This window comes from Chiloscyllium punctatum, chromosome 41 (assembly GCF_047496795.1).
Source record: "Chiloscyllium punctatum isolate Juve2018m chromosome 41, sChiPun1.3, whole genome shotgun sequence".
NCBI classification, from domain to species: Eukaryota; Metazoa; Chordata; class Chondrichthyes; order Orectolobiformes; family Hemiscylliidae; genus Chiloscyllium; species Chiloscyllium punctatum.
This window is the reverse complement of record NC_092779.1, coordinates 57,227,315-57,299,403: the sequence shown is the minus strand read 5'-3', so window position 1 is coordinate 57,299,403 and position 72,089 is coordinate 57,227,315. Positions and strand designations below refer to the sequence as shown.

At 46.1% G+C, this 72,089-nt stretch overlaps 2 non-coding genes across 2 annotated transcripts; one reads left to right on the top strand and one right to left on the bottom strand.

Moving 5' to 3' along the window:
• The first annotated feature begins 41,746 nt into the window (after nt 1–41,746).
• Nucleotides 41,747–41,828, top strand: trnal-uaa (transfer RNA leucine (anticodon UAA)). Its single transcript has one exon. It is a non-coding gene; the product is annotated as a tRNA-Leu (tRNA).
• Nucleotides 41,829–49,965: 8,137 nt separating this feature from the next.
• trnag-ucc (transfer RNA glycine (anticodon UCC)) lies at nt 49,966–50,037 on the bottom strand. Its single transcript has one exon. It is a non-coding gene; the product is annotated as a tRNA-Gly (tRNA).
• Between the last annotated feature and the right edge of the window lie 22,052 nt (nt 50,038–72,089).

Here is a 72,089-nt window from a genome sequence, read left to right as displayed (position 1 = left end):
GGATAATCTTTTGTGAATTTTGCGTTGAAAACATCAGAACACACAAGGTATCGTGCCAAACCTGGACACTGGATCGAAAACAGAAAATACAGGAGCTGGAGCAGCGTCACTGCTTCCTCCGGTATTATAGAAAATAAAGGAGCTGGAGCAGCGTCTCTGCTTCCTCCTGTATTGTAGAAAATAAAGGAGCTGGAACAGTGTCACTGCTTCCTCCTGGATTATAGAAAATAAAGGAGCTGGAGCAGCGTCACTGCTTCCTCCTGTATTATAGAAAATAAAGGAGCTGGAGCAGCGTCACTGCTTCCTCCTGTATTATAGAAAATAAAGGAGCTGGAGCAGCGTCACTGCTTCCTCCTGTATTATAGAAAATAAAGGAGCCGGACAGAGTCACTGCTTCCTCCTGTATTATAGAAAATAAAGGAGCTGGAGCAGCGTCACTGCTTCCTCCTGTATTATAGAAAATAAAGGAGCCGGACAGAGTCACTGCTTCCTCCTGTATTATAGAAAATAAAGGAGCTGGAGCAGCGTCTCTGCTTCCTCCTGTATTATAGAAAATAAAGGAGCTGGAGCAGCGTCTCTGCTTCCTCCTGTATTTTACAAAATAAAGGAACTGGAGCAGCGTCTCTGCTTCCTCCTGTATTATAGAAAATAAAGGAGCTGGAGCAGCGTCACTGCTTCCTCCTGTATTATAGAAAATAAAGGAGCTGGAGCAGCCTCTCTATTTCCTCCTGTATTGTAGAAAATATGTTGGCATTCTGACCAATGTTCTGATGGAATGGCATGCTGCACTGATTCTCCCATTTACTGTTTCCATCAAATCTCCCTTTTACTCTTAAACCTGTATTTATTCCTTCATTCACTGGTGTCCGACCCCGATTCGACCATTTAAGGGAGCGCTACTCTAATTCTATCATTTCCTGGTGCCATGCCCCCATTCTCTAACTCAACTCCACTGTGCACCAGGTCTTCCATTCAGTATTTCCCTGCAACAAATCTCCCATTTAGTAGTCTGCTGCCAGAATTCTCTAATCTTGGAGATCCCTGCATCAAATCTTCAATTTACCGAACCTTCACATATCTTCCCTTTATTGGTGAACTGCACCAACTCCCCCAATTCGTGGTGCGCTGCATTGAATCTGGACCACTAATCGTTTGCAACATTTGTCCTAGTTACTGATTCCCTGTCCAGGGTCTCCCAGTTGCTCCAATTCTCACAGTTATTGGCACCCTCCACCAGGTCTTTAATGTTCTGATACCCCGCACCAATTCTCCAATTCAGTGTTGGTTAGCACCATTTCCCCCAAGTACTGATGTCCTGAACAAGTTCCCCACTCAGTGTTGCCTTAAACCAATCCTCATACTGACTGTTGCCCTCGCCCAATTTAGGGGTGCGCTACTCTAAATCTTCCAAAAGGTATTGACCTGCCCCAATTCTCCCATGCAGTTGCAAAACAGCATAACTCACCCATTTCTCACTGAACTGCACTAATTCACCCATTACTTGATATCCTGTTGAAAATTCCCTCATTTCGATAAGCCCTTGCGAAATTTATACATTTTGTATTTTATTGCAATGATTCTCCAATTTAGTGTAGAGCTTACAGAATTCTTAAATTTGGGCGTGAACAGGTTGGACTGAGGGATCTGTTTCCGTGCTGTACATCTCTAAGGCTGTAATTAGTGCTCCGCTTCCCTGCACCAATTCTCCCATTTACCAATCCTGCACTAATTCGGGAATTTCACCAACTCACCCATTGAGGTTATCCTGCCCCAGTCCTCCCACTTAGAATTTAACGTCACCTGCATGAATTCTCCAATTATTGTTGTTCTGCATCAATTCCTTCCATTTAGTTGTTCCCTGATGCACATTTTCAACGTACGGATGCCCTGCTGGTTATATTTGTTCATTTAGTGGTGCACTGAACTGACTCACCAATTTTCCGAAGCTTCCAACATTTCTTTTTCTTGATTCCCTGGCCCCTATTCCCCAATTTAGACATGCTCTTCTCCAATTTTCTCATGTACAGACACTCCCACCAATTTTCCAATGTAATGGCACTGTGCACCGAATCTCCCATTTTTTGAAACCCACCAAATCTCGAATTGACTCATACTCCTGTACTACTTCTTCTCCTTAATGATGCCCGACCCCGATTTTACCATTTAAGGGTGCGCTACCCTAATTCTCCCATTTCCAGTTGCCATACACCCATTCTGTAATTGAGCTCCACTGTGTACTGGGTCTTCCATTCAGTATTTCCTTGCAACAATTCTCCCATTTAGTAGACCGCTGACAGAATTCTCTAATCTTGGCAATCCCTGCATCATATCTCCAAATTCCCCAAACTGCAAATATCCCCCCTTTCGTGGTGAAATGCACCAACTCCCCCATTTCGTGGTGCACTGTATTGAATCTTGAACACTAACCCTTTGCAACATTTGTCCTATTTCCTGATTCACTGCCCGTGTTCTCCCATTTGCTCCAATCTCGAAGTTATCAGCACCATGCACCAGGTCCTTCTTTTACTGATACCCCACACCAATTCTCCAATTCAGTTTTGCTTAGCATCATTTCCCCCAATTACTGATGTCCTGAACAAATTCTCCATCCAGTTTTGCTTTACCCCAATCCCCATACTGACTGATGCTTTCGCCCAATTTAGGGGTGCGCTACTCTAAATCTCCCTGTCCCAATTCTCCCATTTAGTGCAACATAACGCACCCATTTAGTGCTGAAATGCACTAATTCACCCATTATCTGATGCCCTGTTGCAAATTCTCACATTTCGATAAGCTCTTTCCCAACTTTTCCATTTAGTAGTTTCTTGCAATGATTCTCCAATTTCGTGGAGACCTGCCAGAATTCTTAAATTTGGGCGTGGACATGTTGGACTGAGGGATCTGTTTCCGTGCTGTACATCTCTTAGGCTGTAATTAGTGCTCCGCTTCCCTGCACCAATTCTCCCATTTACCAATCCTGCACTAATTCAGGAATTTCACCAACTCACCCATTGAGGTTATCCTGTCCCAGTCCTCCCGCTTCGAATTTAATGGCACCTGCATGAATTCTCCAATTAATGTTGGCTGCATCAATTCCTTCCATTTAGTTGTTCCCTGATACACATCTTCCACGAAAGGATGTCTTGCTGTATTTTTTTCATTTAGTGATGCACTGAACTGAATCTTCAGTTTACCAATGCTTGCAACATTTCTTCTTTTTATTGATTCCCTGGCCCCTATTCCCCAATTTAGACAGGCTCTGCTCCAATTTTCCAATATATTGGCACTCCCATCAATTTTCTAATACAACGGCCCTGTGCACCAATCTCCCATTTATTGTTTTCACCAAATCTCCAATTTACTCATATCCTGTAGTAATCCTTCCATTTACTGATGTCTGAGCCCGATTCTACCATTTAAGGGTCCGCGACTCTAATTCTCCCATTTACTGTCGCCATGCACCAATTCTCTAATTTAGCTCCACTTTGCACCAGGTCTCTCAGTTACTGATATCCCGCATCAATTCTTCAATTCTTTGTTTCCTCGCACCATTTCCCCCAATTACTGATGTCCTGAACAAGTTCTCCATTCAGTTTTGCCTTACACCAATCCTCATACTGACTGATGCTCTCGCCCAATTTAGGGGTGCCCTCCTCTAATTCCCGCATCAAGTATTGTAATGTCCCAATTCTCCCATTTACTGCTAAACTGAAACTCTCCCATTCGGTTCTTACTGCGCTAATTTGACAATATCAGATGCCCCATTCCAAATTCTCTTATTTCGATAAGCCCTTGCCCAATCCTTCCATTTAGTAGTACCTTGGAATGATTCTCCAATCTCGTGGAGCGCTGCCAGTATTCTAAAATTGACCCACAGACAAGTTGGACTGAAGTGTCTGTTTCCATGTTGTAAATCTCTATGATTGTACGACTGTTTATGGCTCCGCTGCTCTGCACCATTTATCCCATTTACCAATCCTGCACAAACCCTGAAACTGCACCAACTCTCCCTTTGAGTATTAACCTGCCAAATATAAAGGCCGCTGCATAAAATCTCCAATTCCTGTTGCCCTGCCTCAATTCTTTCCATTTAATTTTTCCCTGAATCACTTCTTCCACCTTCGCGTGCCCTGCTGAATTGTTTTCATTTAGTGATGCACTGAACTGAATCTCCAATTTAACGAACCTTGCAACATATCTTTTTATTGACTCCCTGGCCCCGATTCCCCAATCAGGAATAGGTTCTTGTTGTACTTTTGAAACTGGTGTCATAATTCAAACTTTTATGTTGGGGCAGTAGAATTACCCTCTGGGGAGAGAACTGGCTCGAAGGTAGAAGACAGAGGGTGGTGGGGGAGGGCTGCTTTTCAGACTGAAGGCCTGTGACCAGCGGTGTGCCCCAAGGACCGGTGCTGGGTCCACTGTTGTTTTGTCATTTATGTAAAAGATTTGGATGTGACCATCGAACGAATGGATAGTAAGTTTGCAAATGACAGTAAAATTGGAAGTGTCGAGGACAGTGAAGATGGTTACCTCAGAGGACAACGGGATCTTGATCAGAATGACCAATGGGCTGAGGAGTGGCAGATGGAGATTAATTTAGATAAATGTGAGGTGCTGCATTTTGGAAAGGCAAAAGAGAGCAGGATTTATACACTGAATGACAAGGTACTAGAGGTATTGCTAAACAAATAGACCTGGAGTGTAGCTTCATAGATCGTTGAAGGTGGACTAACATTTCGATAGGATAGTGAAGAAAGCGTTTGTCATTTTTGTCTTTATTGCTCAGTTAATTGTGTAAAGGAGTTGGGAGGTCATGTTGCAGTATTGGTTCAGCCACTTTTGGTATATAGTGCAATTCTGGACTCCCTCCTATAAGAAGGGTGTTGTGAAATTTTAAAGGGTTCAGAAAAGATTTACATGGATGTTGTCAAGGTTGGAGGGTTTGTGCTGGAGGTTAAGACTGTATAGGTTGGGGCTATTATCCCTGGAGCGTCAGTAGCTGAGGGTTCACCTTATAGAGGTTCACAAAATCATGAAGGACCCTCAATAGGGTAAAAAGGCAAGGTGATTTCCCTGTATTGGGGAGTCCAGAAGCAGATGGCATATGTTAAAGTTGAGAGGGGAAACATAAAAGGGACCTAACGGGAACATTTTTCAAGCAGAGGGCACTGTGTGCATGAGCTGCCAGAGGAAGTAGTGGAGGCTGGTACAATGACAACATTTAAAAGGTATCTGGGTGGGTGTAGGAATTAAAAAGGGTTCAGAGGAACTTGGGCCAAATTCTGACAAATAGGATGAGATTGACATCGGATATCAGTTCAGCATGGATGTGTTGGACTGAATGATTTGTTTCTGAGCTTATATTGCTCTGAGTGGATTGAGCTCCGGATTTTAGATTTATGAAGCAGAAAATAAAGAATGGCACAGAGTTAGACCGAGAAATCCTGCTGATCTCAGCAGCTTTATCCTGTTTTCCTGATCCTCCTCCTTCAATCAATGCATTTTTCCGATCCTCATTCAGAATTCCTGGAGCTCTGTAACTGGTCTGGAACAATGTGTTGAAAATCCTATTGCAGTCCACACAAGGTACCTTTCCCACCGCCCTGCTCCCACGACCCGCAGTGCTGCAGACTGAGCAGACAACCCGAAGCACAATGATGAGCTCCTTCCGGCCCACGGCCCTCCTTCTCACTGAATGAAGACAATCACCAGAAGCAGAATCCAGCTCTTGTTTGAGCCTTGAATACCTGACTCTGTTTCACTGAGTGAAGATTGGACTCAGAACCAGAATTGAAATCAACTTCCTATCTGCATTGTGTCACTCTTTAAGATCTCTGTGTGTCTGAGTTCAGGTCATTTGAATGGAGACTGCGGACAGTGGGTCCCCAGTGAAATGGAAAGAATGGTGGAGGAGCTCACTGAGGGACATCTCTCAAAGTGAGAGTCAGAAAGATGCTATTCAGCATTGAGAGAGTTTAAGGAGAATTGATGGCTCAGAAAAATGTTATGCAGATGTTTGTAAAACTTAGGAACTCTGACTGTTTTGTGGCTGGAGTTTATTTTATACTTGCAGAGATTTGACACATGAATCCTCCCTCCCCACCACTACAGAAGCTGTTGGGAGTGTTCAGTGTTTCCAGCGGCTTCTGTAATTATTTCAGGTTCCTGACGGTATCAGTCTCTCACTTTTCGAACAAAACAAACCCATCCTTGTAGTGCAACCAATATTTCAATAAGAAATGGGAAGCAGCAGAGGGGAAAGCTTCCGAGATGCCGAGCAATGCTGCCCGGTTCCACACTGCAATTCACAGGAACCATCGCCAGGAAAAGCAAGGAAGAATCTGACAGATCCGGTTATATTCTGGGACAGTGTAAATCTCTTGGTTATATATATTTAACCAGCCAGCACAGAGTCAGTGCCCGAAACTGACGAGAGTGTAAATCTACTGGTTCTATATATTCAACCAGAATGCACAGATTCAGTGTCCTAAACTGAGGAGAGGGTAAATCTCCTGGATTTATATATTTAAGTGGCCAGCATAGGGTCAGTGCCCTCAACTGAGGAGAGTGTAAATCTCCTGGTTATCTGTATTAAACCAGCCAGCACAGAGCCAGTGCCCAAAACTGAGGAGAGCGTAAATCTCCGGGTTAAAAATATTTAAACATCCTGACATAGTCAGCTCTCTAAACTGAGGATAGTGTACATCTCCTGGTTTTACATATTTAACCAGCCAGCGCAGAATTATTGCACTAAACTGAGTAGAGTGCAAATCTTTTGGTTATATATGTTCAACCAGCCAGCATAGAGTCAGTGCCCTAAACTGAGGAGAGTGTAAATCTCCTGGTTATATATATTTAACCATCCTGACATAGTCAGCTCTCTAAACTGAGAAGAGTGCAAATCGTTTGGTTATATATGTTCAACCAGCCAGCACAGAGTCAGTGCCCGAAACTGAGGAGAGTGTAAATATCCTGGTTATAAATATTTAACAAGCCAGTACAGAGTCAGTGCCCTAAACTGAGGAGAGTGTAAATCTCGTGGCTAGGTATATTCAACCAGCCAGCACAGACTCAGTGCCCTAAACTGAGGAGAGTGTTAATCTCCTGGTGATATATATTTAACCAGCCAGCACAGATTCACTGCCCTAAACTGAGGAGAGGGAAAATCCCCAGGTTATATATACTTAACCAGCCAGCATAGAGTCAGTGCCCGAACTGAGGAGAGTTTAAATCTCCTGATTAAATATATTTAACCAGCCAGCACGGACTTCGTGCCCGATACTGACGAGAGTGTATATCTCCTGGTTATACATATTTAACCAGCCAGCGCAGAGTCAGTGTCCTAAACTGAGGTGAGGGTAAATGTCCTGGTTACATATATTTTAGCAGCCAGCACAGAGTCAGTGCCCTAAACTGAGGAGAGTGTAAATCTCCTGATTAAATATATTTAACCAGCCAGCACGGACTTAGTGCCCGATACTGACGAGAGTGTATATCTCCTGGTTATATATATTTAACCAGCCAGCGCAGAGTCAGTGTCCTAAACTGAGGTGAGGGTAAATGTCCTGGTTATATATATTTTAGCAGCCAGCACAGAGTCAGTGCCCTAAACTGAGGAGAGTGTAAATCTCCTGGTTATATATATTTAACAAGCCTGACATAGTCAGTGTCCTAAACTGAGAAAAGTGAAGATCTCCTGGTTATATATATTTAAACAGGGAGCGCAATGTCAGTGCGCTAAACTGAGGAGAGTGTAAATCTCCTGGTTATATATATTCAACCAGCCAGCACAGTGTCAGTGCCCTAAATTGAGGAGAGAGTAAATCTACTGGTTCTATATATTCAACCAGAAACCACAGATTCAGTGTCCTAAACTGAGGAGAGGTGAAATCTCCTGGATTTATATATTTAAGCAGCCAACATTGGGTCAGTGCCCTCAACTGAGGAGAGTGTACATCTCCTGGTTATATATATTTAACCAACCAGCACAGAGTCAGTGCCCAAAACTGAGGAGAGCGTAAATCTCCTGGTTAAAAATAATGAAACATCCAGCACAGAGTCAGTGCCCTAAACTGTGGAAAGGGGACATCTTCTGCGTGTATCTATTTAACCAGCTAGCACAGATTCAGTGCCCTGAAATGAGGAGAGGGAAAATCCCCAGGTTTTATATTTTTAACCATCCTGACATAGTCAGCTCTCTAAACTGAGGAGAGTGTAAATCTCCTGGCTATGTATATTTAACCAGCCACCACAGGGTCAGTGCCATAAAATGAGGACAGTGTAAAGTTCATGTTTATATATATATTTCACCAGCCAGCACAGAGTCAGTGACCTAAACTGAGGAGAGTGTAAATCTCCTCGTTATTTATATTAAAGCAGCCAGCACAGAGTCAGTGCCATAAACTAAGGACAGTGTACATCTGCTATTTATATATATTTAACCAGCCAGCAAAGAGTCAGTTCTCGAAACTGAAGAGAGGATAAATCTCCTGGTTATGTATTTATTTAAACAGCAAGCACAGCGTCATTGCCTTAAACTGAGGAGAGTGTAAATCTCCTGGTTATATATATTTAACCAGCCAGCGCAGAATTAGTGCCCTAAACTGAGTTGGGTGGAAATCTTTTGGTTATATATGTTCAACCAGCCAGCACAGAGTCAGTGCCCGAAACTGAGGAGACTGTAAATCTCCGGGTTATAAATATTTCCCCAGCCAGTGCAGAGTCAGTGCCCGAAACTGAGGAGAGTGTAAATCTCCTGGCTATGTTTATTGAAACAGCCAGCACAGACTCAGTGCCCTAAACGGAGGAGAGTGTACATTTCCTGGTTATATATATTTAACCAACCAGCACAGAGTCAGTGCCCAAAACTGAGGAGAGCGTAAATCTCCTGGTTAAAAATATTTAAACATCCAGCACAGAGACAGTGCCCTAAACTGTGGAGAGGGGACAACTTCTGGTTATATATATTTAACCAGCTAGCACAGATTCAGTGCCCTGAAATGAGGAGAGGGAAAATCCCCAGGTTAGATGTATTTAACCAGCCAGCATAGAGTCAGTGCCCCATACTGAGGAGAGTGTAAATCTCCTGGGTATATATATTTAACCATCCTGACACAGTCAGATCCCTAAACTGAGGGGAGTGTAAATCTCCTGTTTCTGTATATTTAACCAGCCAGCACACGGTCAGTGTCCTAAAATGAGGACAGTGTAAATTTCCTGGTTATATATATATTTAACCAGCCAGCACAGAGTCAGTGCCCTAAACTGAGGAGTGCGTAAATCTCCTGGTTTTATATATATTTAACCATCCTGACATAGTCAGCTCTCTAAACTGAGGAGAGTGTAAATCTCCTGTTTCTGTATATTTAACCAGCCAGCACAGGGTCAGTGCCCTAAAATGAGGACAGTGTAAATTTCCTGTTGATATATATTCAACCAGCCAGCACAGAGTCAGTGCCCTAAACTGAGGAGAGTGTAAATCTCCTGGTTATATATATTTAACCATCCTGACATAGTCAGCTCTCTAAACTGAGGAGAGTGTCAATCTCCTGGTTATGTATATTCAACCAGCCAGCACAGGGTCAGTGCCCTAAAATGAGGACAGTGTAAATCTCCTGGTTATATATATTTAACCATCCTGACATAGTCAGCTCTCTAAACTGAGGAGAGTGTAAATCTCCTAGTTATGTATATTCAACCAGCAAGCACAGTGTCAGTGCCCTAAAATGAGGACAGTGGAAATCTCCTGGTTATGTATATTCAACCAGCCAGCACAGAGTCAGTGCCCTAAACTGAGGAGAGTGTAAATCTCCTCGTTATTTATGTTAAAGCAGCCAGCACAGAGTCAGTGCCATAAACTAAGGACAGTGTACATCTGCTATTTATATATATTTAACCAGCCAGCAAAGAGTCAGTTCCCTAAACTGAAGAGAGTATAAATCTCCTGGTTATGGATTTATTTAAACAGCAAGCACAGTGTCATTGCCTTAAACTGAGGAGAATGTAAATCTCCTGGTTATATATATTTAACCAGCCAGCGCAGAATTAGTGCCGAAAACTGAGTAGAGTGCAAATCGTTTGGTTATATATGTTCAACCAGCCAGCACAGAGTCAGTGCCCTAAACTGAGGAGAGTGTCAGTCTCCTGGTTATATATATTTAACCAGCCAGCACGGAGTCAGTGTCCAAAACTGAGGAGAGTGTAAATCTCCTGGCTATATTTATTGAAACAGCCAGCACAGACTCAGTGCCCTAAACGGAGGAGAGTGTTAATCTCCTCGTTATATATATTTAACTCGCCCCCACAGATCCAATGCCCTCAACTGAGGAGAGGGAAAGTCCCCAGGTTATATATATTTAACCAGCGAGGACAGAGACAGTGCCCTCAACTAAGGACAGTGTAAATCTCCTGTTTATATATATTAAACCAGCCAGTATAGAGTCGGTGCCCTAAACTGAGGCGAGTGTAAATTTCCTAGCTTGATATATTCAACCAGCCAGCACAGACTCAGTGCCCTAAACTGAGAAGTGGGAAAAACTTCTGGTTATATATATTTGACCAGCCAGCACAGAGTCAGTGCCCGAACTGAGGAGAGTGTCAATCTCCTGGTTATGTATTTTCAACCAGCAAGCACAGAGTCAGTGCCGTAAACTGAGGAGAGTGTAAATCTCCTGTTTATATATATTTAAGCAGCCAGCACAGAGTCAGTGCCCTAAACTGAGGAGAGTGTAAATCTCCTGGTTATATATGTTTAAAAAGCCTGACATAGTCAGTGCCCTAAACTGAGAAAAGTGTGGATCTCCTGGTTATATATATTTAAACAGAGAGCGCAATGTCAGTGCGCTATACTGAGGAGAGTGTAAATCTCCTGGTTATATATATTCAACCAGCCAGTACAGTGTAAGTGCCCTAAACTGAGGAGAGAGTAAATCTACTGGTTATGTATATATAAACATTCTGACACAGTCAGCTCCCTAAACTGAGGGGAGTGTAAATCTCCTGGTTATGTATATTTAACTAGCCTGCACAGGGTCAGTGCCCTAAAATGAGGACAGTGTAAATTTCCTGTTTATATATATTCAACCAGCCAGCACAGAGTCAGTGCCCTAAACTGAGGAGGGTGTAAATCTCCTGGTTATATATATTTAACCATCCTGACATAGTCAGCTCTCTAAACTGAGGAGAGTGTAAATCTCCTGGTTATGTATATTCAACCAGCCAGCACAGGGTCAGTGCCCTAAACTGAGGAGAGTGTAAATCTCCTGGTTATGTATATTCAACCAGCCATCACAGAGTCAGTGCCCTAAACTGAGGAGAGTGTAAATCTCCTGGTTATGTATATTAAAGCAGCCAGCACAGAGTCAGTGCCATAAACTAAGGACAGTGTACACCAGCTATTTACATATATTTAACCAGCCAGCAAAGAGTCAGTTCCCTAAACTGAAGAGAGTATAAATCTCCTGGTTATGTATTTATTTAAACAGCAAGCACAGTGTCATTGTCTTAAACTGAGGAGAGTGTAAATCTCCTGGTTATATATATTTAACCAGCCTGACAGAGTCAGTGCCCTAAACTGAGAAAAGTGAAGATCTCCTGGTTATATATATTTAAACAGGGAGCGCAATGTCAGTGCGCTAAACTGAGGAGAGTGTAAATGTCCTGGTTATATATATTCAACCAGCTAGCACAGTGTCAGTGCCCTAAACTGAGGAGAGAGTAAATCTACTGGTTCTATATATTCAACCAGAAAGCACAGAGTCAGTGTCGTAAACTGAGGAGAGGTGAAATCTCCTGGAATTATATATTTAACCAGCCAGGACAGAGACAGTGCCCAAAACTAAGGACAGTGTAAATCTCTTATTTATATATATTTAACGAGCCAGTATAGGGTCGGTGCCCTAAACTGAGGAGAGTGTAAATCTCCTGGTTATCTATATTAAACCAGCCAGCACAGAGTCAGTGCCCGAAACTGGGGAGAGGGAAAATCCCCTGGTTATATATATTTAACCAGCCAACACGGAGTCATTGACCTAAACTGAGGAGAGTGACCCTGTGCTGGCTGGTGAAATATACATAACCAGGAGATTTACACTGTCCTCATTTTAGGGCACTGACCCTGTGCTGGCTGGTTGAATATACATAACCAGGAGATTGACACTCTCCTCAGTTTAGAGAGCTGACTATGTCAGGATGGTTAAATATATATAACCAGGAGATTTACACTCTCCTCAGTTTAGGGCACTGACTCTGTGCTGGCTGGTTCGTTACATATAATCAGGAGATTTCCACTCTCCTCAGTTTAGAACACTGACTCTGTGCTGGCTGGTTAAATATATATAACCTGGGGATTTTCCCTCTGCACAGTTTAGGGCACTGACTCTGTGCTGGATGTTTAAATATTTTTAACCAGGAGATTTACGCTCTCCTCAGTTTACGGCACTGACTCTGTGCTGGCTGGTTGAATATATATAAACAGGAAATTTACACTGTCCTCATTTTAGGGCACTGACCCTGTGCTGGATGGTTAAATATACATAACCAGGAGATTTACACTCCCCTCAGTTTAGGAAGCTGACTGTGTCAGAATGTTTATATATACATAACCAGGAGATTTACACTCCCCTCAGTTTCGGGAGCTGACTGTGTCAGGATTGTTAAATATATATACCCAGGAGATTTACACTCTCCTCAGTTTCGGGCACTGACTCTGTGCTGGCTGGTTAAATACATCTAACCTGGCGATTTTCCCTCTCCTCATTTCAGGGCACTGAATCTGTGCTAGCTGGTTAAATATATATAAGCAGATGATGTCCCCTCTCCACAGTTTAGGGCACTGACACTGTGCTGGATGTTTAAATATTTTTAACCAGGAGATTTACGCTCTCCTCAGTTTTGGGCACTGACTTTGTGCTGGTTGGTTAAATATATATAACCTGGAGATGTACACTCTCCTCAGTTGAGGGCACTGACCCTATGCTGGCTGCTTAAATATATAAAACCAGAAGATTACACCTCTCCTCAGTTTAGGACACTGAATCTGTGCTTTCTGGTTGAATATATCGAACCAGTAGATTTACTCTCTCCTCAGTTTAGGGCACTGACACTGTGCTGGCTGGTTGAATATATATAACCAGGAGATTTACACTCTCCTCAGTATAGCGCACTGACTTTGCGCTCCCTGTTTAAATATATATAACCAGGAGATCTTCACTTTTCTCAGTTTAGGGCACTGACTATGTCAGGCTGGTTAAATGTATATAACCAGGAGATTTACACTCTCCTCAGTTTAGGGCACTGACTCTGTGCTGGCTGCTTAAATATATATAAACAGGAGATTTACACTCTCCTCAGTTTAGGGCACTGACTCTGTGCTTGCTGGTTGAAAATACATAACCAGGAGATTTACACTCTCCTCAGTTCGGGCACTGACTCTGTGCTGGCTGGTCATATATATATAACCAGAAGATTTTCCCACTTCTCAGTTTAGGGCACTGAGTCTGTGCTGGCTGGTTGAATATATCAAGCCAGGAAATTTACACTCGCCTCAGTTTAGGGCACCGACTCGATACTGGCTGGTTTAATATATATAAACAGGAGATTTACACTGTCCTTAGTTGAGGGCACTGTCTCTGTCTTCGCTGGTTAAATATATATAACCTGGGGACTTTCCCTCTCCTCAGTTGAGGGCATTGGATCTGTGGGGGCGAGTTAAATATGAATAACCAGAGATTAACACTCTCCTCCGTTTAGGGCACTGAGTCTGTGCTGGCTGTTTCAATAAATATAGCCAGGAGATTTACACTCTCCTCAGTTTTGGACACTGACTCCGTGCTGGCTGGTTAAATATATATAACCAGGAGACTGACACTCTCCTCAGTTTAGGGCACTGACTCTGTGCTGGCTGGTTGAACATATATAATCAAACGATTTGCACCCTACTCAGTTTAGGGCACTAATTCTGCGCTGGCTGGTTAAATATATATAACCAGGAGATTTACATTCTCCTCAGTTTATGGCAATGACACTGTGCTTGCTGTTTAAATAAATCCATAACCAGGAGATTTATTCTCTCTTCAGTTTAGGGAACTGACTCTTTGCTGGCTGGTTAAATATATATAAATAGCAGATGTACACTGTCCTTAGTTTATGGCACTGACTCTGTGCTGGCTGTTTTAACATAAATAACGAGGAGATTTACACTCTCCTCAGTTTAGGGCACTGACTCTGTGCTGGCTGGTTGAATATACATAACCAGGAGATTTACACTGTCCTCATTTTAGGGCACTGACACTGTGCTGGCTGGTTGAATATACATAATCAGGAGATTTACACTCTCCTCAGTTTCGAGAGCTGACTATGTCAGGATGGTTAAATATATATAACCAGGAGATTTACACTCTCCTTAGTTTAGGGCAATGACTCTGTGCTGGCTGGTTAAATATATATTATCTGGGGATTTTCCCTCTCCTCAGTTCAGGGCACTGAATCTGTGCTGGCTGGTTAAATATATCTAACCTGGGGATTTTCCCTCTCCTCAGTTCAGGGCACTGTCTCTGTGCTGGATGTTTAAATAATTTTAACCAGGAGATTTACGCTCTCCTCAGTGTTGGGGACTGACTCTGTGCTGGTTGGTTAAATATATATAACCAGGAACTGTACACTCTCCTCCGTTTAGGGCACTGAGTCTGTGCTGGCTGTTTCAATAAATATAGCCAGGAGATTTACGCTCTCCTCAGTTTCGGGCACAGACTCTGCACTGGCTGGGGAAATATTTATAAACCGGAGATTTACACTCTCCTCAGTTTTGGACACTGACTCCGTGCTGGCTGGTTAAATACATATAACCTGGGGATTTTCCCTCTCCTCATTTCAGGGCACTGAATCTGTGCTGGCTGGTTAAATATATATAAGCAGAAGATGTCCCCTCTCCACAGTTTAGGGCACTGACTCTGTGCTGGGTGTTTCATTATTTCTAACCAGGAGATTTACGCTCTCCTCAGTTTTGGTCACTGACTCTGTGCTGGTTGATTAAATATATATAACCAGGAGATGCACACTCTCCTCAGTTGAGGGCACTGACCCTATGTTGGCTGCTTAAATATATAAATCCAGGAGATTTCACCTCTCCTCAGTTTAGGACACTGAATCTGTGCTTTCTGGTTGAATATATAGAACCAGTAGATTTACTCTCTCCTCAGTTTAGGGCACTGACACTGTGCTGGCTGGTTGAATATATATAACCAGGAGATTTACACTCTCCTCATTTTAGCGCACTGACATTGCGCTCCCTGTTTAAATATATATTCAGGAGATCTTCACTTTTCTCAGTTTAGGACACTGACTATCTCAGGCTGGTTAAATATATATAACCAGGAGATTTACACTCTCCTCAGTTTAGGGCACTGACTCTGTGCTGGCTGCTTAAATATATATAACCAGGACATTTACCCTCACCTCAGTTTAGGACACTGACTCTGCACTGGCTGGTTAAATATATATAACCAGGAGATTTACACTCTCGTCAGTTTAGGGCACTGAGTCCGTGCTGGCTGGTTGAAAATACACAACCAGGAGATTGACACTCTCCTCAGTTCGGGCTCTGACTCTATGCTGGCTGGTTAAGTATATATAACCTTGTGATTTTCCCTCTCCTCAGTTTAGGGCAGTGAATCTGTGCTGGCTGGTTAAATATATATATAACCAGGAGATTAACACTCTCCTCAGTTTAGGGCACTGAGTCTGTGCTGGCTGGTTGAATATACCTAGCCACGAGATTTACACTCTCCTCAGTTTAGGGCACTGACTCTGTACTGGCTTGTTAAATATTTATAACCAGGATATTTACACTCTCCTCAGTTTAGGGCACTGACTCTGTGCTGGCTGGTTGAACATATATAACCAAACGATTTGCACTCTACTCAGTTGAGAGAGCTGACTATGTCAGGATGGTTAAATATATATAACCAGGAGATTTATACTCTCCTCAGTTTAGGGCACTGACTCGTTGCTGGCTGGTTGAACATATATAACCAAAAGATTTGCACTCTACTCAGTTTAGTGCACTAATTCTGCGCTGGCTGGTAAAATATGTATAACCAGGAGATTTACACTCTCCTCAGTTTAGGGCACCGACCCGAAACTGGCTCGTTAAATATATATAAATAAGAGATTTACACTGTCCTTAGTTTTGGGCACTGTCTCTGTCCTGGCTGGTTAAATATATATAACCTGGAGATTTATCCTCTTCTCAGTTTAGGAACATGATCTGTGCTGGCTGTTCAAATTTATATAACCAGGAGATTTACACTCTCCTGCGTTTAGTGCACTGAGTCCGTGCTGGCTGGTTGAATATGTATAGCCAGGAGATTGACACTCTCCTCTGTTTTGGGCACTGACTCTATGCTGACTGGTTAAATATATCTAACCAGGCGATTTGCAATCTCCTCAGTTTAGGGCACTCACTCTGTGCTGTCTGGTTCAATATATATATATATATATATATTCAGGTGATTTACGCTCTCCTCAGTTTTGGGTATTGACTCTGTGTTCTCTGGTTAAAAATATATAAAACCAGGAGTTTACACTCTCCTCAGTTTAAGGCAATGACTCTGTGCTAGCTGGCTAAATTTATATAACCAGGAGATTTACACACTTCACAGTTTAGGTCACTGACTCTGTGCTGGCTGGATAAATATATATAACCAGGAGATTTACACTCTCGTCAGTTTCGGGCACTGACACTGTGTTGGCTGCTTCAATATATATAACCAAGAGATTTACGCTCTCCTCAGTTTCGGGCACTGACTCTGTGCTGGCTGTTTAACTATTTTTAACCAGGAGATTTATGCTCTCCTCAGTTTAGGACTCTGACTCTGTGCTGGCTGGATAAATATATATAACCAGGAGATTTACACTGTCCTCAGTTTCGGGCACTGACTCTGTGCTGGCTGGTTAAATATATATAACCAGCAGATTTACACTCTCGTCAGTTTCGGGCACTGACTCTGTGCTGGCTGGTTAAATATATATAACCAAGAGATTTACACTGTCCCAGAATATAACCGGATCTGTCAGATTCTTCCTTGCTTTTCCTGGCGATGGTTCCTGTGAATTGCAGTGTGGAACCGGGCAGCATTGCTCGGCATCTCGGAAGCTTTCCCCTCTGCTGCTTCCCATTTCTTATTGAAATATTGGTTGCACCACAAGGATGGGTTTGTTTTGTTCGAAAAGTGAGAGACTGATACCGTCAGGAACCTGAAATAATTACAGAAGCCGCTGGAAACACTGAACAGTCCCAACAGCTTCTGTAGTGGTGGGGAGGGAGGATTCATGAGTCAAATCTCTGCAAGGATAAAATAAACTCCAGCCACAAAACAGTCAGAGTTCCTAAGTTTTACAAACATCCGCATAACATTTTTCTGAGCCATCAATTCTCCTTAAACTCTCTCAATGCTGAATAGCATCTTTCTGACTCTCACTTTGAGAGATGTCCCTCAGTGAGCTCCTCCACCATTCTTTCCATTTCACTGGGGACCCACTATCCGCAGTCTCCATTCAAATGATCTCAACTCAGACACACAGAGATCTTAAAGAGTGACACAATGCAGATAGGAAGTTGATTTCATTTCTGTTTCTGAGTCCAATCTTCACTCAGTGAAACAGAGTCAGGTATTCAAGGCTCAAACAAGAGCTGGATTCTGCTTCTGGTGATTGTCTTCATTCAGTGAGAAGGAGGGCCATGGGCTGGAAGGAGCTCAGCATTGTGCTTCGGGTTGTCTGCTCAGTCTGCAGCATTGCGGGCCGTGGGAGCAGGGCAGTGGGAAAGGTACCTTGTGTGGACTGCAATAGGATTTTCAACACATTGTTCCAGACCAGTTACAGAGCTCCAGGAATTCTGAATGAGGATCGGAAAAATGCATTGATTGAAGGAGGAGGATCAGGAAAACAGGATAAAGCTGCTGAGATCAGCAGGATTTCTCGGTCTAACTCTGTGCCATTCTTTATTTTCTGCTTCATAAATCTAAAATCCGGAGCTCAATCCACTCAGAGCAATATAAGCTCAGAAACAAATCATTCAGTCCAACACATCCATGCTGAACTGATATCCGATGTCAATCTCATCCTATTTGTCAGAATTTGGCCCAAGTTCCTCTGAACCCTTTTTAATTCCTACACCCACCCAGATACCTTTTAAATGTTGTAATTGTACCAGCCTCCACTACTTCCTCTGGCAGCTCATGCACACAGTGCCCTCTGCTTGAAAAATGTTCCCGTTAGGTCCCTTTTATGTTTCCCCTCTCAACTTTAACATATGCCATCTGCTTCTGGACTCCCCAATACAGGGAAATCACCTTGCCTTTTTACCCTATTGAGGGTCCTTCATGATTTTGTGAACCTCTATAAGGTGAACCCTCAGCTACTGACGCTCCAGGGATAATAGCCCCAACCTATACAGTCTTAACCTCCAGCACAAACCCTCCAACCTTGACAACATCCATGTAAATCTTTTCTGAACCCTTTAAAGTTTCACAACACCCTTCTTATAGGAGGGAGTCCAGAATTGCACTATATACCAAAAGTGGCTGAACCAATACTGCAACATGACCTCCCAACTCCTTTACACAATTAACTGAGCAATAAAGACAAAAATGACAAACGCTTTCTTCACTATCCTATCGAAATGTTAGTCCACCTTCAACGATCTATGAAGCTACACTCCAGGTCTATTTGTTTAGCAATACCTCTAGTACCTTGTCATTCAGTGTATAAATCCTGCTCTCTTTTGCCTTTCCAAAATGCAGCACCTCACATTTATCTAAATTAATCTCCATCTGTCACTCCTCAGCCCATTGGTCATTCTGATCAAGATCCCGTTGTCCTCTGAGGTAACCATCTTCACTGTCCTCGACACTTCCAATTTTACTGTCATTTGCAAACTTACTATCCATTCGTCCGATGGTCACATCCAAATCTTTTATATAAATGACAAAACAACAGTGGACCCAGCACCAGTCCTTGGGGCACACCGCTGGTCACAGGCCTTCAGTCTGAAAAGCAGCCCTCCCCCACCACCCTCTGTCTTCTACCTTCGAGCCAGTTCTCTCCCCAAAGGGTAATTCTACTGCCCCAACATAAAAGTTTGAATTATGACACCAGTTTCAAAAGTACAACAATAACCTATTCCTGATTGGGGAATCGGGGCCAGGGAGTCAATAAAAAAGATATGTTGCAAGGTTCGTAAAATTGGAGATTCAGTTCAGTGCATCACTAAATGAAAACAATTCAGCAGGGCACTCGTACGTGGAAGAAGTGATTCAGGGAACAATTAAATGGAAAGAATTGAGGCAGGGCAACAGGAATTGGAGATTTTATGCAGCGGCCTTTATATTTGGCAGGTTAATACTCAAAGGGAGAGTTGGTGCAGTTTCAGGGTTTGTGCAGGATTGGTAAATGGGATAAATGGTGCAGAGCAGCGGAGTCATAAACAGTCGTACAATCATAGAGATTTACAACATGGAAACAGACACTTCAGTCCAACTTGTCTGTGGGTCAATTTTAGAATACTGGCAGCGCTCCACGAGATTGGAGAATCATTCCAAGGAACTACTAAATGGAAGGATTGGGCAAGGGCTTATCGAAATAAGAGAATTTGGAATGGGGCATCTGATATTGTCAAATTAGTGCAGTAAGAACCGAATGGGAGAGTTTCAGTTTAGCAGTAAATGGGAGAATTAGGACATGACAATACTTGATGCGGGAATGAGAGGAGGGCACCCCTAAATTGGGCGAGAGCATCAGTCAGTATGAGGATTGGTGTAAGGCAAAACGGAATGGAGAACTTGTTCAGGACATCAGTAATTGGGGGAAATGGTGCGAGGAAACAAAGAATTGAAGAATTGATGCGGGACATCAGTAAATGAGAGACCTGGTGCAAAGTGGAGCTAAATTAGAGAATTGGTGCATGGCGACAGTAAATGGGAGAATTAGAGTCGTGCACCCTTAAATGGTAGAATCGGGCTCAGGCATCAGAAAATGGAAGGATTACTACAGGATATGAGTAAATTGGAGATTTGGTGGAAACAATAAATGGGAGATTGGTGCACAGTGCCGTTGCATGAGAAAATTGATGGGAGTGCCAATGTTTTGGAAAATTGGAGCAGAGCATGTCTAAATTGGGGAATAGGGGCCAGGGAATCAATAAAAAGAAGAAATGTTGCAAGCATTGGTAAACTGAAGATTCAGTTCAGTGCATCACTAAATGAAAAAAATACAGCAAGACATCCTTTCGTGGAAGATGTGTATCAGAGAACAACTAAATGGAAGGAATTGATGCAGGCAACATTAATTGGAGCATTCATGCAGGTGCCATTAAATTCGATGTGGGAGGACTGGGACAGGATAACCTCAATGGGTGAGTTGGTGAAATTCCTGAATTAGTGCAGGATTGGTAAATGGGAGAATTGGTGCAGGGAAGCGGAGCACTAATTACAGCCTTAGAGATGTACAGCACGGAAACAGACCCTTCAGTCCAACATGTCCACGCCCAAATTTAAGAATTCTGGCAGGTCTCCACGAAATTGGAGAATCATTGCAAGAAACTACTAAATGGAAAAGTTGGGAAAGAGCTTATCCAAATGTGAGAATTTGCAACAGGGCATCAGATAATGGGTGAATTAGTACATTTCAGCACTAAATGGGTGCGTTATGTTGCACTAAATGGGAGAATTGGGACAGGGAGATTTAGAGTAGCGCACCCCTAAATTGGGCGAAAGCATCAGTCAGTATGGGGATTGGGGTAAAGCAAAACTGGATGGAGAATTTGTTCAGGACATCAGTAATTGGGGGAAATGATGCCAAGCAAAACTGAATTGGAGAATTGGTGTGGGGTATCAGTAAAAGAAGGACCTGGTGCATGGTGCTGATAACTTCGAGATTGGAGCAAATGGGAGAACACGGGCAGTGAATCAGGAAGTAGGACAAATGTTGCAAAGGGTTAGTGGTCGAGATTCAATACAGTGCACCACAAAATGGGGGAGTTGTTGCAGTTCACCACGAAAGGGGGGGATATTTGCAGTTTGGGGAATTTGGAGATATGATGCAGGGATTGCCAAGATTAGAGAATTCTGTCAGCGGTCTACTAAATGGGAGAATTGTTGCAAGGAAATACTGAATGGAAGACCTGGTGCACAGTGGAGCTCAATTACAGAATGGGTGTATGGCAACAGGAAATGGGAGAATTAGGGTAGCGCACCCTTAAATGGTAAAATCGGGGTCGGGCATCAGTAAGGTGAAGAGGTAGTACAGGAGTATGAGTCAATTCGAGATTTGGTGGGTTTCAAAAAATGGGAGATTCGGTGCACATTGGAAAATTGGTGGGAGTGTCTATACATGAGAAAATTGGAGCAGAGCATGTCTAATTTAGGATATTGGGGCCAGGGAATCAATAAAAAGAAATGTTGGAAGCATCGGAAAATTGGAGAGTCAGTTCAGTGCACCACTAAATGAACAAATACAATCAGCAGGGAATCCGTACGGTGAAAATGTGTATCAGGGAACAACTAAATGGAAGGAATTGATGCAGAGCAACAATAATTGGAGAATTCATGCAGGTGACGTTAAATTCTAAGTGGGAGGACTGGGGCAGGATAACCTCAGTGGGTGAGTTGGTGAAATTCCCGAATTAGTGCAGGATTGGTAAATGGGAGAATTGGTGCAGGGAAGCAGAGCACTAATTTCAGCCTTAGAGATGTACAGCAGGGAAACAGATCCCTCAGTCCAACCTGTTCACGCCCAAATTTAAGAATTCCGTAAGCTCTACACTAAATTGGAGAATCATTGCAATAAAATACAAAATGTATAAATTTCGCAAGGGCTTATCGAAATGATGGAATTTTCAACAGTATATCAAGTAATGGGTGAATTAGTGCAGTTCAGGGCAAAATGGGTGAGTTATGCTGTTTTGCAACTGCATGGGAGAATTGGGGCAGGACAATACCTTTTGGAAGATTTAGAGCAGCGCACCCCTAAATTGGGCGAGGGCAACAGTCAGTATGAGGATTGGTTTAAGGCAACACTGAGTGGGGAACTTGTTCAGGACATCAGTACTTGGGGGAAATGGTGCTAACCAACACTGAATTGGAGAATTGGTGCGGGGTATCAGTACATTAAAGACCTGGTGGAGGGTGCCAATAACTGTGAGAATTGGAGCAACTGGGAGAACACGGGCAGTGAATCAGTAACTAGGACAAATGTTGCAAACGATTAGTGGTCCAGATTCAATGCAGCGCACCACGAATTGGGGGAGTTGGTGCAGTTCACCAATAAAGGGAAGATATGTGAAGGTTCGGTAAATTGAAGATTTGATGCAGGGATCTCCAAGATTAGAGAATTCTGGCAGCAGACTACTAAATGGGAGATTTGTTGCAGGGAAATACTGAATGGAAGACCTGGTGCACAGTGGAGTTGAATTAGAGAATGGGGGCATGGCACCAGGAAATGATAGAATTAGAGTAGCGCTCCCTTAAATGGTAGAATCGGGGTCGGACATCAGTGAATGAAGGAATAAATACAGGTTTAAGAGTAAAAGGGAGATTTGATGGAAACACTAAATGGGAGAATCAGTGCAGAGTGCCATTCCATCAGAACATTGGTCAGAATGCCAACATATTTTCTACAATACAGGAGGAAATAGAGAGGCTGCTCCAGCTCCTTTATTTTCAATAATACAGGAGGAAGCAGTGACGCTGCTCCAGCTCCTTTATTTTCTATAATACCGGTGGAAGCAGTGACGCTGCTCCAGCTCCTTTATTTTCTATAATACAGGAGTAAGCAGAGACGGTGCTCCAGCTCCTTTATTTTCTATAATACAGGAGGAAGCAGTGACGCTGCTCCAGCTCCTTTATTTTCTATATTACAGGAGGAAGCAGTGACACTGCTCAAGCTCCTTTATTTTCTATAATACAGGAGGAAGCGGGATCTGCTCCAGCTCCTGTATTTTCTATAATACATGAGGAAGCAGTGACGCTGCTCCAGCTCCTTTATTTTCTATAATATAGGAGGAAACAGTGACGCTGCTCCAGCTCCTTTATTTTCTATAATACAGGAGGAAGCAGTGACGCTGCTCCAGCTCCTTTATTTTCTATAATACTGGAGGAAGAAGAGACGCTGCTCCAGCTCCTTTATTTTCTATAATACAGGAGGAAGCAGTGACGCTGCTCCAGATCCTTTATTTTCTACAATACAGGAGGAAGCAGAGACGCTGCTCCAGCTCCTTTATTTTCTATAATACAGGAGGAAGCAGTGACACTGCTCAAGCTCCTTTATTTTCTTTAATACAGAAGGAAGCAGTGACGCTGCTCCAGCTCCTTTATTTTCTTTAATACAGGAGGTAGCAGTGACGCTGCTCCAGCTCCTTTATTTTCTATAATACAGGAGGAAGCAGAGACGCTGCTCCAGCTCCTTTGTTTTCTATAATACAGGAGGAAGCAGTGACGATGCTCCAGCTCCTTTATTTTCTACAATACAGGAGGAAGCAGAGACGCTGCTCCAGCTCCTTTATTTTCTATAATACGGGAGGAAGCAGTGACGCTGCTCCAGCTCCTTTATTTTCTATAATACGGGAGGAAGCAGTGACGCTGCTCCAGCTCCTTTATTTTCTATAATCCAGGAGGAAGCAGTGACGCTGCTCCAGCTCCTTATTTTCTATAATACAGGAGGAAGCAGTGACGCTGTTCCAGCTCCTTTATTTTCTATAATACAGGAGGAAGCAGAGACGCTGCTCCAGCTCCTTTATTTTCTATAATACAGGAGGAAGCAGTGACGCTGCTCCAACTCCTTTATTTTCTATAATACAGGAGGAAGCAGTGACGCTGCTCCAGCTCCTTTATTTTCTATATTACAGGAGGAAGCAGTGACGCTGCTCCAGCTCCTTTATTTTCTATAATACGGGAGGAAGCAGTGACGCTGCTCCAACTCCTTTATTTTCTATAATACAGGAGGAAGCAGTGACGCTGCTCCAGCTCCTTTATTTTCTATATTACAGGAGGAAGCAGTGACGCTGCTCCAGCTCCTTTATTTTCTATATTACAGGAGGAAGCAGTGACGCTGCTCCAGCTCCTTTGTTTTCTATAATACAGGAGGAAGCAGTGACGCTGCTCCAGCTCCTTTATTTTCTATGATACCGGAGGAAGCAGTGACGCTGCTCCAGCTCCTTTATTTTCTATAATACAGGAGGAAGCAGTGACGCTGCTCCAGCTCCTTATTTTCTATAATACAGGAGGAAGCAGTGACGCTGTTCCAGCTCCTTTATTTTCTATAATACAGGAGGAAGCAGTGACGCTGCTCCAGCTCCTTTATTTTCTATAATACAGGAGGAAGCAGAGACGCTGCTCCAGCTCCTTTATTTTCTATAATACAGGAGGAAGCAGAGACGCTGCTCCGGCTCCTTTATTTTCTATAATACAGGAGGAAGCAGTGACGCTGCTCCAGCTCCTTTATTTTCTATAATACAGGAGGAAGCAGAGACGCTGCTCCAGCTCCTTTATTTTCTATAATACAGGAGGAAGCAGAGACGCTGCTCCAGCTCCTTTATTTTCTATAATACAGGAGGAAGCAGTTACGCTGCTCCAGCTCCTTTATTTTCTATAATACAGGAGGAAGCAGTGACGCTGCTCCAGCTCCTTTATTTTCTATAATACAGGAGGAAGCAGAGACGCTGCTCCAGCTCCTTTATTTTCTATAATACAGGAGGAAGCAGTGACGCTGCTCCAGCTCCTTTATTTTCTATAATACAGGAGGAAGCAGTGACGCTGCTCCAGCTCCTTTATTTTCTGTAATACAGGAGGAAGCAGTGACGCTGTTCCAGCTCCTTTATTTTCTGTAATACAGGAGGAAGCAGTGACGCTGCTCCAGCTCCTTTATTTTCTATAATACAGGAGGAAGCAGTGACGCTGCTCCAGCTCCTTTATTTTCTATAATACAGGAGGAAGCAGTGACGCTGTTCCAGCTCCTTTATTTTCTATAATACAGGAGGAAGCAGTGACGCTGCTCCAGCTCCTTTATTTTCTATAATACAGGAGGAAGCAGTGACGCTGTTCCAGCTCCTTTATTTTCTATAATACAGGAGGAAGCAGTGACGCTGCTCCAGCTCCTTTATTTTCTGTAATACAGGATGAAGCAGATTCGCTGCTCCAGCTCCTTTATTTTTTGTAATACAGGAGGAAGCAGTGACTCTGCTCCAGCTCCTTTATTTTCTATAATACAGGAGGAAGCAGTGACGCTGCTCCAGCTCCTTTATTTTCTATAATACAGGAGGAAGCAGTGACGCTGCTCCAGCTCCTTTATTTTCTATAATACAGGAGGAAGCAGAGACGCTGCTACAGCTCCTTTATTTTCTATTACACAGGAGGAAGCAGTGACGCTGCTCCAGCTCCTTTATTTTCTTTAATACAGGAGGAAACAGTGACACTGCTCCAGCTCCTTTATTTTCTATAATACGGGAGGAAGCAGAGACGCTGCTACAGCTCCTTTATTTTCTATTACACAGGAGGAAGCAGTGACGCTGCTCCAGCTCCTTTATTTTCTATAATCCAGGAGGAAGCAGTGACGCTGCTCCAGCTCCTTTATTTTCTTTAATACAGGAGGACGCAGATTCGCTGCTCCAGCTCCTTTATTTTTTGTAATACAGGAGGAAGCAGTGACTCTGCTCCAGCTCCTTTATTTTCTATAATACAGGAGGAAGCAGTGACGCTGCTCCAGCTCCTTTATTTTCTATAATACAGGAGGAAGCAGTGACGCTGCTCCAGCTCCTTTATTTTCTATAATACAGGAGGAAGCAGAGACGCTGCTACAGCTCCTTTATTTTCTATTACACAGGAGGAAGCAGTGACGCTGCTCCAGCTCCTTTATTTTTTATAATACAGGAGGAAGCAGTGACGCTGCTCCAACTCCTTTAATTTCTATAATACAGTAGGAAGCAGTGACGATGCTCCAGCTCCTTTATTTTCTATAATACAGGAGGAAGCAGTGACGCTGCTCCAGCTCCTTTATTTTCTATAATACAGGAGGAAGCAGTGACGCTGCTCCAGCTCCTTTATTTTCTATAATACAGGAGGAAGCAGTGACGCTGCTCCAGCACCTTTATTTTCTATAATACAGGAGGAAGCAGTGACGCTGCTCCAGCTCCTTTATTTTCTATAATAGAGGAGGAAGCAGTGACGCTGCTCCAGCTCCTTTATTTTCTATAATACAGGAGGAAACAGTGAAGCTGCTCCAGCTCCTTTATTTTCTATAATACAAGAGGAAGCAGTGACGCTGCTCCAGCTCCTTTATTTTCTATAATACGGGAGGAAGCAGTGACGCTGCTCCAGCTCCTTTATTTTCTATAATAGAGGAGGAAGCAGTGACGCTGCTCCAGCTCCTTTATTTTCTATAATACAGGAGGAAGCAGTGACGCTGCTCCAGCTCCTTTATTTTCTATAATACGGGAGGAAGCAGTGACGCTGCTCCAGCTCCTTTATTTTCTATAATACAGGAGGAAGCAGTGACGCTGCTCCAGCTCCTTTATTTTCTATAATACAGGAGGAAGCAGTGACGCTGCTCCAGCTCCTTTATTTTCTATAATACAGGAGGAAGCAGAGACGCTGTTCCAGCTCCTTTATTTTCTATAATACAGGAGGAAGCAGTGACGCTGCTCCAGCTCCTTTATTTTCTATAGTACAGGAGGAAGCAGTGACGCTGCTCCAGCTCCTTTATTTTCTACGATACAGGAGGAAGCAGTGACGCTGCTCCAGCTCCTTTATTTTCTATAATACAGGAGGAAGCAGTGACGCTGCTCCAGCTCCTTTATTTTCAATAATACAGGAGGAAGCAGTGACGCTGCTCCAGCTCCTTTGTTTTCTATAATACAGGAGGAAACAGTGACGCTGCTCCAGCTCTTTAATTTTCTATAAGACAAGAGGAAGCAGTGACGCTGCTCCAGCTCCTTTATTATCTATAATACAGGAGGAAGCAGTGACGCTGCTCCAGCTCCTTTATTTTCTATAATACAGGAGGAAGCAGTGACGCTGCTCCAGCTCCTTTATTTTCTATAATACAGGAGGAAGCAGTGACGCTGCTCCAGCTCCGTTATTTTCTATAACACAAGGGGAAGCAGAGACGTTGCTCCAACTCCTTTATTTTCTATAATACAGGAAGAAGCAGTGACGCTGTTCCAGCTCCTTTATTTTCTATAATACAGAAGGTAGCAGTGACCCTGCTCCAGCTCCTTTATTTTCTGTAGTACAGGAGGAAGCAGTGACGCTGCTCCGGCTCCTTTATTTTCTATAATACAGAAGGTAGCAGTGACGCTGCTCCAGCTCCTTTATTTTCTATAATACAGGAGGAAGCAGTGTCGCTGCTCCAGCTCCTTCATTTTCTAGAATACAGGAGGAAGCAGTGACGCTTCTCCGGCTCCTTTATTTTCGATAATACAGGAGGAAGCAGAGACGCTGCTCCAGCTCCTTTATTTTCTATAATACAGGAGGAAGCAGTGTCGCTGCTCCTGCTGCTTTATTTGGTGCAATCAAAAAATGGGTCTGTTTCCATGCAGTACATCTATATGTTTGTAATTCAATGGCATCTGGATGGGATGTAAACAGGGATGGTTTGGAGGGTTTAGGGACAAATGTTGGTAAATATAGCTGGATTAATTTCGGTTATCTGTTCAGCAGGGACGAGCTGGAATGGAGGGTCTGTTTCTGTGCTCGTCACCTCCAAAATCCTAATGAATGACATTTGCCCAAAACATCGATTTTCCTGCTCCTCGCATGCTGCCTGACCTGCTGTGCTTTTCCAGCACCACTCTGCTCTAAGCTCTGAAATGCTCTCTTTCAGAGTTCCATCAACCTCATACCATGTACATCTCATACAGGAGACTTCTACTACCTACCGAAGGTTCACAGAGCCAACACACCAGGATGTCCCACCAGATTAGGCAATGGGACCCGATGTGTGAACCACACTGCCGATATCAAATACATCTTGAAAGCCATGAGGCCGGGTGCCCCCAGCTTCTACCACGACAGAACATTGGGACACAGGCAGATTTCAACCTCACACCTTCAAGGCTGAATCTGAGCTGAGGGGGCATCTATTGTTAAAGATTTACCTGGGAATTTAGCAATTTTTACATATCGTTTCCAAAATCTAACATGATATTTCTAAAAGTATACAAACTGAAAAGACAGTGCACTTTTACTTTTAAATATGTCATTTCAGTGGCATCACCCTGTAATCCTTTACAATAAATTCTGTGTCGTATGATGTTATGCTGCATGAAGGAACAGCGCTACAAAAGCTGGTACTATCAAATAAACCTGTTGGACTATAACCTGATGTTGTGTGATTATTTAATTTTGTCCACCCCAGTCCAACACCGGCACCTCCAAATCTTTACTCCATATTGTTGACACTAACTCACACGCAGTTCAGGTCAGTTTAGCACAATGATCCTGTTCCTCTTTTTGTGAGGCTCCCTGTGTATATTAACAGAGTTAATGGGCCCCGAGAGGATGAATACATTCTCTTTATCCTGTCAGTTTAAACAGTTGAACATATCAGTTTGAAGCCAATGGAAGAGGAGATTGTCTTTTTCTGTACAATTTCAGTGCAGAACGTTCAGCCATAAACTGTCTTTGCAAAAGTGGGGGCTGAATGCAATTCTCACTGAGAAACATTAATACAGAAAACACAATTCCGAGTTCCAGTTATCAATTGGTTAAGGAACTGGGATGAGAAAACCACTTGTGGTGTGGTGCCGTGCCTCAGTTCGTGAACTTGCCCACATCATGAACAGCCCACCAAGATGTCAAATCGTAGTGGTGCCTGTGTATTTTACCAAATGCATGGTTGTTTCAACATCTCCCAAGTCAGTGTTGCTCATCAGTCAACCATGCGTCCTGTTTGAGTGTCAGCCTGTTTTGGTGATCCTGGTCTGCTCCCTGGTTTAGTTCCTCCAGGGGATATTGTTTCTTCCGAACTATTAATTCAATCTGGAGTTTCCTTCCTGTGTTTGACAAGAACTTCTGCTTCTACTCCTCCTTTTAGATTAGATGAGATTACTTACAGTGTGGAAACAGGCACTTCGGCCCAACAAGTCCACACCGCCCCGCCGAAGCGCAACCCACCCATACCCCTACATCTTCCCCTTACCTAAAACTACGGGCAATTTAGCATGGCCAATTCACCTGACCTGCACATCTTTGGACTGTGCGAGGAAACCGGAGCACCCAGAGGAAACCCACGCAGACACGGGGAGAACGTACAAACTCCACACAGTTAGTCGCCTGAGGCGGGAATTGAACCCGGATCTCTGGCGCTGTGAGGCAGCAGTGCTAACCACTGCGCCACCGTGCCGCCACACAGCCCGTTATTACGCCCCGTTCATTTCCAGTTTGTTGGGAATAACGAGGTGAGCCAGGAGACATGGCAGACTCGCCGGTGAATGTTGCAGTAATGGCGCAGACACGAAGAGCTGTTCACCCTAATTCTCTGCTGTCAACGTTCATTCATTTCACACCAATAGGAAATACTTCATTGCTCTCCTGTCGTTGTGGTTCACACTGTGATTGCGGTTTCTTTTCTTGTGGATTATGAAGTCTATTTTGAACTCGAAAGGATCATAATATTTGGAGGAAGGAATGACTCCTCACCTCAGGCATAAGTGCCAGACACATTATTCGGAGAATGTGAGCCCAATCCCACACATCCTACCGAGGGGGCAGAAAGCCTGTTAGCTGGTCCACTCTCAATTTGTCTCCGAATGTCAGACTTTTCAAAGAGCAGAAATGGGAAATGAGGAATATGGACAGACCGAGAGTCCGAGAATATGAAAGAGGGTCAGGTACATTCACAGAGAAAGAAAGAAATATGGAGACACATATTGAGGAGATACTGAAAGGACCAATTCTCCAATCGACATGGCTGCTGACTGACAGAAACAAATAGGAATAAAAAGGGAACTATTAAGCACAGCCTTTCACCAGCTCCGGGGAACGGAAGGATTCTTACAGCCAAGAAAGTCATTTTGAATTTTCAACATTGACGGTTATAAACTCATGAAAGATTTTGGTAAATATCCTGACAGCGAAAACTGATCACTTTACCAAAAATATAATCCAGAAATGTCGAAGTAACCTCGCTCTGCCGATATGAAGCATTAACTCTGTTTCTCTCCACTGTCCTACTGAGTTTTTCTATCAAATCTTCCATGTTCTCCTATAGTTGTAGGGTTTTTTTTCCAATTGGATAAGGAATGCAACTTTAATTTCGAAAGGGTTACAATATTTTGAGGAAGAAATAGCTCCACGTGTCACATCCAAGTGGCAGACGTATTATCCGTAGAATGTGAGCCAAGTTTTACAGACTCCTGCCAGGTTCCAGGAAACCTCTCAGAAGCTCCTTTCTCCAACTGTCCCAGAACGTCAGGCTTTTCATAGAGTAGGAATGGGGAATGAGGGATATTGGCAAATAAAGGGTCAAAGAATATGATAAAGAGTGAGGGAGATACACAGAGATAAAGACAGAAAATTAGAGACCCATCTTGAGGGAGACACTGAACAAACCAATTCTCAGGTCGACATGGCTGCTAATTGGCAAAAAAAAGGATTTTGATAACTATCCTAATTCGACCGATAAAACTGACCATTATCCCGGCATTGTGGTCGAGAAATGAAGAACTAATCTGGTTCTGTCGTTGTGAATCATTGTCTCTGTTTCTCCCCACAGATGTTGCTAGGACTATTCAGTTTGCACGTCAATTCTTGTTTTTGGTTCAGATATCCAATATCTGCATCTCTTGGTTTTCTGTTCAACTTTAAAACGGTTGACACAAAAGCGATTTTCTGCCAGTTTTGGAAAAGTGGTCAGAAATATTCTTACCACGATGTGTGTGCAGAACAAAGCACGCATTCCTTGACCGGGAATAGAACCCGTGTCACGGCGGTGAGAGCGCCAAATGCTGGCGACTAGACTCCAAGGGAAGGCAGAAGGCGGCCTTACATTCATTCAGAATGAAAACTCTTTTGCCTTTTCATTTCTGATCAGTCTTGCTGCAGATTAGGTCCTCCTTGCCTTCGAGCTTTCACAGAGTGGGAAGAGACCGTTCGGCCCATCGTACATTGCAGCTCATCAGGCATCCATGTATTCCAGTCCCAGTTTCTAGTTTTGGCTCAAAATGTTATGTGTCGTGATGTTTCCAGAGCAAATATCAATGCGATTCTCACTGTGAATTTAAACGCGTTTACACGACAATGGGACTAGTGTCTGACATGGTCACACTGTGTTGTAACCACCTTGAGGACCTGAACCTCATTTTCACCCACAGAGGGAGACACACAGAAACATATCCCGAGAGGTACAGATGTCTCAGGATCATACCAGCTCCTTGTGCTTCACTTCCTCTCTCTGCTCCACACAACAGCTTCTCTGACAAAGGCAGCTTGAGATGGAACACTCGCCAGTTTGACAGGCAATGAGAGATGTTGAGCTGAACTGGAATTTAAAATGGACAATAGACCTAAATGCAAGTTTTAAATTCGACATCACACTGATCCAAACCATTCAGATCCTCAGAACCTGACAAAACAGGACCAGCCATACACCTGTCTGACATTGAGCTGTAATGGACCCAAAAGCAACATTCCATTTGAATACACACTGATCCAATCCCTGCAGCTCGAAAGAACCTAAGAAAATAGCAACTGACAACATACAATTGGCTGAACTAACACGTTACACTCGAGACATGTAGGATGTAAACCTACAATCGTCTAATTCAAAGTCAGATGTTTTATCTATTGCTTCACTAGCCGGATGCACACACACACACACGCTGGACACCTTTCCGTATGTGATGTAAACATGGAGATCTGGGAAATAACATTCATAAGGTGATCAACCAGCAAAGATAATCCACTTTGTGTAACACGGCCCGTCAATGGCAAAGCAAATACATTTGTCCTCAGGTACCTGCTTCTGTGTCTCCTGTTCTTCTGCTGGACGTCTCCAGCATTTTATTCACAGTCACTACGCTATCTTATGATGCACTCCACTGACATGTACTTTCATACTTGGATTTAGTGTCACTTCCAGTCAAGATCCTGAACAAATTCAGCGAGAATCCTCTGGTCATTTCCAACATGGAATTTGGAATCAGACGATTTGAACAAAGGCTTTATTGGGGCCGCCCCATCACCGCAGATCAACGCCTCAAAACGAGCCGCTGTTAGTATCAAACTGTTCTGTACCTTTCTGCAGTAAAACAGGTTAGTACAGCTCCGCTTTCTTCACATTGAAACCAGGGCAGCAATATGAATTGTTTGGAAACTTAGAGAGAGAAACATTGCTGCTGAAGATGATGATAACGTGAAGATCATACACAGAGTCTGGACAGATCAGGTCACAAGTGTTACTGTCAGCTTCAGTAGGGTCACTGGTTCGGAGTCTGAGTTTGTAATGCCCAGACCGGGATACAATTCCCAGTCAGGAAATGAAGATTTATTTCTCTTCTTGTGAGTTATCTTATTGAAAACTAACTCCAGCTTCCTCACAGAACACAGACCCAGACCAACCCAGTGATTGTTTACATCTATCTAGAAGGACAATAGCAATAGATACATGAGAGAACTGTAACCACAAATCACCCATCTCTGAACTCGCCTTTCTGAGTTGGAAATATCTCGCTGCTCATACAGTGCTTTTGGGTCTAGATCCTGGAACTCCCTCCCTAACAGTAACATGGCTGTACCTTGAGTTCTTCCAGGGTTCTGTAAAGTAACTCAACATCTCAATCTCTGGAGTAAATAGGGATGGACAGTGATTCCTATCTCATCGAGTTTCGAACAGGGTCATTAGATTCACTATCGCGTGGAAACAGACCCTTCAGCCCATCACTGTCCCTCCAGACAATAACCCACCTAGACCCATTTCCTTCTGGCTAATGCACCCAATACATTTGGCAATTCAACATGACCAATTCACCCTAAACTACACATCTTTGAACTGCGGAACGAAGCCCACGCAGTCACGGGGAGAATGTGCAAACTCCATACAGACAGTGGCCGGAGGCTGGAGTTGAACTTGAGACCCTAGTGCTGTGAGCTGCAGTGTTAACCACTGATCCACCATGCGACCCCGACGGTTTCAAGGTGGACACCTGCAAGTGATCGAGAGAAGTGATTCCGTGGAGCGGGGTGATTGAAATAAAATGAAAGGTGAATACGACTGGAAGGCTTGAATCAGTAAGTGAGAGAGGAGCTGGTGGAGCAAGGCTCAATGTTAGAACTAAAAGATCAGCCTATACTGCCCACTGTTTGTACTGACTCACACAACACTCCTGATCCATTCACCACAATGACCCTGTTCTCTTTGGGTGATATTCCCTCGGTACATATTAACGCAGTTCATTGGCTCCAGGAGGATGAACACATCCTCTTTATCCTGTCAGTTTAATGAAGATGGAGGTGTCAGTTTGAACCCAATGCAAGAAGAGATTGCCTCTTTCTGTGCATTTTCACTGGGGAATGTCCAGCTGTGAACTATTCTTTTCTGTATAAGATGAAGCTGATTTAAATTCTCACTGAGTAACTTTCAACCCGAAACAAATGTCCGAGTTACTCTGATTGAATAGTTAATGAACTGCAGATCGGGATTTGAAGAGCAGTGTCTGCGCTGTCTCCGTGGATTAATTAGTTAAAGCGCCTGGTAATAACCAGACCAGGACGGTGTCAAATCCTGGCGTTGCATGTCCTGTATATTGATGGTTCGTTACTTAACCATCCCGTAAATGCCATTTTCTTGATCCACCACACCGAAAGAGACGGCTCAGAATCCTTCTGGTGTTTGAGCTCAGCCCATTGGTATTTCATGTTCCCACGTCCTACCGCCTCCTGTGGCCCCACCAGTCAACGCTCTATCTTTTAAATTCCACTTTTATTGTCCCTCCTTCACACTTTGTTGGGAATAACGAGGTGAGGCAGGAGACACAGCAGATATCCCAGCAATGTTGTGGGAATGGCACACACACTGCAAGATGATACCCCTCCTTTTCTGCTGTCACCATTCATTCATTCAACTGAAGCAAAGACTTCACTTCAATCGGATAATTGGGGTGAAAGTGTTTTTGTTTGGTGGATTATGAATTCTATTAAGAATTGTAAAAGCTCATCATATTTTGAGTGGAGAAATGTCACCTTACCACAGGCCTCAGTGACATAGACTCTGCCCGGAGAATGTGAGGACAGTTCTACACACTCTACCCAGGGGCGGGGAAAGCCTGTTAGTAGGTCTACTCTCAAACTATCTCCGAATGTGAGACTTTTCAAAGAGCAGAAATGGAAAATAAGGGATATTGATAGACAGAGAGTGGGAGCATGTGGAAGAGAGTGAGGTGGATACACAGAGGAAATGATAGACGAGTAGAGACGCATATTAAGGGAGACCCTGAAAATAGAAACTCTCCATTTAAAATGGGTGCTCACTGACAGAAAGGGGAATAAAAAAGAACAATTTAACGTCTGTGTTTCACCAGCTCAAGGCAACAGAATCAGCATTACACCCGGAAAGGTCGGTTGACATTCAGAAAGTTGACATTTCTCGGCATATATAGTATTCTGATAAATATGCTGATTTGCGAAGTAAACTGACAATTACTCTGGCATTAAAACAATAAAATACATAACTAGTCTGGTTCCATCGATCTAAAACATTAAACCTGTTTCTCTCCACAGATGCTGCCAAGTCTGCCGAGTTTCTCTGTCAATTTCCGTTTCTGATTCAGGTTTCCTGCATTCGCAGTGCTTTGTTTAAAGTTACTCAGCAGTAAGTATGGGACAACACTTGATCAATCGTCAGCTCCATACTTCATTCCTCACAGCGCCAGAGACCCGGGTTCAATTCCCGCCTCAGGCGACTCTCTGTGCGGAGTTTGCACGTTCTCCCCGTGTCTGCGTGGGTTTCCTCCGGGTGCTCCGGTTTCCTCCCACATTCCAAAGATGTGCAGGTCAGGTGAATTGGCCATGCTAAATTGCCCGTAGTGTTAGGTAAGGGGTAGATGTAGGGGTATGGGTGGGTTACGCTTCGGCGGGGCGGTGTGGACTTGTTGGGCCGAAGGGCCTGTTTCCACACTGTAAGTAAGCTAATCTAATTCCCTGCTTCGGGAAGGCTGTCCCCACGATTAATGGTACGAGGAAAACTCCACTTGCTGCAACAGTGAGAAAACTGAATCCTCACCAGGAGGCAAAGAGGGAAAGCAAAAAGAAAAGGCACTGTGTGTTTTCATCATGAAACCTCTTTTGTCTTTTCATCTGTGATCATTTTAGCTGCAGATTAGTTTCTCCCTTTCTTCCGATTTTTACAGCGTGGAAATGACCTTTCGGCCCATCTGCAGTGCGGGTCATTGGACTTCCATCTATTCTAGTCCCAGTTCCCATAAACCTGCGTTTCTGATGTTACCAGGGCGAATCTAAATGGGATTCTCCCTGTGACCTTAAATGACCCAACAATGGGACTGAAGTTGGACATGGTCACATGATGTTGTATCACCGCCGAGGAACTCCACCTCATATTTACCCACAGATGGAAACAAACAGAGGGCTCAGGATTAGTCCCGTTCCATATGCTTCACATCCGCCAGTTTCTCCGACCAGCTCACCGCAGGTGGTCAAAGAGGTCTGCAGCACAGAAAAGGCCCTTCGGGCCATCAAGTCTGCACCAGTCGAAGACTGGCCCCTGACTGTTTTCATCTCGTTTTCCAACGGTTGAGTCGTCGCTCCAACAAAGTTGGGATGGAATTGTTCAATTCATAGTTTCTCAACTTTCTTTGGGGATTTCTGCGTGTTGTACCCTGAAAGACAGAGGGTTGGAGATTGCCCCCATTCCCAACCTGTCTGAAATGTCTTTTTTCCTGTCTCCTGTGTTTTGTATGTGAAAGATGAAGACAGGGGGTAATCTCCCTTTTTATTTGTTGACATCACTGAATCGTAACCGGTAGGATTCCAGGCTGTGAGGGGAAAGCCCAATGAATTTCAAGTCCATTGCCTTAAACACGCATCGACGATTCCAGAACCACACTGTCCTCTTCATTTTCCAGGTGTCTCTCATTGTGGAGCTGAGGAAGAGTGAATCATTATCGGGTTGGTTTGAATCCAATCACTTCACAGTTTGTAAAAGCGTTACATTTTGGTGCATGGTGGGTCTGGTTGTATCATCCTGATAGATGGAACGGACATTCATTTAAAACCAAGAACAGGAATTGCAAGAGAAACTCAGCAGATCTTACAGCATCGATGCAGAGAAAATCAGAGACAACATTTCAGAACTTCATCAGAACTCGGTAATCTCCCACAGGTCCTGCCAAACCCGTTAGATTCGACAGCAGCTTCTGTTTTTGTTTCAGATTCCAAGAATCCACAGTTCTTTACATGAACCATTAAAGCAATGCAGAAACTTCTTTGTGGATCCTCACACGAAAGGGTTCCGTTTGGAGAACATTTTCCTGACCCCACTCGACACACGAAACTGTGCAGCATCCAAAACAGATGCAGCAAGAACAACCATCGCTGTTGCCCTGGGGGCTCTTGAACCAGGAACCTTTTATTTAACAGTCGAATGCGGTGAAACTTCTAACCTAACACCTTGCACGATCCTCTAAAGCAGGCTGTGACTGACTTCCCACTTCAATCTACGCTTCCCAGAACGCCAACTGTCCTCTATCAGTTTTACATTGCCAGAATATAGACTGGGACATTCATTATGGCGACATGGGAACAGTCTGATCCCAACCACTACAGACACACCCATGACACTGGGAACCAGCTCTCCTCCAACCGGGACCATCTCCCTTCGAGCCTCCCAGTGTCTTGTGTGGTCCCGAGTTATTTCATTGATCTAGAGTCCAGATGAGATTTGTATTCCTCATGTACAGGAACGAGAATTCTTTCAATGTCTCCGATCAATTTATGTGGCGTCCTCTTCAAGAAGTGGAAGGTATCTTGACTGTTTCTGCTCAGCCCGACAGTTCACCCTTCTTCATTCTCCTCTGATTCCATTTCCCAAAGAGTTCCCGAAGATTCACAAAGCTGGAAACTGTGTTATAAGGGATGCGCCTTTAACATTTGTGCACCTGCCAACTGACGATATTTTCCCAAAATCTCTTCACAATCCTCTGTCTTACACCGTGTCCAGGGATGAGAAGTCCCGTTTTGTGGAGAGATTCCCAAGGCTGGTGAGTTTCTCTTTGGAGTAAAGATGGTTAACCGGCAATTTCCTGCGGCTGTTTATAATGATGGGAGTGGGAACCGTGGGCATGGGCACTTTGACGAGCAGGAGCAAGTGTTACCCCTGACCAGAGGCAGTGAACAGAGGGACTGGGATTAAAGGAATCGAATGAAAAGCAGCACTTCTGCGCAGTACATTCAAAGAATACTGCAGGAGCTCGATGGGTCTAGCAGTATCTGTGAAAAGAGAAACAAAAATAACGGTTGGAGTGTGGGTTATTTCTGATTAGGAACTCGAGCAGCCTGTGTCTAACCAAATAACTGACCTGTCTTGCGCTTTCTGAAGTTTGGGCGAAAAAGCACCGTACAGGAAGTTGTTCAAGATGCAGTCGTAAGAATCGAGCCTGTATGGGGAAACGTCAATGGATTACTAATCCATCGCCTTAATCACTCTGCCACGAACACACTTGCACACGCTCGCCTTAATATTTCTCCTAGAATGGAGAGTTGTAACCTAAAACACCAGTATTTGGCTTGTCCTGTCCGCAGCATGACCCCAGTATTCACTGTCACCCTCTCTTGGTTCAGAACGGAGGAGGATGCTGGGAGATCAAGTTGAATGACACCCACATTGATGAGAGGTAAAGGGGATGGGAAGGATCCATTTTCATGTGCAGAGAGCTTCATAAACACAGCAGTGCACCGAGTGTCCTTGTGTTTGACTAGCACTTACACCACCAGCTGAATTACAGCCATTGTAGTGCTCTTGAAGAAGACTCTCCATTGGCAAATCTAATGTGAAAAATCAGCTCTAATTGGTTAATCAGATATCAAAATATTAAATGTTTTCAAATACTCCCAGCTGGCAGTAGAGAGTGTAGATCTACCTTCAGGGGTTCATTCTGCTCTGATTTACACCCAGGATAATGTGGGACTAGAGGGCCTCATCACAGCGGAAGGGGTCAAACATTGAAGACTCTGATGGGGAGGATATTCTCTCTATGAGAGGGTAGCAAATCAGTGGAATTCATTCCAACAGAGGGCCCTCACGGCGAGGTATTTTCACGGCTGAGATAGACAGACATTTAGTCAATTCACCATCAAGGGCCAGGGAGATAAGGCTGAGAAGGGGAGTTGAGGATTAAACAAATCAGCCCGTGATCTCATTGAAAACTCGCCGTTTTGATCGGCGAAAATGCTTCCAACTGCTCTAATATCTTTGCTGTCAGTTGGAAGATGCTAAACCCCACTGTAAACGAAGGAAAGCACAAAGTTAGGAAGAGATGACTGCAGGCAAACGGAGTCACAATTATTTATTGCGAGGAAAATCAAACTGTCAATTTGCCAGATTTCTTTGCTAAAGTGGGCGGTAGAGTTGACCAAGGGAGCTGTTGATTTGAGTGTTCTTGGATATGAAACAAATAAAGGTCAGTGACATTTGTTTTCTGGCAAAATGCATGGCCTTTCCTGATGCTCACAATGAAAGAGATGGTTTCCAAGAAAAGACAGAGACTAAGTCACCTGTAAAGTAATCGATGACCAAGATATGACTCGCGATGTTCTATGGGACAGATGTGATTTATTGATTATTGTTCTCCAAACTTCCTTTACAATGGAACCGGGAGTGGGAGCGGGGAATTAAACCCACCCATGTTTATTGCTATCTTTTACCACTCACACACAGTGTTTATTTCTTGTACATTTTATTTCACATTGTGGTTACTGCGAGTGGGATTGTAAACTGCATCTGCCGGTGAGTTCTTTCCTCACTCTTCCTAATCTCTTCCCAAACCCATTCTGCATCCTTATCTCCGGAATGAAGGTAATCTCTAACCATTGTACAAGTGTCACTAAAACCTCTGCATTTCACACGCCTCTGTATGTCATCTCCCAATATTAATTGATACTTTACTGTGCTGCAATTCTGCATAATATGTGAAAAACAAAATAGAGACTGGTGGACCTGGGTTTCCAACGCACATTATTGCAGCCAAACCGCAGATGACTGCCCACAATCCGATCACGGAAACACGCACCGATCCATCAGGTAACACAGAATAAGATCAGCACTAGAGGACATGTCAGGATCAGCACCAGAAACACAACAGAAATATTTCTCTGCGCTGCTATGGTGGATGTATTTCTCAATGAGCAATCGGGAGTGACATGTGTTCTCTCAGGAGTGACGTCACACCCGGAAGTAACCAGTGTCACAGACGGTCATGTGATCCAAGTTCCAAGCCCCGGACTCCGAGACACTCAGTTCCCTGTGGATAGCTCCAAGGAACAGCCGTCCGTGGAGTTTATGGGTTAGTTGAACTTTATGAATGCAGCTCGCTAGTTGTCGGCCTGTTTCTCCGATATAGTGTTTCATGCAGTCGCTGCGTGGAATCGACACAACCAGGTTTGTACATGATGGGTATTGGGTGTTGTGTTCTGGGGAGTTTTGTCTGAGTGAGGCTGTCGGTTTATGTGTCTGTTGTAACCCAGTGTGTTCAGAGGAGTCTGACTGTCAGTTCCCAGCAATTTATTTTAATAAAGGGGAGTATGCTTTTCAAATTGCCTGGTGACATATCCTCGTTGCGAATTTCGTGTGTGCCAGACATCTGGGAATGAAATCGTGGGGATATCCATTCTTGGCAAAGAAATTGTGTGGCAGTCAGGAATTGTCACGGACCAGCTGTCCCGAGTAGCAATCCGTCCAGACGGCAAGGTTTGGTGAGAACAGCACAATAGTAATAGGACAGGGCAAACAGAAGGCAGACAGAGAATTTCTAGAAGCAGGACACTCATCTGCGGATTCCATCAATAAACAGATTCATCTGGACCCAGTCTGTAACCCCAAAAACCGGAAGGAGCGGGAATTAAACCAAATCAATTCCAACTGCCCCAGGACAGCAGCGCTTCACAACAGACTCTGCAGCCCTGAGGATGGCACCCAGAAATGTGAGGAAAATGCTGCAAACCATCTTCCCAGCTCCGCCAAACATTCCAACACCAACTCCAGGAGGCACACGGGCTCCACATCTTTCTGATCCTAAACGCTCCGGTTTTCTGCAGCAGAGTATTGTACCCTGAATCCCCGGGAACAAGGTGAGGATGGCAACCCGTACACGGCCAGGAACGGCAGTGAGAGTGAGGGCAACAGCTGCCATTGTCGTATGGACAGCCACAAACACTCCCTTTGAAAAGGACTTTGTCCATATGAAAGTCTGTACAGCAGTATAACCCGGGGACCAAACAGACTGCGCTGGGGATTCATATTCCAGACAATTTACGGTGTGCACCGTTTTCCCTGAAAGTGAGTGGGGATTGATATTTCATTGCTGATGTGAAACCAGATCCTACACTGAATCTGCTCGCCGGTTTGTGTTGCTGTGGTGAAACGGTGGGCAATCACGGTGTGAAACGTTGTTCTAGCTCTCTGGTTTCCTTCATTCCTGTCCTGGTCAGGGAGACTGGGGATTGGTCCTCTCCATCAGATGGAGGGACCAGCGCATTGTTGACCCCATTTAATCAAGAATGGAATTGGTCATCTTCACTTCTCATGGTTCATTGTTGTTCTGTTTTGGTGGATGTTACTTGATCACTTTCTGGGACTTGACAATGCATTAAAGCTGCAGTATGTTTGGAAGCACGGTTTGGAATTGTCTCGCTGCAGGACATGACATAGACGAATCGCACTCCCTCAAAGTCAGCATGTCAGTGTGTCTGGGAATGGGTCCGCCTTTTCTGTTATGCTTCTGTTCCACGCTAAGAGCTGTCAGTTTTTGGATTCGCTGGAGTGCTGAGGGGGTAACACAATTTGTGTGGTATTTTTCTTCAGGCCAAACTCCACCCTCCAGGAAAAATAGCCAAATGCGCTGAGTAACAAACAGCACGCGTTTTTAAGCAAATGGTCTATTCAAGCTGGTGTCAGCTTCTGGAGCGTCTCAGAGTTGCCAAGCACGGAAACAGACCCTGCTGTCTAACTTGCCACTGCTAAACAGGTAACCGAAATTAATCTAACCAATATTTGCCAAAATGTGTCCCTTATCTATCCGAACCCTTTCAGATGCCTTTGAAATGTTGTGAGGGCACCAGTCTCTGTCCCTAAATATGGCAATTCATTCTGGACACACGGAAATGTCTGTGTTCAAAACAAGTGTCCCTCACATCCCCTTTAAATATTACTGTTCTCACATTAAACCAATGTTATCTCGCTTTGAACTCATGTGCCTTGTGAAAAATTACTCCCTGACTCTTTTCTCTGTCCAAGTGCCTAATGTCTTTATAAAATTCTGTAAGGCCATTCCTCAGCCCTGAAGCTCCAGGGAAAACTGTCGAAGCCAATTCAGCTTCGTGCTATTGTCCAAACAGTGCAAACCTTGGAAACCCTTTCAAATACTTTCGAAATTGCACCACGTTCGTTACTTAATGCGCGATCTGTTCGTGCCTGAAGTGAAGCGATGCTGAAACGCTAGTAATGAGATTTTGGCGCTCTGCACCTCTGTGATAGCGTGGCCGAGTGGTCTAAGGCGCTGGATTTAAGCTCCAGTCTCTATCGAGTCGTGGGTTTGAATCCCACCGCTACCAGCGGTTGCTCCGCGACAAACAGTTGATCAGAGCAGAACCTCTGCAGGCCGTCTGCGTCTTCGTTGTTGTGTTTGCCGCTGCTCAGGTAAACTCATTCCGACTGACTCTGAAAACAGTTTGAGTCCTTGCTGTCGGACTCTCCTCAACCCCTCTGCTTTCGGATATCTGCATGGCCAGTTTCTGTGTCTCAAATAGTCAGTACATTTGTCTGAAAGTTTAGTGGTTCGAGCCCGCCCTCAGCACCGAGCCTCAATTATTTCAGTTCAAGCATTGAGACCAACCATGTCCCGAAACTGCAACCACGAGAACTCTCCCGAGTCTGCAGCTGTGGCCCCAATCTCTCCAAGGCCCCGCTGCCAACAGAAAGCGGCTCCTGCAGCTTCAATCAGCGGCTTCCTGCTCCGCCCTGGGACACAGCACATGGAAAATCCTTCCCCAGGAACGGCTCTTCCCGTGTAAAAGGGACAACCATTCCACTTTAAATTGGACACGGCTTCAGAGGATTGTTCCTGTTCTTGGAACGTTTCATAAACAAAACTCCTATCTCGCAAATAAGAAGGGGGAAAAGTTGTTGGCAGGAAGAATAGAGAAAGTGTTGACGATTCGTCTGTGTCATGTACGCAGCGAGACAATTCCAAACCGTGCTTCCAAACATACTGCAGCTTTAATGCATTGTCAAGTCCCAGAAAGTGCTCAAGTAACATCCAACAAAACAGAACAACAATGAACCATGAGAAGTGAAGATGACCAATTCCATTCTTGATTAAATTGGGTCAACAATGCGCTGGTCCCTCCATCTGATGGAGGGGACCAATCCCCACCCTCCCTGACCAGGACAGGAATGAAGGAAACCAGAGAGCGATAACAACGTTTCACCACAGCAACTGGTGCCCGAGCCCGATTCTACCATTTAAGGGTGCGCTACTCTAATTCTCCCATTTACTGTTGCCATGCACCAATTCTCTAATTTAGCTCCACTGTGCTCCAGGTCTCTCATTTACAGATGGCCCGCACCAATTCTCCAATTCAGTGTTGGTTAGCACCATTCCCCTCAATTACTGAAGCCCACTCAGTGTTGCCTCACTCCAATCCCCATACTGACTGATGCCCTCGCCCAATTTAGGGGTGCGTTACTCTAAACCTTCCAAAAGATATTGTCCTGCCCCAATTCTCCCATTTAGTGCAACACAGCATAACTCACCCATTTCGTGCTGAACTGCACTAATTCACCCAGTGTCTGATGCCCTGTTGCAAATTCTCACATTTCGATAAGTCCTTTCCCAATTGTTTCCATTTTGTAGTTCCTTCCAATGATTCTCCAATTTCGTGGAGAACTGCCAGGATTCTTAAATTTCGGTGTGGACAAGTTGGATCGAAGGGTCTGTTTTCGTGCTGTACATCTCTGAGGTTGTAATTACTGCTCCGCTTCCCTGCACCAATTCTCCCATTTACCAATCCTGCACTAATTCGGGAATTTCACCAACTCACCCACTGAGGTTATCCTGCCCCAGTCCTCCCACTTAGAATTTAATGACACCTGCATGAATTCTACAATTATTGTTGTCCTACATCAATTCCTTACATTTACCTGTTCCCTGATACACATCTTCGACGTACGGGTGACATGGTGATTTTTTATCATTTAGTGATGCACTGAACTGAATCTCCAATTTACCGATGCTTGCAACATTTCTTCTTTTTATTGATTCCCTGGACCCTATTCCCCAATTTCAAAATGCTTTGCTTGAATTTTCTAATATATTGACACTCCCACCACTTTTCCAATGTAATGGCACCGTGCACCGAATCTCCCATTTATTGATTCCCCCCAAATCTCCCAGTTACACATATCCCTGTACTAATTCTCCCATTTACTGATGCCTGAGCCCGATTCTACCATTTAAGGGTGTGCTACTCTAATTCTCCCATTTACTGTTGCCATGCACCCACTCTCTAATTTAGCTCCACTGTGCACCAGGTCTTCCATTCAGTATTTCTCTGCAACAATTCTCTCATTTAGTAACCAGCTGCCAGAATTCTCTAATCTTGGCGATCCCTGCATCAAATCTCCTAATTACTGATCCTACACATATCTTCCCTTTCGTGGTGAACTGCACCAACTCCCCCATTTTGTGGTGCACTGCATTGATTCTAGACCATCAATCCTTTGCAACATTTGTCCTATTTACTGATTCACTGCCCGTGTTCTCCCATTTGCTCCAATTCTCGAAGTTATCAGCACCCTGCACCATGTCTCTCATTTACTGATACCCCACACCAATTCTCCAATTCAGTGTTGCTGAGCACCACTTTCCCCAATTACTGAAGTCCTGAACCAGTTCTCCTCACAGTGCTGCCTTGCACAATCATCATATTGACTGAGAACGTCGAATGCTTTTTGGGTGCCCTACTCTAAATCTCCCATCAAGTATTGTCCTACCCGAATTCTCCCATTTAGTGTTACACTGCACCAATTCTTCCATGAAGGTCCTCAATAGGTTAAAAAGGCAAGGTGATTTCCCTGTGGTGGGGGTGTCCTGAAGCAGATGGTACGTGTTAACGTTGAGAGGGGAAACATAAAAGGGACCTAAGAGGAACATTTTTCATGCAGAGGGCACTGTGTGCATGAGCTGCCAGAGGAAGTAGTGGAGGCTGGTCCAATTACATTTTGATAAGACCTTGCCCAATTCTCCCGTTAAGTTGTTCCTTGCAATGGTTCAATTTAGTGGAGTTCTGCCAGAATTCTTAAATTGTGGCATGGACAAGTTAGACCGAAAGATCTTTTTCTGTGTTGTAAATCTCTATGATTGTATGACTCTATTTATGGCTATTTCCCCTGTTTCCCTATCCTGCACAAATCCTGGAACTGCACCAACTGTCCCATTGAGTGTTATCCTGCCCTCGTTCTCCCACTTCGAATTTAATGGCACCTGAATGAATTCTCCAATTATTGGCAACCTGCATTTTTATTTAATTTGATGGTACACTGAACTGAATCTCCGATTAACTGATGCTTGCAACAACAATTCTTCTTATTGATTTCCTGCCCCTAGTTCCCAATTTAGACATGCTCTGCTCCAATTCTCTCATATATTGACACTCACACCAGTTTTCCAATGTAATGGCGCTGTGCACTGAATCTCCCATTTATTGTTTCCCACCAAATCTCCCATTTACTCATACCCCTGTACTAATTCTCCCATTTACTCATACCCCTGTACTAATTCTCCCATTTCCTCAAACCCCTGTACTAATTCTCCCATTTCCTCATACCCCTGTACTAAATCTCCCATTTCCTCATACCCCTGTACTAATTCTCCCATTTCCTCATACCCCTGTACTAATTCTCCCATTTCCTCATACCCCTGTACTAATTCTCCCATTTACTCATACCCCTGTACTAATTCTCCCATTTCCTCATACCCCTGTACTAATTCTCCCATTTACTCATACCCCTGTACTAATTCTCCCATTTACTCATACCCCTGTACTAATTCTCCCATTTCCTCATACCCCTGTACTAATTCTCCCATTTACTCATACCCCTGTACTAATTCTCCCATTTCCTCATACCCCTGTACTAATTCTCCCATTTACTCATACCCCTGTACTAATTCTCCCATTTACCCGTACCCCTGTACTAATTCCCCCATTTACTCATACCCCTGTACTAATTCTCCCATTTCCTCATACCCCTGTACTAATTCTCCCATTTCCTCATACCCCTGTACTAATTCTCCCATTTCCTCATACCCCTGTACTAATTCTCCCATTTCCTCATACCCCTGTACTAATTCTCCCATTTCCTCATACCCCTGTACTAATTCTCCCATTTACTCATACCCCTGTACTAATTCTCCCATTTACCCGTACCCCTGTACTAATTCCCCCATTTACTCATACCCCTGTACTAATTCTCCCATTTCCTCATACCCCTGTACTAATTCTCCCATTTCCTCATACCCCTGTACTAATTCTCCCATTTCCTCATACCCCTGTACTAATTCTCCCATTTCCTCATACCCCTGTACTAATTCTCCCATTTCCTCATACCCCTGTACTAATTCTCCCATTTCCTCATACCCCTGTACTAATTCTCCCATTTACTCATACCCCTGTACTAATTCTCCCATTTACTCATACCACTGTACTAATTCTCCCATTTACTCATACCCCTGTACTAATTCTCCCATTTCCTCATACCCCTGTACTAATTCTCCCATTTACTCATACCCCTGTACTAATTCTCCCATTTCCTCATACCCCTGTACTAATTCTCCCATTTCCTCATACCCCTGTACTAATTCTCCCATTTCCTCATACCGCTGTACTAATTCTCCCATTTCCTCATACCCCTGTACTAATTCTCCCATTTACTCATACCCCTGTACTAATTCTCCCATTTACCCGTACCCCTGTACTAATTCCCCCATTTACTCATACCCCTGTACTAATTCTCCCATTTCCTCATACCCCTGTACTAATTCTCCCATTTCCTCATACCCCTGTACTAATTCTCCCATTTCCTCATACCCCTGTACTAATTCTCCCATTTCCTCATACCCCTGTACTAATTCTCCCATTTACTCATACCACTGTACTAATTCTCCCATTTACTCATACCCCTGTACTAATTCTCCCATTTACTGATGCCCTAGCCCGAATCTATCATTTAGCAGGAGCTTCAGCTTTGGGAAGTGTGACTAGACCATGAAACCAGAAGGGACAGAAAGCCAATCATGTGAGAGAAACTAAAAGCAATGGAGTTGTCAGAGGGAGATCACAGGAAGTGACCCCTTTTCCTACAGCAAAGAACCTAAGACCAGGAGGCAGTGTTTCCTCCCCGTGCTGGGTTTCAGGAAATATGGTCAGAGCTGAAGCTGTGTTTGCAATGGGACAGGCAGGATACCATTTTACTGACCATGTCGGTGTGAACAACATACAAGGGTCTGCCTCGTCACTCTCAGGAACTCACTGTTTAACTAAGAAGCTGACCCACTGGATTAATATCTGTGTGCAGTGTTAATTAGCACAGAGCCAACAAGATCAGGGAGCTCCCTTGGTGCCTTGGAGAGTGTTGTGGGAGAAATGGGTTCTGGTTCCCTTCTCACAGATGCTGCCTGACCTGCTGAGGTTAGATTTCAGATCCCCAGGAACAGCACGGGTTTCCCTTTATGTATTTTCTTTCTCCTTCCTCAATGGGTCATTTGTGTGATCCCACATGTTTTCTATTTCCCCCTTTAGCAGATCTTGTTACAGTAAAAGACCTGTGCACATGAACACCAAGGTGACTCTATCCATGTTCACATTTCACACTCTGTAGTTCGGTCGAGTTTGTCTCTCTTTAGCCTTTTATACCAAACTCCATCACAGCGGGCTTCAGTCTGTTCATTCCCCTCCACAACCTTCTGCTATTTCCTGGAGACATTATTATTCGCCTGTCTGTACAAATAATCCTCTTGGCCAGTATCATCCACTGTATCTTCTCCAAATCCAAGTTAGATGTCAAAGAAAATATTGATTGTCTTTTCTGTCTCGATAATAAATGACCGTCTGTATCATTCGTATATAGACAACAACATGATTAAAATATTCATCCTGACAGTAAAAAAGCAAATTGGATTTTAATTCTGCTGTTTGCAAGTTGCAGTAATTTATGATGACTCTGCATTTTTCAGTCTGAGCACATTAATTCTCCATGGTGAGCTGGAGCCATTTATGACAATAGCTTCAGTTTTTATCCAGCCTCTTATGTAATAATTTGTGAAACAAATTGGACGGCCTTACCTACATTAATCTTTGATTTTATTTCATCGCATTTGTTGAATTTTAACTCCACCCTGACTCTCCTTATACAGAGCCACCCTCTCCAGTTGGGTTAGTGTTGCTCTGCTCCAGGTATATTCCAAGTGTAAACAGCACCGGGGGGAAACTGACCCACCTGTTGGCATCAGGAATAGATTCTTGTTGTACTTTTGATACTGGTGTCATATTATCAAACTTGTATGTTGGGGCAGTAGAATTACCCTTTGGGTGGAGAACTGGCTCGAAGGTAGAAGACAGAGGGTGGTGGGGGAGGGTTGCTTTTCAGACTGAAGGCCTGTGACCAGCGGTGTGCCACAAGGATTGGTGCTGGGTCCACTGTTGTTTTGTCATTTCTATAAATGATTTGGATGTGACCATAGGACGAATGGATAGGAAGTTTGCAGGTGACAGTAAAATTGGAAGTATCAAGGACAGTGAAGATGGTTACCTCAGAGGACAATGGGATTTGATCAGATGGGCCAATGGGCCGAGGAGTGGCAGATGGAGATTAATTTAGATAAATGTGAGGTGCTGCATTTTGTAAAGGCAAAAGAGACCACAATTTATACACTGAATGGCAATGTACTAGGGATGTTGGTAAATAAATAGCCCTGGAGTGCAGCATCATAGATCGTTGAAGGTGGACTAACATTTCGATAGGATAGTGAAGAAGGCGTTTGTAATTTTTGTCTTTATTGCTCAGTTAATTGTGTAAAGGAGTTGGGAGGTCATTTTGCGGTATTGGTTCGGTCACTTTTGGTATATAGTGCAATTCTGGACTCCCTCCTATAAGAAGGGTGTTGTGAAACTTTAAACTGTTTAGAAAAGATTTACAAGGATGTTGCCAAGGTTGGAGGGTTTATGCTGGAGGGTAAGACTGTATTGGTTGAGGTTATAATCCCTAGAGCGTCAGTAGCTGAGGGGTAACCTTATAGAGGTTCACAACATCATAAAGGGCCTAAATAGGGTAAAAAGGCAAGGTGATTTGCCTGCATTAGGCAAGTCCAGAAGCAGATGGCATATGTTAAAGTTGAGAGGCGAAACATAAAAGGGACCTAAGGGGAACATTTTTCATGCAGAGGGCACTGTGTGCATGAGCTGCCAGAGGAAGTAGTGGAGGCTGGTACAATTACAACATTTAAAAGGTATCTGGGTGGGTGTAGGAATTAAAAAGGGTTCAGAGGAACATGGGCCCAATTTTAACAAATAAGATGAGATTTACATCGGATATCAGTTCGGCATGTTGTAATAAATGATTTGTTTCTGAGCTTATATTGCTCTGAGTGGATTGAGCTCCGGATTGTAGATTTATGAAGCAGAAAATAAAGAATGGCTCAGAGTTAGACCGAGAAATCCTGCTGATCTCATCAGCTTTATCCTGTTTCCCTGATCCTCCTCCTTCAATCAATGCATTTTTCCGATCCTCATTCAGAATTCCATTGTAACTGGCCTGGAACAATGTGTGGAAAGTCCTATTAGAGTCCACACGAGGTACCTTTCCCACTGCCCTGCTCCCACGGCCTGCAATGCTGCAGACTGAGCAGACAACCCGAAGGACAATGATGAGCTCCTTCTGGCCCACGGCCCTCCTTCTCACTGAATGAAGACAATCACCAGAAGCAGAATCCAGCTCTTGTTGGAGCCTTGAATACCTGACTCTGTCTCACTGAGTGAAGATTGGACTCAGAAACAGAAATGAAATCAACTTCCTATCTGCATTGTGTCACTCTTTAAGATCTCTGTGTGTCTGAGTTCAGGTCATTTGATTGGAGACTGTGGATAGCGGGTCCCCAGTGAAATGGAAAGAATAGTGGAGGAGCTAACTGAGGGACATCTCTCAAAGTGAGAGTCAGAAAGATGGTATTCCACATTGGAAGGGTTTAAGGGAAATTGATTGCTCAGAATAATGTTATACAAATGTTTGTAAAACATAGGAACTCTGTTTTGTGGCGGAGTTTATTTTATCCTTGTGCAGATTTGACACATTAACCCTCCATGCCGACCACTTCAGAAGCGTTTGGAACTGTTCAGTGTTTCCAGCGGCTTCTGTAATTATTTCAGGTTCCTGACGAGAGCAGTCTCTCACTTTTCGAACAAAACAAACCCATCCTTGTGCTGTACCCAATATTTCAATAAGAAATGGGAAGCAGCAGAGAGGAAAGCTTCCGAGATGCCGTCAATGCTGCCCGGTTCCACACTGCAATTCACAGGAACCATCGCCTGGAAAAGCCATTAGCAATCTGACAGACCCATTTTACCACAGAATGAAAGATTTATTTTCTCTGCTTATTCTAGGGCGTTGCTTTTGAAAGCTATTTATAGACGATAGCCTTGTGATGGCCGGGAATCGAACCCGGATCAGCTGCATGGAAGGCAGCTATACTCACCACTACACCACCATCCCCCTACTACCAGCTGCCACCCCATTCCCAAAAACACTTAACAAGGTCATCACCAACTGGATTGGGGCTGAAATCCAAACAAGAAATTGCTGGAGAAGCTCAGCAGGTCTGACAGCACCAGAATCAGAAGCCTTCAGTTCTGAAGAACAATCCCTGGATCCGAAAGGTTCCCTCCCCACAGATGCTGCCAGACCTGCTGAGTTTCTCCAGCAATTTCTGTGCTGTCTCTCAGATCTGCAGCACCTGCAGTTCTTTGTTGGAAACAAAGCAAACATTGAGCCACCGAAGGGGATATTGGGTCAGGTGATAGTCTCCCTCATCCATAGAGGCAGATGGGAAGGAGCATGGAATCATAGAATCCCTACAGTGTGGAAACCGGCCATTCAGCCCATCATGTAACCCACCAAGACTCACCCCCGTTACCCTATCCTTGTAACCCTGCATTTTCCATGGGTAATCCACCTCACCTACACATCCCTGGATACTCTGGACAATTTAGCATGGCCAACCCACTATAACCTGCACATCATTGGACTGTGGGAGGAAACCCACGCACCCAGAAGGATCCCACGCAGACCCTGGGAAAATGTGCAAACCCCACACAGACAGTCTTCATTCAGACAGGGATCTGGGTAATTGGAGAGTTTTAGAGAGGGAGTCCAAACGGTTAGACTGGAATGTGAATGATGGGCCGAACAGCCTGATCTCAGTGCTGTATAAACTCTACAGAAACATGCCTCCCTACATGCAGCATTCATCACAGTTTGTATTTTGCTTTAATTCATCCTGTTATTGACCTTATTGTGAATGAAATGGATGGAGAGGGGTTGTTTGTGCATTTAGTCAGATCTGTATTGGTGGGTCAGGAGCATCATACCCAATAGCAACAGGGGGAGGGCGGATTGAATTCCTGCCCCTTACAGATCCCATTGCAACATGCCATTTCCTCAAGGATTTCATTTGGTTTAAAATGTTTTATTTTTAATACCACCACAATATATTGATGTCCTTCTGTGCATGTTATGAATTTGGACAGAGCGATCCCTCTTTTCTCTGTGAACAAACGGATTATCAAGGAGTCGGATTGGAGAATGTATCCTCTCACAGAAACAGGGAGATGTCATTCCCTCTGAAATAAACACAGGCCATGCTGAGAAATCTGATAAGGTCAGGCAGCATCTATAGGGAGAAGGGACAGGTTAACCCGTGTGTTATGAGGGTGGGGGGATTCAGCAGAGCAGAAGGAAGTTAGAAAAGTAATGATTTCTGAGCAATTGGAATGGGGGTAACGCTGAAGAAAGAATGAGATGGTTTGTAATAGGGTGGGGGCTGCAGAGATTTAATGATAAACGGTTTCATGGAACCAAATCCAAAGGGATTGGGAATTGCTTCATTAAACAGCTAAGAGCTCAGGAAATGTGAGCAGGAGGAGACTATACAGCCTGTTTAAACTGTCCAGTCTGTTCTGGCAGTCAATCCAATCAGAGCTGGTTTGAGATTTCAAATCCCGTTTCCTATCCACTCCCCAAATCCCGTGACTCCCTGAGACCCCGGCAACCTGTCTACTCCAATCTGAAATGTACACAGTGAGGAAGCATCCACAATCCTCAGGGAGAGAGAATATTAAAGACTCAGAGGCCTTAGAGTGAAGCGCTGTCTCCTCATCTCAGTCCCAAATAACCTGCCCCTTACCCTGAGAGGGTGGCAATCAAACCCGAATGAACTGCGGATGCTGTAACATTAACGCTGATTTCTCTGCACAGATGCTGCCTGACCTGCTGAGCTTTTCCAGCATCTCCTGAGACTGTGTTATCGTGTTTCAGATTCCCAGACCCACAGAATTAATTTCTCAGCATCTCCCCTCTCAAGCCTCTTCACAATCTGAGATAATCAAATGAAATCGCCTTTTAATTTTCTCGAATATCGATCCAATTTATTCAGATACTCAGCCCTGGAGCACACGGGTCCCAAATACTGAGCTTTATTTTGTGATTCATTAATGTGTTTGGGTCATTGCCGCTGGGTCCCCACGGATTGCTCAGATATAATTGCTCTGGTGAAGGTGACGGTGAGTTATTACCTTGAACTGCTGCCAGTTATTTGGTGCAGATAAACCCACAATGATGTAAGGGAGGGAGTTCCAGGATTTCCAACCAATGGCACTTGTGGGACTGAGATGTATTTCCAAGCCAGGATGGGGAGTGTCTTGATGTGGAATTGTCACCTGGTGGTGTTCCCGTGTATCTGCTGTGTTCAGCATTCCACATGATAGTGCCGTGGGTCTGGAAGCTGCTCTGGAAGGAACCTTGGGGAATTTCTCCAGTCCATCTTGTCTATGGTCCACACTGCTGTTACTGAGTGTCGGTGGTGGAGACAGGGGATGTTTGGAGCTGTGGTGCTGAACAAGCTGCACTGCAAGTTGATTCCACCTAATTCTGGAGAACCCAACTCCTCTCCATCATCATCAATCCATTTCCCAGACGGACACCCAGTGATTACACGGATCTGTTAATTGTCCAAATGACCATGAGATTGTAACCAGATTCCCCTCTTCCCTGACAATGGTCTGAGGGACATCCCGTGACTGTGACACTTTCTCCTGGACATTCCATCTGTAAAAGCTGGGAATCAGCTGATCGGACCCAGACTGTGTTACAGATGGTTACACTCAGGGGGGACTCTCACTCACTCACAGCGTCACAATCACCTGGGTGACGCAAAGGCGCAAGGGGCTGCGCGGTGACGTCACCCCAGGGTGGCCGTCCGCCCCCACAGGGGAAGGATTGACAAGGAGGAAGGGGGAGGAGGGAAGAGGTGACTCAGACCAGGGCCGTGAGGAGAGGCAGAGCGGCTCCCTCTGGCGGCCGGGTGGAGGAATCAGCAGCAACAGGAAGGTGGAGCGGATTGGTGGGAAGGAAGATTGACAGGTGGGACAGGTCATGGGGGCGGGGCTGAGCTGGAAGGTTGGAGCTGGGGGCGGGGCTGAGCTGGAAGGTTGGAGCTGGGGGCGGGGCTGAGCTGGAAGGTTGGAGCTGGGGTCGGGGCGGGGCGGGGCTGAGCTGGAAGGTTGGAGCTGGGGGCGGGGCGGGGCTGAGCTGGAAGGTTGGTGCTGGGGGCGGGGCTGAGCTGGAAGGTTGGAGCTGGGGGCGGGGCTGAGCTGGAAGGTTGGAGCTGGGGTCGGGGCGGGGCGGGGCTGAGCTGGAAGGTTGGAGCTGGGGGCGGGGGCGGGGCTGAGCTGGAAGGTTGGTGCTGGGGGCGGGGCTGAGCTGGAAGGTTGGAGCTGGGGGCGGGGCGGGGCTGAGCTGGAAGGTTGGAGCTGGGGGCGGAGCGGGGCGGGGCTGAGCTGGAAGGTTGGAGCTGGGGGCGGAGCGGGGCGGGGCTGAGCTGGAAGGTTAGTGCTGGGGGCGGGGCTGAGCTGGAAGGTTGGAGCTGGGGGCGGGGCGGGGCTGAGCTGGAAGGTTGGAGCTGGGGGCGGGGCTGAGCTGGAAGGTTGGAGCTGGGGGCGGGGCTGAGCTGGAAGGTTGGAGCTGGGGGCGGGGCGGGGCTGAGCTGGAAGGTTGGAGCTGGGGGCGGAGCGGGGCGGGGCTGAGCTGGAAGGTTGGAGCTGGGGGCGGAGCGGGGCGGGGCTGAGCTGGAAGGTTGGAGCTGGGGGCGGGGCGGGGCTGAGCTGGAAGGTTGGAGCTGGGGGCGGGGCTGAGCTGGAAGGTTGGAGCTGGGGGCGGAGCGGGGCTGAGCTGGAAGGTTGGAGCTGGGGGCGGGGCGGGGCTGAGCTGGAAGGTTGGAGCTGGGGGCGGGGCGGGGCTGAGCTGGAAGGTTGGAGCTGGGGGCGGGGCGGGGCTGAGCTGGAAGGTTGGAGCTGGGGGCGGAGCGGGGCGGGGCTGAGCTGGAAGGTTGGAGCTGGGGGCGGGGCGGGGCTGAGCTGGAAGGTTGGAGCTGGGGGCGGAGCGGGGCTGAGCTGGAAGGTTGGAGCTGGGAGCGGGGCGGGGCTGAGCTGGAAGGTTGGAGCTGGGGGCGGGGCTGAACTGGAAGGTTGGAGCTGGGGGCGGGGCGGGGCTGAGCTGGAAGGTTGGAGCTGGGGGCGGGGCGGGGCTGAGCTGGAAGGTTGGAGCTGGGGGCGGGGCGGGGCTGAGCTGGAAGGTTGGAGCTGGGGGCGGGGCGGGGCTGAGCTGGAAGGTTGGAGCTGGGGGCGGGGCGGGGCTGAGCTGGAAGGTTGGAGCTGGGGGCGGGGCGGGGCGGGGCTGAGCTGGAAGGTTGGAGCTGGGGGCGGGGCGGGGCTGAGCTGGAAGGTTGGAGCTGGGGGCGGGGCGGGGCTGAGCTGGAAGGTTGGAGCTGGGGTCAGGGGGGGAGGGGTAATGAGGAAACTGGGGAAGACCACACCCCCCCTCCCTCCCTGTCCTCCTGTCCCTGAGGGAGATTTGGGCTCAGTACCATGTAGTGGAGCTGCACATGTCACTAACACATGTCAGAGGGGAGAGGGCAGAGGGGACAGGGGGGACTGAGGGACATTTCTATGTCTCTCTCTCACTCTGTTCTACCCCCCTTCTCTCCCTCTCTTCTTTCTCACCTGCCCCTCCTCCTCCTCCCCCTCCCCCCCCACTCCTTCCTTCCCACTCTTCTCTCTGTTTTCCCCTCCATCACCCTTACCTTCTCCCCTCATTCCCGAGCACTCGCCTTCCCCTCTACCCGCCTCCCCCCCTCTCCTTCCCCCCTCTCCTTCCCCCCTCTCCTTCCCCCATCCACCCCTCCTTCCCCATTTCCCTCTCCTCCCCACCTCTGCCCCCTCCACCCTCTCCTTCCCCACTTCATTCCTCTCCCCTCATTCAAGCCTCTCTGTCACCCCCTTACATCCCTCTCCTCTCCTCCCCACCCTCCATCCCCCACTCTTCTCTCTCTCTCTTCTTCTCCCCTCCATCCCCCTTACTTTCCCCCTCTCCTTCCCTGCCAATCGCTTTCCCCCCCCAACTCTGCCCTCTCCTCTCACCCTCTCCTCCCACCCTCTCAAACCCCCTCTTCTTCACCCCCTTTCTCCTTCCACCCCAATTCTTCCCCCCCTTCCCGCACTGCTTCCCCTCCTCCCCATCCTCCCTTCACCCCCTCTCCTTCCTCCCTCTCTCCACCCCCTTTCCTTCAACCCCTTCTCCTTCTCCCTTCCTTCCCCCCCCACTCTCTTTCCAACCCTATTACCCTCTTGCCACCACTCTCCTCCCCGCTCCTTGTCCCCTCTCCTTACCCACCTCTCCTTCACCCCTTCCCCTTCCCCCTCCCCCCTCTCATTCCCCCTTTGCACGTCTCCTTCCACCCATCCTTTCCTCCCCAACTCTCTTTCCCCCACTTCGCCTTCCCCTTCACCCTCTTCTTCCCTTTCCCCCTCTGCATTGCCCCTCTCCTTTCCCCTCAACATTTCCCCTTTGCACGTCTCCTTCCACCCATCCTTTCCTCCCCAACTCTCTCTCCCCCACTTCGCCTTCCCCTTCACCCTCTTCTTCCCTTTCCCCCTCTACATTGCCCCTCTCCTTTCCCCTCAACATTCCCCCTCTCCTTTCCTCTCTTCTTCCCCCAACTCTCCTTCCCCCCCGCATACCCTCCTCCTCTCCTTCCTCCACTCCCTCATTTCCCGCTCTCCTCCACCCCTACTCCTCCCTCCTTCCCCCCTTCTACCACCTTCTCTTTCCACTCCTCTCCTTCCCCTCCCCTACCTTCCCACATCTCCTTCCCGTTCCTCCCCTTCCCCACCTCACCTTCCCCCCTCTCTTTCCCCCTCTCTTTCCCCCCTCTCTTTCCCCCCTCTCTTTCCCCCTCTCTTTCCCCCCCTCTCTTTCCCCCCTCTCTTTCCCCCTCTCTTTCCCCCCTCTCTTTCCCCCTCTCTTTTCCCCTCTCTTTCCCCCCTCTCTTTCCCCCCTCTCTTTCCCCCTCTCTTTCCCCCCTCTCTTTCCCCCTCTCTTTCCCCCCTCTCTTTCCCCCCTCTCTTTCCCCCCTCTCTTTCCCCCCTCTCTTTCCCCCCTCTCTTTCCCCCCTCTCTTTCCCCGTCTCTTTCCCCCGTCTCTTTCCCCCGTCTCTTTCCCCCCTCTCTTTCCCCCGTCTCTTTCCACCGTCTCTTTCCCCCCTCTCTTTCCCCCCTCTCTTTCCCCCCTCTCTTTCCCCCCTCTCTTTCCCCCCTCTCTTTCCCCCTCTCTTTCCCCCCTCTCTTTCCCCCCTCTCTTTCCCCCCTCTCTTTTCCCCCTCTCCTTTCCTCCCTTTCCTCTCCCCTTTCCTCTCCTCTCCTCCTCCTCATCTCCCCCTCATTCCCCCGCTCATTCACCCTACTCCACCCCCTCTCCTTCCCCCCTCCCTCCCCCCTCTGCCTTCTCCTTCGCCCTTCCCTCCCCCATGTCTCCTTCCCCCACTCCTCCACCCCTCCTTCCCCCCTCCTACACCTTCTCCTTCCACTCCTCTCCCTCCCCTCCCTTCCCTTCCACATCTCCCTCCTGTCCCCTCCTTTCCCCCCCCCCCCCTTCTCCTCACCCTCCTTTCCTCCCCTCTCCTGTTGTGGGACTGGTGTATGGGAGAAGTATTCACTGTTTTGGATCATTGGGATCTGTTTCGGGGTAGAAGTGACCTGTACGAGAAGGATGGATTGCACCTAAATTGGAAGGGGTCGAATGTACTGGCGGGGAGATTTGCTAGAGCCGCTCGGGAGGATTTAAACTCGTAAGGTGGGGGGGTGGGACCCAGGGAGATAGTGAGGAAAGAGATCATTCTGAGACTGGGAATGTTACGTACAGAAGTGAGTCAAACAGTCAGGGCAGGCAGGGACAAGGTAGGACTAATAAATAAAACTACATTTATTTCAATGCAAGGGGCCTAACATGGAAGGCAGATGACCTCAGGGCACTGTTAGGAACATGGGACTGCGTTAAAGAACGACAATGTACAGTTAAAGAACAGGTCCTTCTGCCCTCCAAGCCTGAGCTGATCCAAATGTCTGTCTAAACCTGTCGCCCAATTCCTGAGTATCTGTATCCCTCTGTTCCCCACCTGCTCAAGCATCTGTCCAGACACATCTTAAATGTCCCTACCGTGCCTGCCCCTCCCACCTCTGCTGGCAACACGTTCCAAACACCCACCACACTCTGTGTGATGTACTTGCCGTGTGTATCCCCTTTAAACTTTCCACCTCTCACCTTCAAAGCGTGACCTCTCGTTATTGAATCCTTCACCCTGGGAAAAAGCTTATCTCTATCCACCCTGTCTATACCCTTCATGATTTTATAAACCTCAATCACGGCCCCCCTCAATCTCCCTTTTTCTAATGAAAATAAACCTAAACTACTCAACCTCTCTTCATAACTACCATCTTCCATACCAGGCAACATCCTCATAAACCTTCTCTGCACCCTCTCCAAGCATCCACATCCTTTTAGTAATGTGGCGACCAGAACTGTAACAGTATTCTAAATACGGCCGAACCAATGTCTTGTACAATTTTAGCATGACCTGCCAGCTCTTACACTCAATACCCCGTCCAATGAAGCCAAGCAGACTATATGCCTTCTTGACCACTCTATCCACCTGTGCAGCAACCTTCAGGGTACAATGGACCTGCACTCCCAGATCTCATTGCCCATCAACTGTTCCCAAGGGTCCTCTGTTCATTGTATAATTTGCTCTTGAATTAGTCTTGCCTAAATGCATCACCTCACATTTGTGAGATATCATAGAAATTATGGAAACATGGCTCAGAGATGGGCAGGACTGGCAGCTGAATGTTCCAGGATACAAGTGCTACAGGAAGGATACAAAGGGAGGCAATAGAGGAGGGGGAGTGATGTTTCTGATAAGGGATAGCATTACAGCTGTGCTGAGGGAGGATATTCCTGGAAATACATCCAGGGACATTAGTTGGGTGGGATTGAGAAATAAGAAAGGGATGATCACCTGATTGGGATTATATTATAGACCCCCTAATAGTCAGAGGGAAATTGAGAAACAAATTTATTAGGGGATCTCAGTTATCTGTAAGAATAATAGGGTGGTTATGGTCAGGGATTTTAACTTTCCAAACATAGACTGGGACTGCTATAGTGTTAAGAGTTTAGATGGAGAGGAATTTAAGTGTGTACAAGAAAATTTTCTGATTCAGTATGTGGATGTACTTCCCAGAGAATGTGCAAAACTTGACCTACTCTTGGGAAATAGGCAGGGCAGGTGACTGAGGTGTCAGTGGGGGAGCACTTTGGGGCCTGCGACCATAATTCTATTAGATTTAAAATAGTGATGGAAAAGAGTAGAGCAGATCTAAAAGTTGAAGTTCTAAATTGGAAAAAGGCCAATTTTGACGGTATTAGGCAGGAACTTTCGAAAGCTGATTGGAGGCAGATGTTCGCAGGTAAAGGGATGGGTGGAAAATGGGAAGCCTTCAGAAATGAGATAACAAGAATCCAGAGAAAGTATATTCCTGTCAGAGTGAAAGGGAAGGCTGGTAGATGTAGGGAATGCTGGATGACGAAAGAGATTGAAGGTTTGGTTAAGAAAAAGGAGGAAGCATATGTCAGGTATCAAAAGGATAGATCAAGTGAATCCTTAGAAGACTATAAAGGCAGTAGGAGTATAACTTAAGGGGGAAATCAGGAGGGCAAAAAGGGGACATGAGACAGCTTTGGCAAATAGAATTAAGGAGAATCCAAAAGGTTTTTACAAATACATTAAGGACAAAGGGTAACTAGGGAGATAATAGGGCCCCTCTAACATCAGCAAGGCGGCCTTTTTGTGGAGCCACAGAAAATGGGGGAGATACTACACGTGTATTTTGCATCAGTATTTACTGTGGAAAAGGATATGGAAGATATAGACTGTAGGGAAATAGATGGTGACATCTTGAAAAATGTCCATATTACAGAGGAGGAAGTGCTGGATGTCTTGAAACGCATAAAGGTGGATAAATCCCCAGGACCTGATCAGGTGTACCTGAGAACTCTGCTAGAGAAGTGATTGCTGGGCATTTTGCTGAGATATTTGTATCATCGATAGTCACAGGTGAGGTGCTGGAAGACTGGAGGTTGGCAAACGTGGTGCCACTGTTTAAGAAGGGTGGGAAGGACAAGCCAATGAACTATAGAGCGGTGAGCCTGACCTCGGTGGTGGGCAAGTTGTTGGAGGGAATCCTGAGGGACAGGATGTACATGTATTTGGAAAGGCAAGGACTGATGCGGGATAGTGAACATGGCTTTGTGCGTGGGAAATCATGTCTCACAAACTTGATTGAGTTTTTTGAAGAAGTAAAAAAGAGGATTGATGAGGGCAGAGTAGTAAATGTGATCTAAATCAACTTCAGTAAGGCCTTCGACAAGGTTCCCCATGGGATACTGGTGAGTAAGGTTAGATCTCATGGAATACAGGGAGAACTAGCCATTTGGATACAGAACTGGCTCAAAGATAGAAGACAGAGGGAGGTGGTGGAGGGTTGTTTTTCAGACTGGAGGCCTGTGACCGGTGGAGTGCCACAAGGATCAGAGTTGGGTCCTCTACTTTTTTTCATTTACATAAATGATTTGGATGCGAGCATAACAGGTACAGTTAGTACGTTTTCGGATGACACCAAAATTGGAGGTGTAGCGGGTTACCTCAGATTACAACAGGATCTGGACCAGAAGGGCCAATGGGCTGAGAAGTGGCAGATGGCGTTTAACTCAGATAAATGCGAGGTGCTGAATTTTGGGAAAGCTAATCTTAGCAGGACCTATCCACCTAATGGTAAGGTCCTGGGGAGTGTTGCTGAACAAAGAGACCTTGGAGTGCAGGTTCATACCTCCTTGAAAGTAGAGCCGCAGGTAGATAGGATAGTGAAGAAGGCGTTTGGTCTGCTTTCCTTTATTGGTCAGAGTATTGAGTACAGGAGTTGGAAGGTCATGTTTTGGCTGTACAGGACATTGGTTCGGCTACTGTTGGAATATGGTGTGCATTTCTGGTCTCCTTCCTATCGCAACGATGTTGTGAAATTTGATAGGGTTCAGAAAAGATTCACAAGGATGTTGCCAGGCTTAGAAGTTTTGAGCTATAGGGAGAGGCTGAACAGGCTGGGGCTGTTTTCCCTGGAGCGTCAGAGGCTGAGGGGTGACCTGATAGAGGTTTTCAAATTCATGAGGGGCATGGATAGGATAAATAGACAAAGTATTTTCCCTGCGGTCGGGGAGTCCAGAACTAGAGGGCAAAGGTTTAGGTTGAGAGGGGAAAGATATAAAAGAGACCTAAGGGACAAAGTTTTCACACACTTGGTAGTGTATGGAATGAGCTGCCAGAGGATGTGGTGGAGGCTGGTACAATTGCAACATTTAAGAGGCAATTGGATGGGTATATGAATAGGAAGGGTTTGGGGGGATATGGGCCAGGTACTGGCAGGTGGGACTAGATTGGGTTGGGATATCTGGTCAGCATGGACACGTTGGACCGAAGGGTCTGTTTCCATCCTGTACACCTCTATGACTCTACGACTCTAAATCAGTAACCACCGACATTTGGATGAATTTCGAGTCTGTACAAATCGGTGAGCACTGACATTTCAAAACATTTTGGGACAGTTTAAATTAGTAACCATTAGAAAAATTTGTGGTCAGTAAAAATCAGTAACTAGTGATTCATGGAAAAAAATTCTGGTCAAAACATTGACTCTTGGAAAATCTTTGTGACAGTGCAAATCAGTCACCATCCACGCTTAGGATCATTTGTGCTCAGGAAAAATCAGTCACTACCGACACTGAGAAAATGTTCAGGTCAGTGCAAAGCAGTAAACACTGGTACATGGAAAAACATTCTGGTCGAAACACTGACCCTTCGACAAACTTTGGGGCAGTGCAAATCAGTAACCACTGGCAGTTTGAAAAATTTCAAGTCAGTACAAACCAGGAACCAGTGACAGTAAGAAACATTTTGGGTCATTACAAATCAGTAACCACTGACATTTGGAATAATTATGGGTCAGTTCAAATTGGTGAGCACTGACATTTCAAAAGAACTTGGGACAGTGCAAATCAGTGACCATCCACACTCAAAAAATGTTTCGGGTCAGTAGAAATCAGTAACCACTCATACATGGAAAGCAAATTCTGGTCGGTGCAAATCCGTAAACACTGACACTTCGACAAACTTCAGGGCAGTGCAAATCAGTAACCACCGACACATGGAATAATTTCAGGTCAGTAGAAATCAATAACCACCGACAGTTGGAAAAATTTGGTTCATTTCAAATCAATAAGCATTGACAGTTAGACAAATTTCAAGTCAGTAAAAATCAGTAACCACTGAAGGTAGAAAGACTTAGGGTCAGTTCAAATCAGTAAGCACTGACACTTTGAAAAATATTGGGTAAGCACAAATCAGTAATCACCAACAGTTAGAGAAATTACAGTCAGTACAAATCAGTGAGCACTGACATTTCAAAAGAATTTGGGGCAGTGCAGATCAGTCACCATCCACACTTAGAAAAGGTTCGGGTCAGTAGAAATCAATAACCACCAAAACTGAGAATAATTTGGGGTCAGTACAAATCAGTAACCAGTGATATGTGGAATAAAAATTCTGGTCGGTGCAAATCAGTAACCACTGACAGTTGGAAAAATTTAGGGTCAGCTCAAATCAGTAAGCACTGATACATGGAAAAAAATTCTGGTTGGTGCAAATCAGGAAACACTGACACTTCGACAAACTTTGGGGCAGTACAAATCAGTAACCACTGACAGTTTGAAAAATTTCAAGTCAGTACGAATCAGGGACCAGTGACAGTAAGAAACATTTCAGGTCAGTACAAATCAGTGAGCATTGGGTCAGTGCAAATCAGTAACCATCCACACTTAGAAAAAGGTTTGGGTCAGTAGAAATCAGTAACCACCAAAACTGAGAATAATTTGGGGTCAGTACAAATCAGTAAACACTGATACGTGGAAAACATTCTGGTCGGTGTAAATCAAGAAACAATGACACTTCGACAAACTTCAGGGCAGTGCAAATCAGTAATCACTGACACAGAGAATAATTTCAGGTCAGTAGAAATCAATAATCACCGACAGTTGGAAACATTTAGGTCAGTGCAAATCAGTAACAACAGATGGTTGGAAAAATTGTGAGTCAGTACAAATCGATAAGCACTGAGATTTCAAAATAATTCAGGTCAGTACAAATCAGTCACTATCCATACTTAGAAAAACTGAGGGTCAGTTACAGATCAGTAACCACCGACAGTTGGAATAATTTAGGGTCAGTTCAAATCAGTAAGCACTGACAGTTTGAAAAATTTTGGGTGTGTACAAATCAGTAATCACCAACATTTAGAGAATTTAGGGGTCAGTACAAATCGGTGAGCACTGACATTTTAAAAGAATTTGGGACAATGCAAATCAGTCACCATCTACACTTAGAAAATGTTCGGATCAGTAGAAATCAATAACCACTGACACAGAGATTAATTTGTGGTCAGTACAAATCAGTAACCACTGATGCATGGAATAAAAATCCTGGTCGGTGCAAATCAGGAAACTCTGACACTTCGACACACTTTAGGACAGTGCAAATCAGTAACCACTGATACATAGAATAAAAATTCTGGTCGGTGCAAATCAGCAAACACTGACCGTTGGAAAAATTTAGGCTCAGTTCAAATTAGTAAGTAATGATACATGGAAAAAAATTCTAGTTGGTCAGTTCAAATCAGTAATGACCAACAGTTCAAACAATTTCTGGTCAGTGAAAATCAGTAATGACCAACAGTTCAAACAATTTCTGGTCAGTGAAAATCAGTAATGACCAACAGTTCAAACAATTTCTGGTCAGTGAAAATCAGTATTGACCAACAGTTCAAACAATTTCTGGTCAGTGAAAATCAGTAACCACTGACAGTTGGAAAAATTTAGGGTCAGTGAAAATCAGTAACCACCGACACAGAGAATAATTTGGGGTCAGTACAAATCAGTAACCACTGGTACATGGAAAAAAATTCTGGTCGGTGCAAATCTGGAAACACTGACAATTCGACAAACTTCAGGGCAGTGCAAATCAGTAATCACCGACTATTTGAAAAATTTCAAGTCAGTACGAATCAGGAACCAGTGACAGTAAGAAACATTTTGGTCAGTACAAATCGGTGAGCACTGGCACTTCAAAAGAATTTGGGTCAGTGCAACTCAGTAATCACAGACGGTTGGAAAAATTGTGGGTTAGTACAAATCGGAAAGCACTGAGATTTCAAAAAAAATTCTGGTCAATAAAAATCAGTCACTATCCACACTTAGAAAAACTGAGGGTAAGTTACAAATCAGTACCCACTGACAGTTAGAAAAATGTAGGGTCATTTCAAATCAACAAGCACGAACACTTCAAAAAATTTCTAGTCAGTGAAAATCAGTAACTACTGACAGTTTGAAAAGTTTATGGCCTATTCAAATCAGTAAGCACTGATACATGGAAAAAAAATTCTGGTTGATACAAATCAGGAAACACCGACACTTTGACAAACTTTGGGGCCATGCAAATCAGTAACCACTGACAGTTTGAAATATTTCAAGTCAGTACAAATCAGTAACTACTGATACATGAAAATAAAATTCTGGTCGGTGCAAATCAGGAAACTCTGACACTTCGACACACTTTAGGACAGTGCAAATCAGTAACCACCGACACTTAGAATAATTTCGGGTCAGTACAAATTGATGAGCACTGACACTTAAAAGGAATTTGGGTCAGTGCAAATCAATCACCATCCACACCAAAACTGAGAATAATTTGGGGTCAGTACAAATCAGTAAACACTGATACGTGGAAAACATTCTGGTCGGTGCAAATCAGGAAACAATGACACTTCGACACACTTCAGGGCAGTTCAACTCAGTAACCACCGACACTTGGAATAATTTCTTGTCAGTAGAAATCAGTAACCACTGACATTTGGAAAAATTTAGGGTCAGTTCAAATCAGTAAGCACTAACACTTCGAAAAATATTGGGTGAGTACAAATCAGTAACCACCAAAAAGTGGTGAGCACTGACATTTCAAAAGACTTTGGGTCAGTGCAAATTAGTAACCATCCACACTTAGAAAAGGTTGGGGTCAGTAGAAATCAGTAACCACCAAAACTGACAATAATTTGGGGTCAGTACAAATCAGTAAACACTGATACGTGGAAGAAAATTCTGGTCGGTGCAAATCCGTAAACACTGACACTTCGACAAACTTCAGGGCAGTGCAAGTCAGTAACCACTGACACTTCAAATAATTTCAGGTCAGTAGAAATCAATAACCATCGACAGTTGGCAAAATTTGGTTCAGTTCAAATCAGTAAGCACTAACACTTCAAAACATTTCTAGTCAGTGAAAATCAGTGACCACCGACAGGTGGAAAAATTTATGGTCAGTTCAAATCAGTAAGCACTGACACTTCAAAAAATATTAGGTGAGTACAAATCAGTAACCACCAACATTTAGAGAAATTACGGGTCAGTACAAATCAGTAACCATCCACATTTAGAAAAAGTTTGGGTCAGTACAAATCAGTAACCACCAAAACAGAATAATTTGGGGTCAGTGCAAATCAGTAAACACTGATACATGGAAAGAAAATTCTGGTCGGTGCAAATCAGGAAACACTGACACTTTGACAAACCTCAGGGCAGTGCAAATCAGTAATCACCGACACAGAGAATAATTTCTAGTCATTAGAAATCAATAACCACTGACAGTTGCTAAAATTTAGGGTCAGTGAAAATCAGTAACCACAGACAGTTGGAAAGATTGCAGGTCAGTACAAATCGGTAAGCGCTGAGGTTTAAAAAAAAATCAGTTCAGTACAAATCAGTCACCATCCACAATTTGAAAAACTTAGGTCAGTTACAAATCAGTAAGCACTAACACTTCAAAAAATTTTGGGTCAGTTCAAATCAGTAAACACTGACACTTCGAAAAATATTGGGTGAGTACAATTCAGTAATCACCCAAAAGTGGTGAGCACTGACATTTCAAAAGAATTTGGGTCAGTGCAAATCAGTAACCATCCACATTTAGAAAAGGTTCGGGTCAGTAGAAATCAATAACCACCAAAACTGAGACTAAATTGGGGTCAGTACAAATCAGTAACTACTGATACGGAAAAAATTCTGGTCGGTGCAAATTAGGAAACACTGACACTTCGACAAACTTCAGGGCAGTGCAAATCAGTAATCACTGACACTTAGAATAATTTCAGGTCAGTAGAAATCAATAACCACTGACAGTTGGAAAAATTTAGGATCAGTACGAATCAGTAACCACAGACGGTTGAAAAAATTGTGGGTCAGTACAAATCGATAAGCTCTGAGATTTTAAAAAAATCGGGTCAGTACAAATCAGTCACCATCCACACTTCGAAAAACTGAGGGTCAGTTACAAATCAGTAACCACAGACAGTTGGAAAAAATTTAGGGTCAGTTCAAATCAGTGAGCACTGACACTTCGAAAAATATTGGGTGAGTACAAATCAGTAACCACCAACATTTAGAGAAATTACGGGCCAGTACAAATCAGTGAGCACTGACATTTTAAAAGAATTTGGGTCAGTGCAAATCAGTCACCATCCACACTTAGAAAAGGTCCAGGTCAGTAGAAGTCCGCGACCACCAAAACTGAAACTAATTTGTGATCAGTACAAATCAGTAACCACTGATACATGGAAAAATAATTCTGGTCGGTGCAAATCAGGGAATACTGACACATTGACAAACCTCAGGGCAGTGCAAATCAGTAACCACCGACACTTGGAATAATTTGGGGTCAGTATAAATCACTAACCACTGACAGTTGGAAAAATTTCATGTGAGCACAAATCAGTAACCACTGACAGTTGGAAAATTTTCAGGTCGGTACAACCTTGACTCTGAGAAAATGCTGGGTTAGTGTAAATCAGTAACCACTTAGAGAAAATTCAGGTCCTCTATTCTTCTCCCCTCTCTTCTTCCCCCTCTCTCCTTCTCCCCTCTCTCCTTCCCCCTTCCTTCCCCCCTCTCCTTCTCCCCCTCTCCTTCCCCCTTCCTTCCACTCTCTCCTTCTCCCCTCTCTCCTTCCCCATTCCTTACCATCTCTCCTTCAACCCGTCTCCTCCCCCTCTCTCCTTCTCCCCTCTCTCCTTCCCCCTTCCTTCCCCCTCTCTACTTCCCCCTTCCTTCCCATCTCTCCTTCTCCCCTCTCTCCTTCCCCCTTCTCTCCTTCCCCTTCTCTCCTTCCCCCTTCTTTCCCATCTCTCCTTCTCTCCCTCTCCTTCCCCCTTCCTTCCCCCCTCTCCTTCTCCACTCTCTCGTTCTCCCTTCCTTCCCCTCGCTCCTTCCCCCATCTCTCCTTCCCCCCTCTCTGTGTCCCCTCTCTCCTTCCCCCTTCCTTTCACTCTCTCCTTCACCCCTCTCTCCTTCCCCATTCCTTACCCTCTCTCCTTCTCCCCTCTCTCCTTCCCCCTTCCTTCCCCTCTCTCCTTCTCCCCTCGCTCCTCCCCATTTCCTTCCCCTCTCTCCTTCTCCCCTCTCTCTTTCCCCCTTCCTTCCCCCTCTCTACTTCCCCCTTCCTTCCCCTCTCTCCTTCTCCCCTCTCTCCTTCTCCCCTCTCTCCTTCTCACCTCTCTTCTTCCCCCTTCCTTCTCCGTGCTCTCCTTCCCCGTTCCTTCCCAGCTGATTCTCCCCTCTCTCCTTCCCCCTTCCTTCCCCTCTCTCCTTCTACCCTCTCTCCTTCCCCCTTCCTTCCCTTCTCTCCTTCTCCCCTCTCTCCTTCCCCTTTCCTTCCCCTTCTCCCTCTTTCCTTCCCTGTTTCTTCCCCATTCTCCTTTTCCCATTCCCTACTTCCCCCTCTCTCTTTCCCCCTCTCCTTCTCCACTCTCTCCTTTCCCCTCTCCTTCCCCCTCCCTCCTTCTCCCTCTCTCCTTCCCCCCTCCTTCCTCCCTCTCCTTCTACCCTCTCTCCATTCCCCATCTCTCCTCCCCTCACTCCTTCCCTCCTTCCCCCTCTCTTGTTTTCCCCCTCCTTCTCCACTCTCTCTTTCCCCTCTATCCTTCCACCCACCTTCCCACTCTCTCCTTCCCCCCTATCCGTCCCCCTTTCCTTCCCCCCTCTCTTTATCCCCTCTCTTTCCCCCCTCTCTCCTTCCCCCTTCGTTCTCCCCTCTCTCCTACCCCTTCCTTCCCCGCTGTTTCTCCCCTCCCCCCTTCCTTTCCCCGCTCTCCTTCTCCCCTCTCTCCTTCTCCCTTCCTTCCACCCTCTCCTTCCCCCTTCCTTTCCTCTCTACTTACCCCCTCTCCCCTTCCCCCCTCTCTCCTTCCCCCTCTATCCATCCCCACTCTCTCCTTCCACCTCTCTCCTCCACGTCTCCTTTCACCATCCCTCCTTCTCCCCTCACTCCTTCCCTCCTTCCCCACTCTCTCCTTCCCCCCACTCTCCTTCCACCCTCCCTCGCACTCTCTCCTTTCCCCTCTCCTTCCCCCTCTCTCCTTCTCTGTCTTTCCTTCCACCCCCTCCGTCCCCCTCTCCATGCCCCCTCTCTCCTTCCCCCCGCTCTCCGTCTCCCCCTCTCCTACACCCTTCCTTCCCCTCTCTCTTTCTCCCCTCTCTCCTTCCCCATTCCTTCCCCCCGCTCTCCTTCTCCCTCTCTCCTTCCTCCCTCTCCTCTCTCCCCTTCCCCCTTCCTTCCACTCTCTCCTTCCCCCTTCATTCCACTTTCTCCTTATCCCCGCTCTCCTTCTCCCCTCTCTCCTTCTCCCCCTCTCCTTCCCCTTCCTTCTACCCCTCCTCCTTCCCTCACTCCTACCCCCACTCCTACTCCCCCACCCTTCTCTCCTTCTCTCCTTTCCCCTTCCTTCCCCTCTCACATTCTCCCCCTCTCCCCTTTCTTGCCCCCTCTCTCCTTCAAACTCCTTCTCCCCTCCCTCCTTCTCCCGTCCCTCCTTCTCGCCTCCTTCCTTCTCCCCGCCCTCCTTCCCCTCTCTCCTTCTCCCCTCCCTCCTCCCCCCTTCCTTCCCTCCTCATTCCCCTCTATCCTTCTCCCGTCTCTCCTTCCCCCTCTCTCCTTCCCCCCTCTCCTTCTCCAATCTCTCCTTCTCCTCTCTCTCCTCTTCCCCTCTGTACTTCCCACTCCCCATTCCCCTCTCCTTCTCCCCTCACTCCTTCTCCCTTCCCCCTCTCTTGTTCCCCCCACTCTCTCCTACCCCCCTCTCTCCTTCCACCCTTATTCCCACTCACTCCTTTCGCCCTCTTTTTATCTCTCTCCTTCCCCACTCTCTTTGTCCTCTCTCTGACCTCCCCTTTCTTCTTCTTCCCTCGCTCCTTCCCCCGCTCCTTCGTCCCTCAACTTCTCCTCTCTGTCCTTCTCGGCTCTCTTCTTTCCCCTTCCTTCTCCCCTCTCTCCTTCCCCGTTCCTTGCCCTCTCACCTTCTCCCCTCTCTCCTTCCCCCATCCTTCCCCTCTCTCCTTCCCCTCTCTCTCCTTCTCCACTCTCTCGTTCCCCCTTCCTTCCCCCCTCTCTCCTTCCCCCTCTCCTTCCCCTCTCTTCTTCCCCACCCGTCTCGTACTCCCCTCTTTCCTTCATCCTTCCATTCCCTCTCTCCTTCACCCCTCTATCCTTCCCCCTCTCCTTCCCCCTTCCTTCCACTCTCTCCTTCCCCCTCTCTCCTTCTCCACTCTCTCCTTCCCTCTTCCTTCCCCGCTCTCCTTCTCCCCTATCTCCTTTCCCCCCTCCTTCTCCCCTCTCACGTTCCCCCTCTCCTTCTCCCCTCTCTCCTTCTGCCCCTCTCCTTTCCGCTCTCCTTCCCCCTCACTCCTTCTCCGACTTTCTTTCCCCCCTCCTTCTCCCTCTCTGTGTCCCCTCTCTCCTTCTCCCTTCTCTCCTTCCCCCTTCCTTCCCTCCACTCTCCTTCTTCATTCTCTCTCTCCCCTTCCTTCCCTCCTCTCCTTCCCCCCTCTCCTTCTCCCCTCTCTCCTTCCCCCTTCCTTCCCCCTCTCTTCTTCCCCACCCGTCTCCTTCTCCCCTCTCTCCTTCCCCCTTCTTTCCCTCCACTCTCCTTCTTCATTCTCTCTCTCCCCTTCCTTCCCTCCTCTCCTTCCCCCCTCTCCTTCTCCCCTCTCTCCTTCCCCCTTCCTTCCCCTCTCTTCTTCCCCACCCGTCTCCTTCTCCCCTCTCTCCATCCCCCTTCCTTCCCTCCACTCTCCTTCTCCATTCTCTCTCTCCCCTTCCTTCCCTCCTCTCCTTCCCCCTCTCTCCTTCTCCCCTTTCTCCTTCCCCCTTCCTTCCGCTCACTTCTTCCCCACCCGTCTCCTTCTCCCCTCTCTCCTTCCCCCTTCCATCCCCTCTCTCCTTCTCCCCTATCTCCTTCCCCCTTCCTTCCCCTCTGTCCTTCTCTCCTCTGTCCTTCCCCCACTCCTTCTCCCCTCTCTCGTTCCCACTCTCCTTCTCCCCTCTCTCCTTCTGCCCCTCTGCTTTCCGTTCTCCTTCCCCCTCCCTCCTTCTCTGTCTTTCCTTCCCCCCTCCTTCTCCCTCTCTGTGTCCCCTCTCTCCTTCCCACTTCCTACCCTCCACTCTACTTCTCCATTCTCTCTCTCTCCCCTTCCTTCCCTCCTCTCCTTCCCCCTTCCTTCCCCCTTCCCCCTCTTTCCTGCCCTGTTTCGTCCCTTTTCTCCCTCTCCCCACCCTACTTCTCCCCCTCTCCTTCCCCCTGTCCTTCTCCCCTCTCTCCTTTCCCCTCTCCTTCCCCCTCTCTACTTCTCCCTATCTCCTTACCACCTCCATCCCCCCTTTTTGTCTACCCTCTCTCCTCCCCCTCTCTCCTTCCGTCTCGATCATTCCCCACTCACTCCTTCCCCCTCTCTCCTTTCCCAATCTCTCCTTTTCCCCTCTCCCCTTCCCTCCTTTCCCCCTCTCTCCTTCCCCCTCTCTCCTTCTCCCCTCTCTCCTGGCCCCTTCCTTCCCCTCTCTCCTACTCCGCTCTCTCCTTCCCCCTTCCTTCCCACTTCCCCCTCTTTCCTTCCCTGTTTCGTCCCTTTTCTCCCTCTCCTCTCCATACTTCCCCCTCTCTCCTTCCCCCTCTCCTTCTCCCCTCTCTCCTTTCCCCTTTCCTTCCCCCTCCCTCCTTCTCCTTCTCTCCTTACCCCCTCCTTCCCCCCTCTTTGTCTTCCCTCTCTCCTTCCCCCCTCTCTCCTTCCCCCTCTCCTTCCCCCTTCCTTCCCCTCTCTCCTTTTCCCCTCTCTCCTTACTCCTTTCTTCCCCTCTCTCCTTCTCCCCTCTCACCTTTCCCCTCTCCTTCCCCCATTCCCCCTCTTTCCTTCCCTGTTTCTTCCCCTTTCTCCTACTCCCCACCCTACTTCCCACTCTCTCCTTCTCCCCCTCTTCTTCCCATCTCTCCTTCTCCCACTCTCCTTCTCCCTTCTTTCCCCCCTCGTTCCCCCATCTCTCCTTCTCCACTCTCGTTCCCGCTTCCTTCCCCTCACTCCTTCCCACCCTCTCGTTCCCCCCTCCTTCTCCCCTTTCTCCTCCCCCTTCATTCTATTCTCTTTATCCCCACCTGTCTCCTTCTCCCCCTCACCTTCTCCCCTCTCTTCTTCCACATTCCTTACCCTCTCTCCTTCACCCTTCTCTCCTTCCCCCTCTCTCCTTCTCCCCCCTCCTTCCCCCTTCCTTCTACACCTCCTTCTCCCCTATCTCCTTCTTCCCACTCCTCTTCCCCTTCCTTCCCCCACTCCTCCCCCCTCCTTCTCTCCTTCTCCCCTCTCTCCTTCCCCCTCCCTCACCTCCACTTCCCTTCTCCATTCTCTCTCTCCCCTTCCTTCCCTCCTCTCCTTCCCCCTCTCTCTCCTTCTCCCCTCTCTCCTTCCCCCTTCCTTCCCCTCTCTTCTTCCCCAACCGTCTCCTTCTCCCCTCTCTCCTTTATCTTTCCATCCCCTCTCTCCTTCTCCCCTCTGTCCTTCCCCCTCTCCTTCCCCCTTCCTTCAACTCTCTCCTTCCCCCTCACTCCTTCCCCCTCTCTCCTTCTCCCCTATCTCCTTCCCCCTTCCTTCCTCTCTGTCCTTCTCTCCTCTCTCCTTTCCCCACTCCTTCTCCCCTCTCACGTTCCCCCTCTCCTTCTCCCCTCTCTCCTTCTGCCCCTCTCCTTTCCGCTATCCTTCCCCCTCCCTCCTTCTCCGTCTTTCCTTCCCCCCTCCTTCTCCCTCTCTGTGTCCCCTCTCTCCTTCTCCCTTCTCTCCTTCCCCTTCCTTCCCTCCACTCTCCTTCTCCATTCTCTCGCTCTCCCCTTCCTTCCCTCCTCTCCTTCCCCCCTCTTCCTTCTCCCCTCTCTCCTTTCCCCTCTCCTTTCTCCTCCCTCCTTCTCCCTCTCTCTTTACTACCTCCTTCCCCCCTCTTTGTCTACCCTCTCTCCTTCCCAACTTCTCCTTCCCCCTCGATCCTTCCCCACTCGTTCCTTCCCCCCTCTCTCCTTTCCCAATCTCTCCTTTTCCCCTCTCCCCTTCCCTCCTTTTCCCCTCTCTCCTTCCCCCTCTCCTTCTCCACTCTCTCCTTTACCCTTCCTTCCCCTCTCTTCTTCCCTACCTGTCTCCTTCTCCCCTCTCGCCTCCATCCTCCCTTCCCCTCTCTCCTACTCCCCTCTCACCTTCCCCCTCTCCTTCCCCCTTTCTTCCACTCTCTCCTTCCCCCTCTCTCCTTCCCCCTTCCTTCCCCTCTCTCCTTTTCCCATATCTCCTTCCCCCTTCCTTCCTCTCTGTCCTTCTCTCCTCTCTCCTTCACCCTCTCCTTCTCCCCTCTCTCCTTCCCCCTTCCTTCCCCTCTCTTCTTCCCCACCCGTCTCCTTCTCCCCTCTCTCCTTCCCCTTTCCTTCCCTCCACTCTCCTTCTCCATTCTCTCTCTCCCCTTCCTTCCCTCCTCTCCTTCCCCCTCTCTCCTTCTCCCCTCTCTCCTTCCCCAACCCGTCTCCTTCTCCTCTCTCCTTCATTCTTCCATCCCCTCTCTACTTCTCCCTTCTGTCCTTCCCCCTCTCCTTCCCCCTTCCTTCCACTCTCTCCTTCCCCCTCTCTCCTTCTCCCCTCTCTCCTTCCCCATT